This window comes from Mustela lutreola, chromosome 2 (assembly GCF_030435805.1).
Source record: "Mustela lutreola isolate mMusLut2 chromosome 2, mMusLut2.pri, whole genome shotgun sequence".
NCBI classification, from domain to species: domain Eukaryota; kingdom Metazoa; phylum Chordata; class Mammalia; order Carnivora; family Mustelidae; genus Mustela; species Mustela lutreola.
Window position 1 is genome coordinate 153,677,990 of NC_081291.1, and position 72,089 is coordinate 153,750,078.

The 72,089-nt window shown below is 35.3% G+C and overlaps 1 pseudogene; it reads right to left on the bottom strand.

The window, feature by feature from the left end:
- Nucleotides 1–51,892: 51,892 nt before the first annotated feature.
- On the bottom strand, nucleotides 51,893–52,424 carry LOC131825909 (translationally-controlled tumor protein-like; annotated as a pseudogene).
- Between the last annotated feature and the right edge of the window lie 19,665 nt (nucleotides 52,425–72,089).

Below are 72,089 nucleotides of genomic sequence, written 5' to 3' on the forward strand. Positions count from 1 at the left end.
ATCAATTCCTCACAATGTGTCAGAAAATAATTAGCACTGAACAAACTCTTTTGAACAGTGAGGAGTCCCGATCCAGATCCAGAACTAACACAAACTAGAATAATTGGGGAATGTTCCGCAAGGAAAACAAGCATGCTATGAGGAAAGGCAGCCATAGGAAGAGAAAACCATGTAATGAATCAGTAACAGATACTTCCCCAAAATGCAGACATGAAAAAGAACGAGTAACATTCATAGATTAGTAAGGGCTCTGCTCTGGCAGGAAGAAAAGTAGGGAGAGAGTCAGGAGATATTTGCATAAATAAGTGTGACTGAATCAAAGCTAATCTGAGGAATTCTGACAAATTCTGGAGAACAATGTGACATCACTTAAGGACATGAAAAAAGAACTTGAAGAGAGTAGCTTTTGCACTATAAATGCTGAAATAAAGATGTAGGAGGGGTTGGAGGAGGAGGAGAATTAGAGATAGCTTAATGGTATAAATACAAAGTCTTAATCAGGGAAACCACAATAGTAATGGAAATGGAAGAATGGATATATCAGTTAGTTCAAAGTCAGTAATCACAATTTTTGTGTTGAATTAATGGTAAATAAAATAATTCAGTGGAGATTTTATCTTTAAGATGGAAGACAGGGAAACCTAGGCAGCTCAGTTGGTTAAGCATCTGACTCTTGATTTCAGTTCTGGTCATGATCTCAGGATCCTGAGACCCTGCATCAGGCTCTGTGGGAGCACAAAGTCTCCTTAGGATGCTCTCTCTTCCTCTCCCTCTGCTCTTCTCCCAAATCTGTTTCTGTCCCTCTCAGTCTCTATGTCTCAAATAAATAAATAAACCTTAAAAACAAAAATTGGATGAGAAGACACATTGAAAGGCAGACCTATATGATGAATATAGTGGAAAAATCCAGTATTCCATTAACAATGTAAGAAGTGAGGAATCAGATGTTGACTTGAAGTCATTGGTGTTGAGTGATCAGTGAACATACCCTCCTTGATCTAGGCTCTGAGATGAAGTCCGTAACTTGGCAGATAATCAAATAAGACCCAGAGCAGGAAAGTTGGGTGAGCTCTTGATAATGTCCAAGTCAGAAAAATCAGAAAAGAAAAGCGGCTTTGCTCTTATCTTAAAAGTTTAGCTCACAGTTTAGAGTGAGACAGAAGTTATTCTCAGACCTCATTTTTTTTTCATTCTATAATAATAATAGCTATTGAATAATTGAATAATAACTTTGAATAATAACTATTGAATCCATTGAATAATAACTATTTCTAGACATTATGGAGCTATCAGAAAGAGACGAAAGAGCATAACCCTGGTTCTTGATGATCTCAAGCTCTTCTCAGAGGAATGACAAGAACATTAATGGATAAACACATATACCTAACTAGAAATATCAGAAGAGATATATTTCCAAATTCCTGCATAAAAGAGGAATCTGTTTATATTGCGATATTATATTGATAGGGAAAAAAATGACATGCTGCTATGTATATAAAGTGACATACACAACCACAGTTTGCAAAAAGGGAAATGTTTACATTTTGGAGAGAATTTACTCGCTGTATAGTACCATTAACTACAGGTGAGCAAACAGAATTGTAACAAGCACTCATTCAGTTATTTAGTCATCCAACGGCTATTTACTGAATGTCTACTTCCAGGTATAAATAAAAAGAAAAATTTTAAAATATCTCTGATGACAGGACTTAGGGAAATATCTTAGATATCAGGGAAATTGTGCTTCTGATTGATGGACTGACTTTATCTGACCCAACATCCTGCCAATGTCAATTGATAAATCAGGAGATAAAACTTTAAAGCCCAATTTAGTCATTCGAGATTACCAAAGCAGCCAGGATTTGACAGGTCAATATTTTCTTTATAGATTTGATGTGTTTTTTTAAGAAACAGAAGCAGTGCTACACCTGAGTCATCCTTACATTTAGAATTCTAGAACTCTAGTTGTATTGCCACATGATTTCACTCATAGGTGGAATTTAAAAACAAATGAATAAATAAAAGCATAAATAAAAAGCAGAATCAGACCTAAGAATACAGAGACCAAACTGATGGTTGCCAGGGTGTGAATATGGGAAAAATGGGTGAGGGGGTTGGAGGTACACGCTTCAGGTTATGGAATGAATAAGTCATAAGGATGAAGCTATAGCAGAGACAGTATGGTCAGTCGAACTATATTAGCGTCCTATGGTGACAGATGGTAGCTACACTGTGGAGAACACAACATGGCATATAAATACATTGAATCACTATGTTGTACACCTGAAACTATAGTAAATACCTTGCATTGACTATATTTAAATTTAAAAAAAAAATTTTTTTTAAAGAACTCAAGTAGTATAGGGGTAACAGGCACACTGAGAAGGACCATGCAGATATTTTTCTAGACAAATTGGAGTAAAAGGAAGTCTCTGATAAAATCCAATGCTATAATCTTGGCATTAAATATTTATAAACATGAAATATTACTTCCTCATTAATGATCCTAAATCCATTAAGGAATGTCCTCCTGAGGAAAAAAAAAAAAGATCTTCAGATCTAGAAAAATAATAGTGTGGACTAAAGTATTCCTTTATCTATAATTAAAGTTATCATTAGTCCCTTGGAAAGAATAAACTGAAGACTGATAACAAGATCCATTGTTGCATTTATAAATCATTAAGGCAGTAGGCCTAGGGCTTTATTTTGATCTCATTTGATCTTCATATCAGTGACACAAGTAGATGGCAGTCCTGAAGTCTGAAGTATTCTCATGTGAATGCCTGATTTTTTTTACCCTTATACATACTATAGCATTTACCAAAGTTTTTGAACTTAATCCTTTTAAAAATAAAATTGATATTCTTTATATGTGTGTGTCTGTGTGCATAATCAATTAATGTTGTGCATTTCACATATCATAAACACATAGATATTCAGGTTCTGCAGCTCCTGCCTATTACAGTGATCATAGAGTATAGGGGAGGAAAAATTATTTACTCTCTACTCTTTTGAGTTCTTGGCTGAAACTCTTTGTAATAAGACAATATACAAGAGAAAAACAAGATTGCTAACATGGACACCTCATAATACATGGGGATACTTAGGGAAAGTGACTAATTCTCAAAGAGATGGCTTTAGAATTCAGGATTAAATACCATGTTAATAGGGAAAGGGAGAGGGAAGGTAGGTTTCCTAGGGGAGAGTAAATGATTTCTTGGAAAGATGAATGAGCCCTGAGAAAAACAGCTGGGAGGTGGTGAGAGTTTGTGACATCTTTCTGGGTGTGGTGCCAATTTCTACTCTCTTCCCCTATGATAAAAGTCAATTTTGCCTGCTTAATGAAATACCCAGGGAGGGAATCTATGACAACTGGGTTCCTTTGGGAAGATGTATCTTCAGACAGAAAGGGGAGTTCAGAGAAAACCTCTCCCAGCATTTGCAGCTTTTTAAGTGCCTGAAGCTCAAAAGAATCAATATGCCAAAGTGATATTTTGGAGAGGTATGTCCTGAACTTCTACAGTCATAGTGTGGTGTAGCATATACTCTTCAATACCCACAACTCCTTCTGTGGAGTTAAATGATGAGGAGTATTAATATTGTTCAAACTAGCCCAGTCTACAAAGATTTTTACTTCATAGAAAACTTGCAGATACTTGATTATAATTTTTTCTATAACTCCTTTAAAATATCTTTGAAGTTCACTTACACTGGATAAAAAAAACAAAACAAATTTTTCATTCATGTTATTTTTATCACTTATGTATCTCATAGTCCTTAGTTGTTACTTAAAAAGTAATGGAAAACTCCCAGTTTTCAATTTTTAAAACTGCTCATAGCAATACTCACTCCCTTTAGAAAGAGTTTAACTAAAAATCCGAGTAAACCTGCACCCAGCAGCATTGATCCCCATGCCCTGTTCACAGCAAATGTCTTTCTCAAACAGCTTACAAAGGCTTAACAATAATTGCCTTACTTTTCTCAGCTTTACAACATCCCATAAACCTGCCATAGCCCCATACAAAGCAGAATAAACTCAAAGTTGAATACAATGTGTAAACTGTAGAGGGAACAGAAAAATAATATACAATTACTGAGAGATTTATGGGCATATTTAATATAAGACAGGGAATCTTTGCAGAAAGAACAAAACAGCATTATGAAGTCGGCATTATAGCTAGAACTTCACACACTATTTCTATGGCAGTTAAGATGGCATGAACAAAAGCAGCAGTTTGGTTGGTCCAGCATGGGTAATACAGCTGCAAATATCATCCCAGGCTCCTTTTCTTTATGAGAGAATAATACATTTGCCAGCCAGTTTGCCTCAAGATATTAGAAGACATAAAGCATATCACAGAGGTATATTTTGTTTTATGACAAATGAAAAAATTGAACAACACTTGAAATATAAAGGTCTTTGGAGAAAGATCTATCTTGTTAAAACCTGCTATTCATTTCACCTTCAAATTGCAATACGGGCATAGTGAAGTTGGTTTCAGTTATGGCTCATATGCCATATTCAGTCTACAAAGAAAACTGCTAGTTAGCATTGATGCAAAAACTGGAATGGTGCCTTTGTATGAAATAGTACCATAATAACAATAAATTGTTATCAAGTCCTGTTAAAGGCAATCTAATATAGTGATTTTAGTGGTTTGAGGCTGAATATTTACTGACACTCCTGAGAGACATATCATTTATAACTATAGATACAATAGACTATGGAGAGATCAAGGACCTGAATTTAACAACAAAGCCTGTCTAAAGAATTAAAACAATAAACGAGCACAAATGAGATGCAGGAAACAGTATTAATCTAGAGTAATATTTCTCTAAGTGCAATGCTGGAAATGATCTAAAAGTAAAGATGCTCTATGGCTATTTGAGCAGATAGTTAGTTGATTATTAAATACATAGGTTTATGATAGTTCACTTCTCCACCATCTCCTTCCATATGGTAATAATCCTGCTTCCCACCTACATTTCCTGCTTGTAGTTTATCCATGAAACTCCATTCTGTTAATCAGTTCCTACCCTATCAACTGATTCATCTATTTCTTCTCTTTTCATTATTGATAGAATACTAAAATCTAACTGTGAAGATGAAGGAGATATTGTTTATATTTCAGTTAATATACTTTTCAAGGTTCTTGAAACATTAAATGACTTATTAACATTCCATTTAAAGTCTTGAAATTATTACAGTCTATTGGCATTCTGAACTACTCTTTCCTGTGGGTTAAGCCCTTCCATGAATTTTAGACCCCCACCTCATGCCCAGTCCCCACAGTGTCTAACAAAACAGATTGAAAGTAAAATTTAAGGAAAGATTCTTTAAATGTCATGAATAATAGTACCTACTTATAAACTTATTGAAAACATGGTTCCATCTTATTTACATAAAATATCCTATTTAAATGCCTTGACCTCTCAGTCAAAAAAAAAATCCAAATAATACCTAAATCATATCCTCTATTAATATTCTGGATGTTAGACATACTTCAGTTAATATAAAGCCATTTGTACCAACAGAACAGTAAGGATTTGAAAAACTGATTATACAAATAAAAAATCAAACATATTTCTTTCCCTAATACATACAAATAATAATATTTTTGGAATCCAAATCAATTGGGAACCCATATATGTAATGGTTTGAAAATCTAATAGGAATCTATTATGTGTCTGGTAATTCCACCAAAGAATTGTGACTTCGTAAATATGTGTGCTTCTTTTCTTTCTTTCTTTCTTTTTTTTTAAGATTTATTTATTTGAGAGATAGAGAAGCATGGTGAGGTGGGGCAAAGGGAGAGGGAAAGAGAATTCAAAGTCCACTTCATGTTCACAGTGTGGCTGGATCCCACGACCCCTCAGATTATGACTTGAGTGAAAATCAAGAATCAGATGCTTAACCAACGGAGCTACCAGGTGTCCCCTACTATGTTTGCTTTCAAATAAATACTTTTCTCATACAATTTAGAGTAACTGGAATAATTCTACATTGTTTTCATAAAAACAAGGTCACTTTGTTTTAATCCTCAATGTTTAAAGAAACATACATTGTGCGATGTACTAATTATCCAAAAGTGATCACTATATTTAGGGGCGCCTGGGTGGCTCAGTGAGTTAAACCTCTGCCTTCGGCTCAGGTCATGATCTCAGGGTCCTGGGATTAAGCCCCGCATTGGGCTCTCTGCTCAGTGGGGAGCCTGCTACCCTCTCTCTCTCTGCCTGCCTCCCTTCCTACTTGTGATCTCTCTTTCTCTCTGTCAAATAAATAAATAAATAAAAATTTTAAAAAATGATCACTCTATTTAATGACATGCTATAGCAATGCTTACTGAAACAAAATTATGCTCTAGATTATTTTAAAGCACTAAACACTAATTACATATTTAAGTGTTATGACTTGAAGAAATTTTTGAGGAATTGCAATATTATAAAGACTTGTTTTTGTTTTGTTTTAAAACACAAAATGTAGGAACCCCTGGGTGGCTCAGCCCCTGGGTGGCTCAGTGACTGCCTTCACCTCAGATCATGATCCTGAAGTCCTGGGATCAAGCCCCACCATTGGTCTCCCTGTTCAGTGGGGAGTCTGCTTCTCCCTCTTCCTCTGCCCCTCCCCCCTGCTCATGCTCTTTGTCTCTCTCTTGCTCTCTCCTAATAAATAAAATCTTAAAAATTAAAATACAAAATGCAGAAAACTAACTTTATTAATTATATTAATCTTTCCTATTTTATACATGCTAATTTAAAGCTAAATGTTTAATTTCCTATAATTATAAATAAATTGGTATTAAGTCACAGAGGAAAATCATACAAAAGAAACAAAAGAAATATCTGAAAACTAGAATTATAATAATGGTTTACACAAATATAGGTTCACTAAGTGGACTCAATACTTTTAAAAGGTTTTGATGATATTATCCCAAAATAGCTAATTACATTATAAACTAAATGACATTGAGATCCTAAAATTTACATGTCTGTTAAGAGCCCACAGGTAGTTAGTTTTTAAGCCTGCTTTATAGCAAATTCAAACTATAGGCTGTTTTCCTTCAACCTCTTTAAGCAAAAGCAAACCACTAAGAAAGAATACTCAAATAAGTTAAATAGCTATTCCAATTATTAATGTTATCCAGATTAACATACACATAAATATTTCCAGAGACTTGAAGTTATGGAAGAAAATCTTTTCTCCAGAATATATCTCTAAAGTAGAAGAGTAATAACTTCCCCCCAAATTTAACAATGGCTCATCATGCTCAAAACTGTCAGAAAATTCATACAATATTTATCATTTTGTCTGGAACAATATATATTTTTTAAATTTTCTTTTCTTTTTTTTTAAATTTTTTATTTTTTATAAACATATATTTTTATCCCCAGGGGTACAGGTCTGTGAATCACCAGGTTTACACACTTCACAGCACTCACCAAAGCACATATCCTCCCCAATGTCCATAATCACACCCCTTTCTCCCAACCCCCCTCCCTCCAGCAACCCTCAGTTTGTTTTGTGAGATTAAGAGTCACTTATGGTTTGTCTCCCTCCCAATTCCATCTTGTTTCATTGATTCTTCTACCCACTTAAGCCCCCATGTTGCATCACTACTTCCTCATATCAGGGAGATCATATGATAGTTGTCTTTCTCTGCTTGACTTATTTTGCTAAGCATGATACGCTCTAGTTCCATCCATGTAGTCGCAAATGGCAAGATTTCATTTCTTTTGATGGCTGCATGGTATTCCATTGTGTATATATACCACATCTTCTTGATCCATTCATCTGTTGATGGACATCTAGGTTCTTTCCATAGTTTGGCTATTGTGGACATTACTGCTATAAACATTCGGGTGCACGTGCCCCTTTGGATCACTACGTTTGTATCTTTAGGGTAAATACCCAGTAGTGCAATTGCTGGGTCATAGGGCAGTTCTATTTTCAACATTTTGAGGAACCTCCATGCTGTTTTCCAGAGTGGCTGCACCAGCTTGCATGGAACAATATTTTGAATGATTATTTTGCATAATTGAAATGCAAACATTTTTTTCTCTAGCAAAGCTTATGAATGATATGAATGATGTATTTTTTTGCTCATTCTTTGAAATTCACTGGATATAAAATTTTTGTATTTTCTTTGAAATAAGAAACTCATTTTTCTTTGTATAGATATATGTGTTTTATATGTATCTTTACCAGATAAATTTTGGAATGTTTACACATTTTCCATAACTCTTTGATATTTATATATTATAATTGTGTATTTCTACATTTTTAAAGAACATAATTTGGATGTGATAACTAATATCAAGGTTATTCAGCTCTAAATTATATGGCAAAGAGAAACAATTCTCCATTAAGCAAATGTAAAATGTAATTTCTGCTTACAAAATTGAATTACATTTGCTTTTTTTTTTTTTTTTTTTTTTTTTTTTTAGTTTTCTTCAATTAGTAACAACTTTGGCCAATATCTAAAATTTGATCATCACATGCACTTATTTCACTTAACATTTTTGAATATCTATTATGGAAAGGAAGGTGTTAAGTATGAAGAGACAAAAAGGACAATTCTGTTGCTTTGGGAGACCTTATATAAAAGTTAGGAAGAGAGTAGCAACAAGTTTCAATGTTTTAGAGAATAGAGGCACACACAACCTTATATATGAATACTGTTGAAGAATTCATTCTTCCAACATCAGTAGAGAAGCTATGTCATCTAAACAAAGAAACTAAAGCTTAAGCCTGAGCCATGTAAATGTATAAGGTAAAAATATATACTACTGCTAAAGCATGGGATCAGACACAGAAATTAACATAACCAGGTTAGTACCATTGAAATCCCTAGGGTCTCAAAAGCAGCAAACACAAAACTGTTGTGAGGTGAGACTTTCATAGTTCAGAGAGTACAGAAATCCTACAGAAATAATAGCTTAGGCAATAATGACTTAGCAGTGAAGCACTACAAATCATTGAGGAAAAGTCACCATAAAAATTAACTAGACCATATAACCTCAGAACCATATAGATAACAGAACAATCTCAAAAAATTATTTTTTTAAATGTGAGAAGAATTAAAATAATATAAAAGTGTAATACAAACAACACTGAAAGAATAAAGCAAATTGGAAAAGCAAGAAACATATTTTAAATAAACCCAAGTTATAAGAACTCTTAAAAATGAAATTTAAGGCTATTAAAATTAAAACCTTATTGAACATGATAAATAGCAGATCATATACAACTAAAGAGAAATTGAATGAACTGGAAAATAGGATAGTAATTAAATGTAGGAATAAATCACACAAAATATAAAACACAGATAAAGAGACATAAAGAACTGGACCCATTAAAGAGTAGACAAGAGAATAGGAGGACAAGTTTCAACATACGTTGAAGTGGAACCGGGGAGGAAAAAGGAACAAACAAAAGGTTAACAGAGACAGGCAACTTTCAAAATATAATGACTCAGAAGGGAAGTCTCCCAAATTTATTCAATCTAGAAGTATTTAACTGGAAGAAACAGAGTATGCAGGATAAATAAGAACCAACAGATGTATTCCAGAATAACAGCAGAGCACCAGGACAAAGAGTCAAAAGAAAAGTCAAATTAATTATAAACACATAACATCTAGACTTTATCCAGATTTCTAATCAGCCACAATAGACGCCTGAAGATAAAGAAATGATTTCCTCAAAGTGCAAAGGAAAAATAACAATAATGTAAAATTCTATATACAACTTATCCATAAATCAAGAATGCGGTAAAATAAAACATCTTTAGGTGAAGATTGAGAAAGTTTATTCCTCTTAGTCCTTCACCAAAAGAACTTCCAAAAAATGTGCTTCAGAAATGAAAGCCAAAAAAAAAAAAAAAAAGCGAAACACTAAGGTAAGAGTAAACAGTTATTTAAATATAAAAGTGTGTTTACTAAAAAACAAAAAAACAAACATGTGTTTATTAAAATAAGTGAGGGAGCCTGGGTAGCTCAGTTCGTTAAGCTTCTGGCTCTTGATTTTGGCCCAGGTCATGATCTCAGGGTCCTGAGATCAAGTCTTACATCAGGCTCTCTGCTAAGCATGGAGCCTGCTTAAAATTCTCTCTCTCCCTCTCTCTCTTCCCTTCCCTGATCATGCTTTCTCCCTCTCTCTGTCCCTCTCTAAAAAACACGATAAAATAAAATAAGAGAAAGAGAAATAGAGACTAAGATTAGAAAGGATTCAAAAATGGAGTGAAATGAAAATTCTAGAAAATAGCATAAAAAAAGAATTTGGAGTTAAAACATTTTATGACCCTGTATTACACAGCTAGAATTAAATAATATTAAATTTAGACTTGCTATATCAAACATGGATGATAAAATCTTTAAAAATAACTACTATAAAGACAGAAGTAGAATACAAATCTGCTAAGTTAATATGCAGAAATGGTGAATTAAGAAACAGTTCTGTATAATTGAAATCAGACAATAAAACAACACAACACATAAACAAAATGAAGTAACAACAAATATTGGCAGGCAAACAAGGGTGACATTTGTTCAACCAAGAAACCTCTCACTAAAAGATTATATTTTAGGGAAAGATGCTTTAAGTCTTTAACATAGAGGTGATACTTTTCTACATCTTGGGATAATGCATTTTATAGCATGCAAAGTAAGATCATTATACTTGCCATGATACAATTTAAAAGAACAAAAATAAAATAATTTAGGATGAAACTTTAAAGTCTAATTTTATGTTATTATGTGGAATACTTATTAATGGTTTATTGCCTGCTATTTAGCCATAATCATTTATCAGACATGGACACTAGAATCTGTTCCATTTAATAGATGAACAGAAATTAAAGTGATGAAGAATTCAGTGACTTACAAAGACACAAGATGACAATTAATAGATCACAGACTCAAACCTAGTTCTTTCAACTCAAAAAAGGATTTTTTTAACTGGATAAACGTATTAATTAATATGCATGTATCAACAATTTCATAATCATTTGACTTCCAGTTTCACCTTGAATATGTAAAAGCTTGGCAGACATCATTTCCATCCTTATACAATATGAGAGAGCTGGAAAAATAAAACAAATGAATTTATCTGAATCGTTAGAGAGATAGGGAACTTACATTGTAGAGCAAATAGCCACACCAAAATCTGGAGATACTGGCAAGTCAGAGTCATATACAAAATCTATTATATGCATACCTAGACCAGAAACTGCTGGAGCCATAAAGTGGTAGGAAAATATAATTGGTAATTTCAACAAATTGTGAAGACTATGAATGGACTAGCCTTAAAGTGAGAGTCTCCTGGGGGCTAGAATCAGGGGGAACGGGGGGTGTCCAGATAGGCTCATGAACTTTTATCTCCAGATTTTCAAGATAAGGATCTGAGAAAAATTGTTTCCTGGCTCTGGTAAAGAGAGAAGAGTAACATTGTGAGATGTGGCCAGAACACATTTCACATTAAAATAATAGACTCTAGCGGGCACCTGGGTGGCTCAGTGGGTTAAGTCTCTGCCTTCAGCTCAGGTCATGATCTCAGGGTCCTGGGATCGAGTCCCCCATCAGGCTCTCTGCTAAGCAGGGAGCCTCCTTCCTCCCTCTCTCTCTCTGCCTGCCTCTCTGCCTACTTGTGATCTCTCTCTCTGTCAAATAAATAAATAAATAAATAAAATTTAAACAATCCGAGAAATACAACTCTCATGTGGTCTCCCTGATGTGGGGAAGTGGAGATGCAACATGGGGTGGTTGCGGGTAGGAGAAGAGTGAATGAGACAGAATGGGATTGGGAGGGAGACAAATCATAGGTGACTCTTGAACTCACAGAGCAAACTGAGGGTTGCTGGGAGGAGGGGGCTTGGGAGAGGGGATGGGTTTGTGGACTTTGAGGGGTGTGTGTGCTATGGTTAGTGCTGTGAAGTGTGTGGGCCTGGTGATTCACAGACCTGTACCCCTGGGGATAAAATTACATTATATGTTTATAAAAAATTTTTTTAAAGCTTAATTAAAAAAAAATTTTAAAAAAATAATAGACTCTAGGGTAAAAGACTGATATACTCTTATCTCAGTTGAGTCAAAAGGCATTGTTCACACTTTAGCTCCTCCTAGACTAAGGGAAGGGGAGAAGCTATGCCACTGGGGAATCACTTATGGAGGTCAAAGCCCTCTTTTAGATGAAGATGGAAGTCACAGACCTACTAAAGACACAGACCTACTAGAGACACAGACCTACTAGAAGATGGATATTTGATCATAAGTTCAGAGAACACTTGCCCTCCTCCACACCTTACCTCCAAACAAATAGGGCCCTAAGACATAGGGATTTATAGGTGAAGGCCGGCAAGATGCCCACTTTCCTGATAAGGGATACTTAAGAAAACCCAAAGACAATAGGAGAAACGAAACAAGGGCAGGAGGAGAATCTGAAACCCCTGGCAAATAAATTACAGCAAACATTAAACACAGTCTCACACTTAGCCAGGTTAAAATAAATCCTCACTTATTTACTTTGTTTCCTATTATCCAACTCAGCTCATCCAATCATCAACAACAACAACAACAAAATTATAAGGCATACCAAAAGCTAAGAAAAAACATAATCAAACTTAGCAGCAGGACCAGACTCAGACATGGTACAGAAGTTGGACTTATCAGATATAATTTTAATTAACTATGATTAACCTGTTAAGGATTCTGTTGGGAAAAAACATCATGCAAGAATATATGCATAATTTAAGCAGAAAGATGGAAACTCTAAGAGACTATTTTAAAAGGAAATGAGAGGAATCAATACACCAAATAGAAATGAAGAATGTCTTCAGGGGTTGATCAGTAGACTAGACAGTACAGGAGGGAATCAGGGAGTCTGAAGATAGATCAATGAAGTGTAAAAAAAAAAAAAAAAAAGTAAAATGAAGGATACCAGAATTGTGGGATAATTTCAAAAGATGTAACATATATATGATTGGACTATCAGAAGGAGAGAAAAGAAGAAAGCAAAAGAAATAGTTATAGTGATAAATATTGAGAACTTTACAAAATAATGACAGACACCAAAGAAGAGAGAACACCAAGCCAGATAAATACCAAAACAACTATAATTTGGCATACTATATTGAAACTACGGGAAATCTTAGACAAAAAGAAAATTTTGAGACAAATTGAGAGTGGGAAGTCATCTTATCTAGAGAGAAAAAAAGGTGAATTCTATAACACTTCTCACCAGGAACCATGCACACAAGAAGAGGGTGGTATAAAAATTTTAAGATGTTGAAAATAAACAAACAAATAAAAATACCAATCTATAGCCAGTGAAATTATCCTTCAAAAGTCAGGCAAAACTGAGTCAATCTGTGGCCAGAAGAACATCTCTGCAAGAAATGTTAAAAAGATTTTCAGTAAGAAGGAAAAGATACAGGTAAAAAACTTAGATCTACCTCAAGAAAAGGAGAATGTTGGAGAAGGAATAATAAGGTAAAATAAAACCTACTTTTTAATATTCTGGATAAATTTAGAAAATAACAGTTTAAATCAATAAAAGTAACTATGGATTGGGTGATGTAATGTATAAATAGCTGAAATAAATGAAGCCAAGTCACAAGGATCAAGAGGGAAGAACCGCTTCTTTAAAGAAGCTGATCAAAAGAGGGACAAACAGCTACTGGACCACGAGGGGAGAATTCGAGAAATAAGTGACACCATAAGACGAAACAACATTAGAATAATTGGGATTCCAGAAGAAGAAGAAAGTGAGAGGGGAGCAGAAGGTATACTGGAGAGAATTATTGGGGAGAATTTCCCCAATATGGCAAAGGGAACAAGCATCAAAATTCAGGAGGTTCAGAGAATGCCCCTCAAAATAAATAAGAATAGGCCCACACCCCGTCACATAATAGTAAAATTTACAAGTCTCAATGACAAAGAGAAAATCCTGAAAGCAGCCCGGGAAAAGAAGTCTGTAACATACAATGGTAAAAATATTAGATTGGCAGCTGACTTATCCACAGAGACCTGGCAGGCCAGAAAGAGCTGGCATGATATTTTCAGAGCACTAAACGAGAAAAACATGCAGCCAAGAATACTATATCCAGCTAGGCTATCATTGAAAATAGAAGGAGAGATTAAAAGCTTCCAGGACAAACAACAACTGAAAGAATTTGCAAATACCAAACCAGCTCTACAGGAAATATTGAAAGGGGTCCTCTAAGCAAAGAGAGAGCCTACAAGTGGTAGATCAGAAAGGAACAGAGACCATATACAGTAACAGTCACCTTACAGGCAATACAATGGCACTAAATTCATATCTCTCAATAGTTACCCTGAATGTGAATGGGCTAAATGCCCCTGTCAAAAGACACAGAGTATCAGAATGGATAAAAAAACAAAACCCATCTATATGTTGCCTCCAAGAAACTCATTTTAAGCCCGAAGACACCTCCAGATTTAAAGTGAGGGGGTGGAAAAGAATTTACCATGCTAATGGACATCAGAAGAAAGCAGGAGTGGCAATCCTTATATCAGATCAATTAGATTTTAAGCCAAAGACTGTAATAAGAGATGAGGAAGGACACTATATCATACTCAAAGGGTCTGTCCAACAAGAAGATTTAACAATTTTAAATATCTATGCCCCCAACGTGGGAGCAGCCAACTATATAAACCAATTAATAACAAAATCAAAGAAACACATAAACAACAATACAATAATAGTAGGGGACTTTAATATTCCCCTCACTGAAATGGACAGGTCATCCAAGCAAAAGATCAGCAAGGAAATAAAGGCCTTAAATGACACACTGGACCAGATGGACATCACAGATATATTCAGAATATTTCATCCCAAAGCAACAGAATACACATTCTTCTCTAGTGCACATGGTACATTCTCCAGAATAGATCACATCCTCGGTCCTAAATCAGGACTCAACCGGTATCAAAAGATTGGGATCATTCCCTGCATATTTTCAGACCACAATGCTCTAAAGCTAGAACTCAACCACAAAAGGAAGTTTGGAAAGAACCCAAATACATGGAGACTAAAGAGTATCCTTCTAAAGAATGAATGGGTCAACCGGGAAATTAAAGAAGAATTGAAAAAAATCATGGAAACAAATGATAATGAAAATACAACGGTTCAAAATCTGTGGGACACAACAAAGGCAGTCCTGAGAGGAAAATATATAGCGGTACAAGCCTTTCTCAAGAAACAAGAAAGGTCTCAGGTACACAACCTAACCCTACACCTAAAGGAGCTGGAGAAGGAACAAGAAAGAAACCCTAAGCCCAGCAGGAGAAGAGAAATCATAAAGATCAGAGCAGAAATCAATGAAATAGAAACCAAAAAAACAATAGAACAAATCAACGAAACTAGGAGCTGGTTCTTTGAAAGAATTAATAAAATTGATAAACCCCTGGCCCGACTTATCAAAAAGAAAAGAGAAAGGACCCAAATAAATAAAATCATGAATGAAAGAGGAGAGATCACAACTAACACCAAGGAAATACAAACTATTATAAGAACATACTATGAGCAACTCTACGGCAATAAATTTGACAATCTGGAAGAAATGGATGCATTCCTAGAAACATATAAACTACCACAACTGAACCATGAAGAAATAGAAAGCCTGAACAGACCCATAACCAGTAAGGAGATTGAAACAGTCATTAAAAATCTCCAAACAAACAAAAGCCCAGGGCCAGACGGCTTCCCGGGGGAATTCTACCAAACATTTAAAGAAGAACTAATTCCTATTCTCCTGAAACTGTTCCAAAAAATAGAAATGGAAGGAAAACTTCCAAACTCATTTTATGAGGCCAGCATCACCTTGATCCCAAAACCAGACAAGGATCCCACCAAAAAAGAGAGCTATAGACCGATATCCTTGATGAACACAGATGCGAAAATACTCAACAAAATACTAGCCAATCGGATTCAACAGTACATTAAAAAGATTATTCACCACGACCAAGTGGGATTTATTCCAGGGCTGCAAGGTTGGTTCAACATCCGCAAATCAGTCAATGTGATACAACACATCAATAAAAGTAAGAACAAGAACCATATGATACTCTCAATAGATGCTGAAAAAGCATTTGACAAAGTACAACATCCCTTCCTGATCAAAACTCTTCAAAGTGTAGGGATAGAGGGCACATACCTCAATATCATCAAAGCCATCTATGAAAAACCCACCGCAAATATCATTCTCAATGGAGAAAAACTGAAAGCTTTTCCGCTAAGGTCAGGAACACGGCAGGGATGTCCATTATCACCACTGCTATTCAACATCGTACTAGAGGTCCTAGCCTCAGCAATCAGACAACAAAAGGAAATTAAAGGCATCCAAATCGGCAAAGAAGAAGTCAAATTATCACTCTTCGCAGATGATATGATACTATATGTGGAAAACCCAAAAGACTCCACTCCAAAACTGCTAGAACTTATACAGGAATTCAGTAAAGTGTCAGGATATAAAATCAATGCACAGAAATCAGTTGCATTTCTCTACACCAACAGCAAGACAGAAGAAAGAGATATTAAGGAGTCAATCCCATTTACAATTGCATCCAAAACCATAAGATACCTAGGAATAAACCTAACCAAAGAGACACAGAATCTATACTCAGAAAACTATAAAGTACTCATGAAAGAAATTGAGGAAGACACAAAGAAATGGAAAAATGTTCCATGCTCCTGGATTGGAAGAATAAATATTGTGAAAATGTCTATGCTACCTAAAGCAATCTACACATTTAATGCAATTCCTATCAAAGTACCATCCATCTTTTTCAAAGAAATGGAACAAATAATTCTAAAATTTATATGGAACCAGAAAAGACCTCGAATAGCCAAAGGGATATTGAAAAAGAAAGCCAACGTTGGTGGCATCACAATTCCGGACTTCAAGCTCTATTACAAAGCTGTCATCATCAAGACAGCATGGTACTGGCACAAAAACAGACACATAGATCAATGGAACAGAATAGAGAGCCCAGAAATAGACCCTCAACTCTATGGTCAACTAATCTTCGACAAAGCAGGAAAGAATGTCCAATGGAAAAAAGACAGCCTTTTCAATAAATGGTGCTGGGAAAATTGGACAGCCACATGCAGAAAAATGAAATTGGACCATTTCCTTACACCACACACAAAAATAGACTCAAAATGGATGAAGGACCTCAATGTACGAAAGGAATCCATCAAAATCCTTGAGGAGAACACGGGCAGCAACCTCTTCGACCTCTGCCGCAGCAACATCTTCCTAGGAACAACGCAAAAGGCAAGGGAAGCAAGGGAAAAAATGAACTACTGGGATTTCATCAAGATCAAAAGCTTTTGCACAGCAAAGGAAACAGTTAACAAAATCAAAAGACAACTGACAGAATGGGAGAAGATATTTGCAAACGACATATCAGATAAAGGACTAGTGTCCAGAATCTATAAAGAACTTAGCAAACTCAACACCCAAAGAACAAATAATCCAATCAAGAAATGGGCAGAAGACATGAACAGACATTTCTGCAAAGAAGACATCCAGATGGCCAACAGACACATGAAAAAGTGCTCCATATCACTTGGCATCAGGGAAATACAAATCAAAACCACAATGAGATATCACCTCACACCAGTCAGAATGGCTAAAATCAACAAGTCAGGAAATGACAGATGCTGGCGAGGATGCGGAGAAAGGGGAACCCTCCTACACTGTTGGTGGGAATGCAAGCTGGTGCAGCCACTCTGGAAAACAGCATGGAGGTTCCTCAAAATGTTGAAAATAGAACTGCCCTATGACCCAGCAATTGCACTATTGGGTATTTACCCTAAAGATACAAATGTAGTGATCCAAAGGGACACATGCACCCGAATGTTTATAGCAGCAATGTCCACAATAGCCAAACTATGGAAAGAACCTAGATGTCCATCAACAGATGAATGGATCAAGAAGATGTGGTATATATACACAATGGAATACTATGCAGCCATCAAAAGAAATGAAATCTTGCCATTTGCAACAACATGGATGGAACTAGAGCGTATCATGCTTAGCGAAATAAGTCAAGCAGAGAAAGACAACTATCATATGATCTCCCTGATATGAGGAAGTGGTGATGCAACATGGAGGCTTAAGTGGGTAGAAGAATAAATGAAACAAGATGGGATTGGGAGGGAGACAAACCATAAGTGACTCTTAATCTCACAAAACAAACTGAGGGTTGCCGGGGGGAGGGGGTTGGGGAGAAGGGGGTGGGATTATGGACATTGGGGAGGGTATGTGATTTGGTGAGTGCTGTGAAGTGTGTAAACCTGGTGATTCACAGACCTGGGGATAAAAATATATGTATATAAAAAATATATGTTTATAAAAAATAAAAAATAAAAAAAAAAAAAAAAAAAAGAGGGAAGAACCAAGAAGACACAGATATAAAGTATCTTCACTGCCCTGGAATAGAATAATGTTAGTTGAAAGAAAACTTATTACCTAGGACTGTATATTGTATGTCAAGGATAACTAATAATTTGTGAAAGTATGACTGATACACTAAAGGATGGCATAAAATAATACATACAAAATGCTAAGTTAAAATCAGAGAAGGCAGAAAAAAGAGGGAGAAAAAAACAAAGAGCAAATCTAACAAATAGAAAACAATTACAAAGGGGTAGATATTATTCTATCTCAGCAAATAGTTTAAATGTGAAGAGCTAAATATACCAATTAAAATGTAGAGATTAATAGAGTGAAAAGAAAAAGATGTGACTACGTATTCTTTACAAGAACCCATTTAAAATGTGCACATTCAGATGGCTTAGAAGTAAAGGAATGGAGAATAAGAGAAATGTATGCCATGTTAGAATTAATCAAAATTTCTAGCCTATTATTTTTAGAAAAAGAGATATTTGAATGAGCAAGATTATCAGGGATGAAGAGGACACTGCATAATGAAAAAGGGTCAAATTGTTGAAGAACACATAAAAACCCTAAACATGTATAAATCTAACAACAGAGCAGAAAAACATGAGGCAAAACCTAATAGATTTAGAAACAGAAAATGCCACTATTGTGTACCAAGGAACTGACAGATCCAGTAGGCATAAAATCAGCAAGAACATAGTGAACTGAGCAGCACTATCAATCAATTGGATATAATTGACATAAGGAATACTTCATCCAACAACGGTGAATTACACATTTACCCAAGCTCACATAGGACACTCAGCAAGAGGGATTAATTCTAACTTGTAAAATACACTTTAAATTTAAAATACTAGAAATCAAACAAAGTATGTTCTCAGACCACAAAAAATTGTAATTTGAAATAAATAACAAAGAGATAGCTTGAAAATCTTTAGCTATGTAGAAATTAAACAACACAGTTTAAAACTCATAAGAGTCAAAGACGAAATTTCAAGAAAAATTATTTTCTTGGAATATATTCAATATATCTCAATATTTCTTGAAATATATTTCAATATATTTTGAAATATGTGAAAATAAAAATATAATTTATCTAATTTGGATACAGCAATAGAGCTTAGAAGTAAATGTATAGTATCAATGCATATATTAGGAAAAAATCTGTATTTAAAATTGATAATCTAAGCTTTCATCTTAGAAACCTAGAAAAATAAGAGCAATTTATGCCCATTACAAGCATAAGAAAATAAACAAATTCTTATAAGCAAGGAGAAATTAGAACACAACTTAATAAAAGTGAAGGGAGAAGTGGGGGGGGTTCAGATGGTTAAGTGTTCTATTCTTCATTTCGGCTCAGGTCATGATCTCATGGCTGTGGGACTGAGCCCCATATTGGGCTGTATGTTCTGTGGGGAATCTGCTTGAGATTCTCTCTCGCTCCTACTCCTCCTGTTCATATGTACTCACTTGCTCTATCTCTCCCTCAAAGAAAACCCCCCAAACTTAAAAACAAACCAACCAACAAACAAATAAATAGATGCGAAAACAGGAAAATAATAGAGAAAATTAACAAATTGAAAGCTGATAATTTGAACATCAATAAAATTGATAAATTTCTAGCCTAACACACCAAGGATAGAAAGAAGAAACACAAATTATCAATAATATTAATGGAGAAAAGTCTATTACTGTTTACATTAAAGAATATAAAGGAATACTTATGATGAGCTCAAGGATCCCAAATTTGATAACTTAGATAAAGTGGATTAATTCCTTGAAAGACAAAAACTATCAAAACACATACAAGGAGGAATAGACAATATGAATAGTCCAATACCCATTAAAGGAATTGTGCATTAGTGAATGACCTTCCAGGAAAGGAAGGGAGGAAGTAGGGAGGGAGAGAGAGAGAAAGAAAGAGGAAAAGATAGAAAGAGAGGGAGGAAGGAAGGAAGGAAGGAAGGAAGGAAGGAAGGAAGGAAGAAAAGGAAAGAAAAAGAAAGAAGGAGGGAGGGAGGGAGAGGGGAAGAAAGAAAGAGCAGCAGGAGGAGGAGGAGATGAATGGAAGGGAGGGAGAGATAAGGAGAGAGAGAAGGAAAGACAAAAGAAAGAGACAATGGGGCAGGGGAAGAAGAGAAAGAAGAAAAGAGACAGAAGCATAGAAAAAAAAACAACAGAAAAACGAAGATGAAGGAGGGATGCAGGAAGGAATAGAGAGGAAGAAATAGGGGAAAGACAGCAGATAGAAAGAAAGAGTTTAGAAATTGAAAAGGAAGAAATAAAACTGATTTCCTTCCCAGATGGTATAACTGACTATGTAAAAGTTCCAAAGATGCTATAAGCAAACTCCTGGAATCAATAAGCAAATATAGCAAATTTGCAGCATATTTAAGATCAATATGTAAAAGTCAATTGTTTTTCTATAAACCAGCAATGAAAAAGTAAAATTAAAGAAAATTAAATACCATTTGTAGCACTCCCAAAATGAAATACCTAGGCATAAGGGTAACAGAATATGTATAAAAGTTATATGTAGAGAACTATAAATTATTGATGAATAAAAAAACAAAGATCTACATGCACCAATACATGATGATAATGGATTAGAAAACTCAACATTATTAAGACAACAGTTCTTCTCAAGTGGTCCATAAATTCAATGCAAAACCAATCAAAATATCAGAAAACTATTTTTATAAATAGCTATAAACTCATCTAAACTTCATATGGAAAGGCAAAGGACACCGAAGAGCCAATGCAGTACTGAAGAACACAGAACTCAAAGGACCATGATATTGGAAGAAGAACAGACATATATATCATAGATAGAAAGCTCAGGAACAGATTTACATAAAAATAATCAATAATTTTTTTACATAAAACAGATTTATGTAAAACATATTTACATAAATATGTAAAACATAAATATGTAAATATTTATATGTAAATATAAATCATGTTTATATGTAAATATAACTACATATAAATAAATTTATAAATAAAATATATATGTAAATATAAATAAATTTATAAATAAAATTTATATGTAAATATAAATATGTAAAATGTTTACATAAATATGTAAAATCTGTTCTCTGTAAAACAGGTTTACATAAAACTAAACAACAAATTGTCTTTTTATTAAGACAATTTGATGAAGAAAGGGTAACTTTTTCAATAGCCATATGTAAAAAAACAAAATAAAACCCTGAATCTCAACACCTACCTTACACTTTGGATAAAAATGGACTTAAAATTATTAAGAACCTAAATGTAAAATTCAAAACAATAAAATTTCCAGTAGAAAAATCTCTGTGGTCTTGGATTTGGTGATGAGTTTTTATATATAATATCCAAAGAATAATACATTAAAAAAATTGACAATGTGGACTTATAAAAATTAAAAACTTCAGTTCTATGTAAGAATGAAATGACAAGCCATAGACTGGAGAACATAATAACAAATCAGATAATCTGATAAAGGGTTTTGACCCCAAATATACAGAAAACACTTAAACAAAATGGTAAGAAAACAATCATCTAATTTTAAAATGATATAAACAGACAGCATGCCAAAGAAGATACACAGATGGTAAATGAGCATATGAAAATATGTTGAACATCATTTGTCATTTAGTAATGCAAATTACAACAAGATACCACCACATCCCACTTAGAATGTCTAAAATCCAAAAAAACTCACAATATTAATTTATGGTCAGGATTTAGAATATGTGGGACGCCTGGGTGGCTCAGTGGGTTAAAGCCTCTGCCTTCGGCTCAGGTCATGATTTCAGGGTCCTGGATCGAGCCCTGTGTCTGGCTCTCTGCTCAGCAGGGAGCCTGCTTTCCTACCTCTCTCTGCCTGCCTCTTTGCCTACTTGTGATCTCTATCAAATGAATAAATAAAATCTTAAAAAAAAAAGGATTTAGAATATGAAGGCTTTCATTCATTGTTTCTGGGAATGTGAAAATAGTACAGCTGCTTTGAATAACAGTTTTTGCAGTTTCCTACAAAGCTAAACATAATCTTACCATAAAATCTAGTAATCACCCTGCTAGGTATTTACCCAACTGATTTGAAAACTTATGCCCAAGAAACACCTACATTCAAATATTTTTTATTTTACTCACTATCACCAAAGCCTGTTCTAACCTCACAATTTTTCTGTGAATCTAAAACTGTTCTAAAATTCGAGGCTTGTTAAAAAGTAATGCCAGTCAATATTCTAAAGCATAATCAAGAATAAACTTGAGCAGGAAAGATATGTCACTTGCATTTAATATATTTGTGAGGGCACTGAGGAAATAAAAAGTGATTTACCTAAAGTGCTATAAAACTTCAACAGCCTCAATGACAGAACAACTTAATCTCGTTCATTGTATTGTCAATTTTTATTTCTCAGAAACTTCCACATTATGAAGAGTAAGACTTAAGTTTGAACAGTCTAAAGACTTCTGATATTCCGGGGCACCCTTCCTAAAATATCCATGTAAAACAGCTGCATGCTTATCTCCTGAGCCATGAGAAGCCTGGACGCCTGATTATTTCCAAGAGACTCTAGAGGAGGACATCTTCCCATTCAGCTCCTACCGCAACCTCCTCCCAACTGCCACACACTCCCTCCACAATCACCCTTCCATCCTATTTCTGTTCCCATTTCACTGCCTGTTGGACACAGCTCCTTTTACTTAACTTCAGCCAAAGCAATCCTAACATCGTTTTTCTTTCTACCATATAGCAGAAACAAAAAGCAACTTTAATTTCAGTGTGTCTGGTAGTTGCCGTCTATCCTCTGTTGTAGATTACTGAGAAAGAACATCTTCTCAGGCCATAATGATTAGGTCACAAGGCCTCTCCCCTACATTTCTGTTTCATCTCCTACCCATCAAAGCAGGGCTGATTTATAAAATCTCAAAATTCTATTCTTTATTATTCAGAGGAGTTCACTTATCCTTTTTTTTTAAATTTTTTATTTTTTATAAACATATTTTTATCCCCAGGGGTACAGGTCTGTGAATCACCAGGTTTACACACTTCACAGCACTCACCCAAGCACATACCCTCCCCAATGTCCATAATCCCACCCCCTTCTCCCAAACCCCCTCCCCCCAGCAACCCTCAGTTTGTTTTGTGAGATTAAGAGTCACTTATGGTTTGTCTCCCTCCCAATCCCATCTTGTTTCATTGATTCTTCTCGTACCCACTTAAGCCCCCATGTTGCATCACCACTTCCTCATATCAGGGAGATCATATGATAGTTGTCTTTCTCTGCTTGACTTATTTCACTAAGCATGATACGCTCTAGTTCCATCCATGATGTCGCAAATGGCAAGATTTCATTTCTTTTGATGGCTGCATAGTATTCCATTGTGTATATATACCACATCTTCTTGATCCATTCATCTGTTGATGGACATCTAGGTTCTTTCCATAGTTTGGCTATTGTGGACATTGCTGCTATAAACATTTGCTTTGGCCTTTATTTCAAGATACTCCAAAAGAAGAAGAAAGTTCATTTTTTTAGATCCAAATACATTCATCAAGGTTGTTTTTAAAATGAAGACTTGTATTCTGACATGAACCATGCCACTGAAATAGTTTATTCTAAAAAAATCAGAAAAAAATATATAATTGCTGCAAGTATAAAAATAGTCCACTCATCCTTAAAACAGGACACCTAAGTAATCAAAACTAACAGCTAGTATCTTTGTATACTAGATTGTAATCTATACACTTATAATCATTGTCTTACTTTAGACCAAATTTCTGGATCTGCATCTCAAAACTAACCTTGCCTAACTTAAGCAAAAAGAACATTTATCAAAAGCTTAGTGGTGTCATTTAAAAACTGAACAAAACAATCAATTAGTCTTTAGAAACCAGGCAAGTTCTGGGGCAAAAGGTAGTGGGAATTAGGGATCTTCATCCAGGAGCATTGTTATGATGTAAGTAGGCTTGCATGCACTTCCAATTTTATGTCTCTGTGCAAGTGTCAACATTCCATTGAGAAGATTTCTTTGGGGGTGCGAGGGTGGTTCAATTTGTTAAGCATCTGCCTCTGGCTCAGGTCATGATCCCAGGGTCCCGACATCAAGCTCTGCATTGAGCCCAATACTTCCTCTCCTCCCTCCTGCTCTCTCTCTCAAATAAATGAATAAAATCTTAAAAAAGAGAGAGAGAGAGAGAAAACTTCTTTGATTCAGCTTGGGGCACTTACACTAAATTTTGGAGTTTTCAGTCCTAGTTACAAGCTATGAAGATGAAAGACAGAGGTTAGAAGCATTGACATGGCCACAGGAGAAATCTCTGGCAGTGAGGGAGTCATGCCTTAATTTGGGTCTACTCATTCCACTGAAATAACAGTGATGATATGAATATCAATATTTTTGCATATTCTCAGATAACATGAAATTCATTCTGTTGGTATAAGGGAAGAAATACATTTCACTGTAACAAATTTTCACTTAACAATAAAAAATTTGATCATTTGAAATAATGTCTAAAAATCTGAAATTGATCTGAATTTAAAAGCAATAAAGCAGGACACTTAGGAAACAAAGTTAGATTGAACTTCCTGATGAGTAGTTCAGATACAAATTATGTTTCAGGTTAGAAAAGGAAAACAGATCTTTCAAAGTTGACAAATCACAGGAGAAAAAACAAAGTGAAAGATTGTGATACTTATAGATTTCAGCCAAAATCAAGAAGGAAATTTTTAGATTAGTATACCTTAAATTTACAAATGTTACATATTAAATATATCTCAATAAAAGAAGTTTTCAAAAGGCCACTAAGTTTTATCTGACCTAATATAAAATATCCTTGAACTGTAACCTTTCTAAAGCATCTTTAGAAAGACAAAGAAAAACAATCCTAGATTTTAAGATATACTACAAAGCTGTAACAATTAAAACAGTATGGTACAGGCACAGAAACAGGCACATAGATCATTAAAACAGGAAAGAGAGCCCCCAAGCAAACCCATGATTATATGGTCAATTACTCTACAAGGAAGACAAGAATATGCAACGAGAAAAAGGAAGTATCTTAAATAAATGGTGTTGGGAAAACTAGACAGCTACATGTTAAATAATGAAATTGGACAACTCTCTCACACCATACACAAAAATAACTTCAAAATGGATTAAAGCCATAACTGTAAAATTGGAAAAAATAAAAGTCCTAGAAGAAAACATAGGCGATAATCTCTTTGACAGTGGCTTTAGCAACATTTTTCTAAATATGTCTCCTTGGGCAAGGGAAACAAAAGCAAAAATAAATTATTAGGACTACACCAAAATAAAAAGTTTTTCATAGCAAAGGAAACCATCAAAAAAAGAAAAAGAAAAGTCAACCTACTAAATGAAAGAGGATATTTGCAAATGATATATCTAAAAAGAGGTATATATCCAATATGTATAAAGAACTTCTTCAACTCAACATCAAAAAACAAATAATTGATTAAAAAATAGGCAGAAAACTTGAGTAAACTTTTTTTGAAAGATGACATACAAATGGCCAAGAGACACATGAAAAGATGTTCAGCGTCACTCATCTTATCACCATGGAAATGCAAATCAAAACCATAGTGAAATACTACCTCATGCCTGTCAGAATGGCTAAAATCAAAAAGACAAGAAATGAGAAAGTGTAGGTGAGGATGTGAAGAAAAAGAAACCCTTGTACACTGTTAGTGGGAATTTTGTTTGTTTTTGATTTTTTTTAAATTAACATATAATGTATTATTTATCCCAAGGGTACAGGTCTGTGAATCATCAGGCTTATACATCTCACAGCACTCACCATGCTATAGCACATAGCCTCCCCAATGTCCATAACCCAGCCATCCTATTCCTATCTCCCTACCCCCCACCAACCCTCAGTTTGTTTTGTGAGATTAAGAGTCTGTTATGGTCTGTTTCCCTCCTTTTAGTGGGAATTTAAATTGGTACAACCACTGTGGAAAACAGTACAAGGGTTCCTCAAAATATTAAAAATAGATATATCGTATGACCCAGTAATTCCACTCTTGGGTATTTACCTGAAGAAAACAAGAACACTTATTCAAAAAGATATATGCACTCCTATGTTTCTAGCAGCATTATTTACAATAGCCAAGATATGGAAGCAACCCAAGTCTCCATCAACAGAAAAATGGATAAGAAGATGTGGTGTATATATATATGCAATGGATGGACCTAGAGAATATTAGGCTAAAGGATAAGACAGAGAAACACAAATAACAAATGATTTCACTTATGTGTTGAGTCAGTTAAACAAAACAAACAAATAAATAAACCAAAAAATAGACTCAAATATAGAGAACAAACTGGTAGTTGACAGAGAAAAGCTGAGTGAGGGGAGGGGTGAAATAAGTAAAGAGGATTAAGAAGTACAAACTTCCAGTTATAAAATAAGTAAGTCACAGAGATGAAAAGTACAGCAGAGAGTATACAGTCAATGATATTGTATGGTGACAAATGATGACTACATTTATTACTGTGAGCACTGAGTAAAGTATGGAATTATTGACTCAATATGTAATACACCGAAAAAAATTTACCTTTTCATTACTATTTAAAGAAGAATATGTCTAATTATAAATTTTGTATTTAGAGACCTGTTCCCTTATTTTATTTAAAGGTGTCTTTGAATTCAATAAAAGAAAAACAAATAAATCTATTTTGCACTGATATATAATGAGTTTTATATAACAAATTGAGTTGCTCAAATTATGTACATAAACTCTATGTATTATATATAATAATGTATGTATATTTATACATGTATGATTTATATGTATATATATAATTTTAAAATAGCAATTCCAATTTAAAGAATATAGTCTAAAAACTATGGTAATTTCAAGTATGGATTTGAGTTTGCTATTTATAAGGAAACCTTGAAATTAAACAAAATTAAAATAATTTTGTTTAGAATTTCAAAAATTGATAACTTATACAGATTTTTTAAAAAAGTTTTTATTTATTTATTTGAGAGAGAGAGAGTGAGAGAGAGCATGAGAGGGGAGGAGGTCAGAGGGAGAAGCAGACTACCCATGGAGCTGAGAGACTGATGCTGGACTTGATCCCGGAACTCCAGGATCATGAACTAAGTAGAAGGTGATGGCTTAACTAACTGAGCCACTCAGACACCCCTTTATGGATATATATTTTAAAGATTTTATTTATTTATTTGACAGATAGAGATCACAAGTAGGCAGAGAGGCAGGCAGAGAGAGAGGAGGGGGAAGCAGGCTCCCCACTGAGCAGAGAGACCGATGCGGGGCTCGATTCCAGGACCCTGAGATCATGACCTGAGCTGAAAGCAGAGGCTTAACCCACTGAGCCACCCAGGTCCCCCCCTATAAGGATATTTTTAATCTTACTTTTCTCATATTGAAGTAACTACACTTTATCTAAATTATACAGAAATACATAGAAGTTTCTATAATGTTACAATTAAGGATAATAATATTAGAAATGTCCTGTATATAGAGGTTTCAACTTTAATTCTTTGTTATTTTTATGGAAACTTTAATGTTTAAATAATCAATGCCATGATAGTAGTTAAGAAAAATATTAGTTTATTTATATTTTGTACATTTTTTATTACTCATACTCTATAGCACAGAAAAATATAAATAATATACTTTTAAAAATAATTTTAAAATAAAATGGAGTTGGGGTGCCTAGGTGGCTCAGTGAGTTAAGCCTCTGCCTTCGGCTCAGGTCATGATCCCAGGGGCCTGGGATCGAGTCCTGCATTGGGCTCTCTGCTCAGCAGGGAGTCTGCTTCTCCTCATCTCTCTCTCTGTCTGTCTCTCTGCCTATTTGTGATCTCTCTCTCTCTGTCAAATAAATAAATAAAATCTTAAAAAAAAGTTTAATAAATAAATAAATAAATAAAATAAAATGGAGTTGCTTGGGTGGCTCAGTCAGTTAAGTGTCTGCCTTAGACTCAGGTCATGATCCCAGGTACTAGGATTGAGCCCTGTATCAGGCTCCCTGCTTAGTGGGGAGCCTACTTTTCTCTCTCCTCTTACAGCTCCCCTGCTTGTGCTCTATCCCTCCCTCTCTCTGTGTGAAATAAATAAAATCTTTAAAAAAACTTAAAAAATAAAACGAAGTCAAATTAATAATAAATTATTTATAGGGACGCCTGGGTGGCTCAGTGGGTTAGGCCTCTGCTTTGGCTTGGTTCATGGTCTCAGGGTCTTGGGATTGAGCCCGGCGTCAGGCTCTTTGCTCAGCAAAGAGCCTGCTTTCCCCTGTCTCTCTCTCTGCCTGCCTTTCTGCCTGCTTGTGATCTCTGTCTGCCAAATAAATATTAAAAAAAAAAAAAAATCTTAAAAAGGGACGCCTGGGTGGCTCAGTTGGTTAAGCAGCTGCCTTCGGCTCAGGTCATGATCCCAGCATCCTGGGATCGGGTCCCGCATTGGGCTCCTTGCTCCGCGGTGAGCCTGCTTCTCCCTCTGACTCTGCCTTACACTCTGTCTGCCTGTGCTCGCTCTCGCTCGCTCTCTCTCTGACAAAAAAAAAAAAAAAAAAAAAAAATCTTAAAAAAATAAATTATTTATTATTTCATGCTTGTAACAAATGACTTAAGAAATAAAAGAAACAGAAAATGTGAGCATAAACTTGAAATTGTATCATTGGGAGAAAAGAGCTGGCTTAAGAAATACTGGAATTCATTAAGTATCAACAAATTCATAGAAAAAACACAGGATCTTCGAAGAATGTGGGTATGTGGAGAGGTGGCATGTAGAATCAGTATCTTAGTAATTAAGCTAACTTTTATTCACATTAAGAGCAATTTCAAACCCCTTGAATTTTATATACATAGGAAAATAGGGCCTGTTTCTAAATACAAACACAGAGAATTAACATTTTAAGACCTTGTTTATCTGAGAATCTTTTTTTTTTAATTTAAAATTACATTTTCAATGAATGCTTAACTGTCTTCTGAGCCCCAGTGTACAAGGATCTTGTATAGGGAAAATAAAAAGAATGAAATATATTACTTTATTGAATAGTTTGTTTTAAAAGTAAGATCCTAAAGGGCAGAAAACTTACTGTTTTTCTCATTTTCATTAGCATGATGAACAAAAAGCAGGTATCTCATATGTACAAAAAAGGAAATAAATGAATATATGACTAAATGAAAAAATGAATCAAATTAGCAACATATCACTCAATTTGAAGAATATACATATATACACATACATGCAGTTAGGTGTGTGTGTGTGTGTATATGTATGTGTGTTGTTTAGATAAGTGCTATATGTGTATAATGTTAAATTCTTATAAATTATGCAAATTTATATTAAGAAATACTTAGCTTTCAGCCAGGATACTACATTTAAATCCTTACTCAATAATCTTGATGAATTTAAATTAGGATAAGTCAAAACACAATTAAGGAGGATTTATAATTCTGGTCAAGATGAAGGAACAGGTCAAGGTATTCCTACCTGAAAAATCAAACTACAGATAAGATATAAGAGACAACAATTGTCAAGACAATGAACATCTGTCAATAAAGGAAAGTGACCCCTGAGAGACAGGAAACTTACTGCCTAGAAAGCATTTCAAATCCTGTAAGTAAGAATGCAGGCAAAGTTGAGGTCAGACTGCTGAGTCTGGGGACACCAAGATAGTAAGCGTTCACATGTAGACTATAAGAGAAAGTGCACAAAGATAGAAATTCAGTTATCTACAGAATTTTCCTGTCTGGAATTCAGCTGAGGCTGGACCAGAAGATATGTGAGATTACCTGAATCCAGAAAATGAACCATTCTTAAAGAATTAGTGGTACTAGTGCCCAGTGCCCCTATACAGCTAGGAATAATGTTTGTTTCTAACAGTGAGAAATAAAAATTCTATTGTTCACAAGTATGTGGGAAGAAAACTTTGTTTCAGTAATATAGAGTAATTGTCCTCATACTGATGCTATTCCTGTGCTACCTAAGGGGGAAAAAATAAAAATAAATAAATAAATAATAACATCTGAAAGGATAAAACTGTTTTCAAGTAATTTAACTGCATCTCAGAATGAAGTTCAATAATATTTATAGGAATATAAACTATCTTGTAAACAACAAGTTAAAGTCACAAAGTCTGATATCCAATAAAAAATTATAAGAATTGCCAGAAAGACATGTAAAATAGGACCCATAGTGAGGGGAAAATAATCAGTAGAAAACAAATCAGAACAGATGTTATAATTAGCAAAGATATCAGGATGCTTTTTGTCTATATGTACAAAAGTTCAGTAAAGATGTAAAAGTTAAAATACCAAAAGTAAATTTATAGAGAGGTAAACTACAATGCATAAAATGAAACATGGACTGAATGAAATCAAACCAATAGCAATATATTTACATTAAAAAGATGAATGGGATGCCTGGGTGGCTCAGCGGGCTAAGCCGCAGCCTTCAGCTCAGGTCATGATTCCAAGGTCCTGGGATCGAGTCTCGTGTCGGGCTCTCTGCTCAGCAGGGAGCCTGCTTTCCTCTCACTCTCTCTCCCTGCCTCTTTGCCTACTTGTGATCTCTCTCTATCAAATAAAAAATTTAAAAAATCTTTAAAAAATAAAAGATAAATGAACTTCGTAGCATAGCACATAACACTATTCAAAGCGCAGCAGGGAAAATAAGCAGAGAGAAATCAAGGAACTGAGTGAAACTTCAAGTGGCCTAAAATACATATAATTGGAATCACCAAAGAGAGAGGAAAGAAAGAGACACAGAATAATTATTTGAAGAAATACAGGTTGAAAATCTTCCAAACTGCAGTGTGATTATAGATCTATAGATCCAAGAATCTCAGCAAACTCTAAAGGAAGACACAGAAGAAAATGACAATGAGATATATCTAAATCAAATTGCTCAAAATTAGTGTGAAAGAAGCTCTTAAAGGCAGACAGTGACAAAATACACGTTATATATATAGAAAAAAAGGATGACAGCATATTTCTTCCTGGAAACAATGTGAAAGTAACTTGTTTAATGTACAGAAAGAAAAGTGTTGTCAACCTCGAATTCTATACCTATTTATATAATCTTTCCAAAACAACAACAAAAATAAAGACTTTTGCACACATATATATGAAAATAGTCAGAACCCCTTGAGAAAATACCAAAGGAAGTCCTTAGTTTACAAAGAAAATTATCCCAGATAGAAATATGGATCTTCACAAAGGATAGAAGAGAACTGGAAATGGTAACTGTGTTGGTGAGTACATAACAATTTTCTTTTATATAAATATCTGTAGAACATGATTTGCTACTTAAACAAAAATAATACAAATGTATGGTGTGGTTTATAACATACACAAAAGTAAAATGTATTGTCACCATAGTACAAAATTTAAGAGGGAGAAAACTGCTATATACTATTGATAGGTTCTTATACTGAACCTTTGATGAGTGCGAACTTACTCTTCTTATACAGTATATATGATGAATATTTTTTAAAGATTTTATTTATTTATTTGACAGAGAGAAAGAGATCACAGGTAGGCAAAGAGGCAGGCAGGGGGGTGGGGAAACAGGCTCCCTGCTGAGCAGAGAGCCCAATGTGGGACTTGATCCCAGGATGCTGAGATCATGACCTGAGCCAAAGACAGAGGCTTAACCCACTGAGCCACCCAGGTGCCCTTGATGATCATTTTTATGATGTAACTGAAGTACCTTTCAAATAATAATCTCAGTACAAAATGAAGATGTAATTAATGCATAATATATGTTTAAAAATTTGCTCAGTGGAGCAAATAAAGCCCTAAATCTAGAATAGAAATGACACTCATCTTCAAAGAGGTAAGAGTTTGACCCAGCCCCAGTGAATGTTTAGGAGTTTAGTAGGAAAATAAAAGGAACATGAAATACAAATCCTCAAAATACCAAGAATAAAAATTGCTACTATGTTTTACTATATACTGTATGCCAGCCTTTGGTACCACTTCTAAGTCTTGTTGTTTTAAATCATCAACCAACAGTTTAATGTAAACATAATTATCCAAGCCCTATAGATAATGAAAGTTATATTTAGAGAGATTAGAACTTATCCATTTAATAACTGTATTAAATAGCTGAGCTAAAACTACCCTCGACATGTATACTACAAACCCTGTGCTCTTAAGCTCTCACAGTGATGGTCTTTAGAGGACTAATAGCTTTGGAGGTGACATATATACAGAATATTTGGAAGGCAGTTAATAAAACAGCCTTTGAAATGGAAAGGCTGTGTTCAGTGAGTAAAAAGCAAACAAGGTAAAGGCATTAAAAAAAAAAAAAATAGAAGTAGCAAAGAGGTGGAAAGAGAATTAGGATAACTGCATTTCACTAAATCTGTAAGAGATGAAATAAAGCAAGTATGATCAGAATCAAGGTTTCTGGAGATGTCAAGGAGGAAGGAGAACAGAAATATGCTCTTTTATTTAATAATAGGAAATCAATGGTGTCCTTAGTCACTAAAGACTGGTCCTTAGTTCTTAGGCAAGATTTTTGATGGTACTGAGAACACAAAAGAAAAAGAAGTACGGACATGGATACAGGTACTATAAATCTTAATTAAAATATATGAAAGAGACAGAAGTTGAATGATGACCCAAAGGGTCAGAATACTCAAATACATTCCATTTTATTCCTTATTTCAAGAAAAGCCAATGTTTGCATGTTTATAGACGTAGAGGAAAAATCACTAATGAAATCAGAATTGAGCTGCGTGGAACAAAGGAGAATGGGTTGAAATATGAGGGCTCCAGGAAATGTGAAAGGGAATGGGTTCATCATCCGTAGTGGAAGTTTTAGTTCTTAAAATCGTGATTATGTTTCTGCTTAAAGGAAAAAGAACAGGTTCTTTAAATTCCCTTTACTTTCCCAAAGTGTGGTATTTGACGAAGCAGACATTCATCCTGTACACAGTAAACAAAAAGACATGGTCCTTGGTCTCAGAGCTCACAGTATAGTGGGCTCTAGTTCTTAAGAAAATTTATTCACATTACACGTAGATATGTAAAGAAAAATGTCTTCTTTAATTCACGATAACTAAAATTATCCTTATTGTTAGCCCCCAACCCTCTGACAAGGGGCAGGGATGTTTTGGAGTTGAGAGAATCTAGGTGAATTCTGATCTGGTAATCTCAGCCAATTTAAACAATTTGGCTTATCTCTTTAGGATGTTGATATCTACCTAGATGACTCAGTTAAATGTAATCCTTTCAGAAATATTCCCATTTCCACCTTTCCTTCCCCCCTCCAACTATTATGCACTAATTTTTAACATGTATTTACAAATCTTTTATTCATGCAAAATAAGTTTTCAATAATAGTTGCTCCATGGCCTTTATTCTATACAAGTGATTACAAGATAATCACATTTATCTTTTCTAAAACTTTTTTAATTAATTATTTTTATTAACGTATATCATTTGCCCCAGGCATATTTATCTGTTTTTAACAGCTTTATTGAGATATAATCTACATACTAAACAATTTACTTATTTAAAGTATATAATGTACTGGTTTTCAGTATAGAAGGCTGTGAAACAATCGAGACCATCTAATTTTAAACATTTTGCCACCCTAAAAAGAAATTTCACCTTTTCTTTCTTTTTTAAGATGTTATCTGGGTATATGAGAGGATGGCGAAAATGCATGGGATATAAGCAAATGAAATTTAAGAGTGGAGCCCAATGAGACCTATTCAACATTCTTGGGACCATTGCTAGTCTTTGCAGAGGTGTGATCTATGTTCTTAGAGGTATGCTAGAGGTATGATGATCTATGTTCTTAATTTAGACTATGCTCTTCTTAAATGATCCATGTCTTTTCATTGACTGATTCCACTGATATTCCTATTTGCCCTGATGTCTCTTTAACATCTGGTCTAGGAAGCCTGTCCTTCAGACCTCCTTTCTAGGGCTATTTAATCCCCTACAACATCTGCTTCTGACATTCTCAATAGCCAGGAGGCTAATAGCCACATTACCTGTCCCATTTACATACACACACACACACACACACACACACAGACACACACACCCCACTGGGATGGTAATAGAACAGCTCTTTTCCAACTATAGAGAGCCAAGGTGGCTTAGGAAGGCTGAATAGGCCCTTATCTTCTCCCTAAACAATCTAAGCCAGCTTCAGTACAACCACAGGAAAAGGACACTCTTGTTAAAGTCCCAAATAGAAAATGAAATAAAAGACTTCTTGTCCTTGAGAAATTGAGAATCTTCCTAACAGGACTCTTCTCTGGAACTCAGGCCAGAAGTAGTCAGAAAATGCAGGTCAACACATATTTATTCCCATGGGTTATTTTCTTGGAAATTGAGGCTTTTCTTCCTGTTCTTTTCATAGCTCTGACACTTCAGGTTAAAAAATAGCTAAAATAAAGTCCACTAACTTGTCCCTAGATATATTAAAAGAATATAAAGGAGAAATTCTTAAAAATTTTGTCTCTCTCGACTGGTCTTTTTTATCACAATTTTCTAGTTAAAGCAATAAAAATATAAGGTCTGAGGTTCAAAGCTGACTAACAGCGGTTTTCTTCTTGGTGGTTCCCACCTTTTTCCTTCCCCAGGGCAGTAAATTTCACTGCTCTGACTTGGAGATAGGGAATTGCAAACGATAATAAAAAGGATATTAAGAGAATAGTATTTCCCAAACACCATACAATTTTATTTGCAGTCACCTCATCTGTAAAATTGAATTAATAATAATAGTGTTTACCTTAGGATATGTTCGAATTAGTTAACAATATACCTGACAGTTAATAGTGAACAGTGTAGAAAATGAGACTATTTCCTGAAACCTAGTGGAAATAGAGGGACTACTTGACAAAAGTGGAATTATAGAATTATTTTTGAGGAAATAATAAAGGACGAAAAAGCCATGAAAAATGTATAACCCAAGGACTCCATTGAAATTTGACATAATGACCACATAGCCCGGATTAAGTTTTTATAGTCTTTGCGCCTCCTCCATATACTTTACACATGAAAAAGAACAAAGAAATAATATGATGATAGGTGCCTAGGTTTTGGAAACAGATCATGATCGCTAGGGAAATTTGAGTAGGATGGGGGGTTGTAGGGTATTATTGAAAAGGAACATAAAATTATCTGTTTGTGGAGTGGGGAAGAGAACAAGTGAAGCCAGAAAAATTCTACCTCATATTTTAATCTAGTCCATTTTGGGACTTGGGGACATTGAGAACAAGTGTTCTTTGTCACTAATTTAATTATATTTGACGAATCGTGATGAGAATTGGGAACAAAAATGATCCAAATCTCAGAATTCCCTGTAGGCTGCTCTATTCTGAACCAGGAGAAGAGAATCGGAGCTGTAGGACAAGGCAGCAAATTTGTGCTGGTAGCACTTTTCAGACGAGAACATGGATCAGAAATTTCCCATGTTCTCTCTGAGCCCTTTTAGAGATTGTTGTCACAGATCATACGTTAGGATGGTGTTGTGTGTATATAAGCATATTTATAGAATAAACAATCTTCAGAAATCAGCCCTTTCTCATGCTTTCTCTAGTTTAAAAATATATTCATAATTATGATAGTTTTTTTTCTTCTGTTGATTCATGTATCATATAGATATCAGACATTCACCCTTTATGTTCCTGTCGAGATGCTCAGTTGTCAAATATGTCCCCAAATCCTTTCTCTGCACGTGGAGGTATGGCCAACGAAGCAGAGCTAAGCTGAAAAGGCCTTTAGAAAGATGTTTTTTAATTCAAGAACCGTATGCTACTAAAGAAAAAAGGAGATATCAGGCAGCATAGGATACTTATAAAAGGCAACATTGTCTAACCATGCTAAGAGGCATTTTGCTTACTTAACACTACCAAATCAAAAGTTTTCATCACAAATTTCTACCTAAGCGTTTGAGTCAATTTGAAGAAACAACCACATCATGCCACATTTTGCCAACACTTCGAGTTAAAATTTGAGAATCCTACCAAGCGCTACATTTAATGATGTCTGTTTACAAGACTGTAATGCACATCACTTAAAAGATGTTCCCATCGTAAACTGTTTGCAAAGAGAATAAACACTACTTTAATTTCTAAAGAAAATATTGTTTCAGTAATTCTGTGTTACATAAATACCTTCTCTTCCAAATCTGTAATTTCAGAAAAAAGAAAGACTTCCTGATACTCACAGTAGAACTGGTAATGCATGCTCTTTCTGTAATTAATTTGAACTTACAGTAGTTTTCCAAGGCATGCATTTTAAAAAGCTAGTGTCGCAAGATTGCCAAAGGAGATTCATTCTGTGTTTTTAAGTGCTCAAAGAAAATTACTCAGGGTATATTGCCAGCCAATACTTGGTAAATATCTGCACATTCCCACCTTTTCCCCCTGCCCTTGGCATTATTAATAAAGGGTCAAATCCATAGCTCTGATACTCAGGTCACAATGAGATGTCCACATATAGGTATCTCAGAACATCAATCTGAGTAATGCAAATGTTTAGAGGAGTTTTGATTATCTGATATGTAAGTAACTATGATGCTTGAAGAAAGGATAGAGCAATGAATATGTTACATCTTAGACCTGTAGTAGGAGAGAAGAGGCACTGATGGTAATACCAATAGAAATATGGTTCCTTCTACTCACAAAGCAAGGAAACCAAGAGAATAGAGAAATACAGGCTTGAAGTACAAGAAGATTGCACGTTCTTTGCTTACCTGAGAGGCACATGCAAAAGGTAGAAAGTAGGTAGGAAGAATGATGGATAGAAACTGGGAATCTTTTAATTTGTAATGTTAAGCCCATCCGTGTGAAAAACTCAGGAATGTTACAAAAAGTTTATTCACATATTTAGTTTTGCTGAGAAGAGACATTATATGAGATTCATTTTAATATGAGGCTGTAATATTATAAATGCTGAAATTTTAAATGGCTTCTTTCGATTTAATGATCTAAACTTTTTTTTTTTTTTAAGATGACCGATTTTTCATATTGTGGTACTGCCTATGTACCTAACCTCACCTCTCCCCCCTTCCCCCTCACACATCACCCTCCATCATTTCTGAATGACATTCAAATTCCCTAAGTAAGTCACATTCTGTAATACAGCAGCCTTGCCTTTTGAATACGCCACTTCCTCTGCTTGGGATGTTCTCATCCATCTCCTACTCTTCTCCCCCAACCTCAGCTGGCCTGCCTGGCCTTCATTCCTCTATGCTTAGTCTTAATGCACCAGTTTTAACACTGCATCTTCCTTAAGACGTCATGAATTTGTCCCTTCCTTGTGGATTCCTGCTGTATATCATGTATAATCTGCTAGAGAGAGACATTTTCTCAGTTCTTCCCATGTAACTGCCTGCTGTTTGCAACTCTGACTGTAACAACGTGAGGTTAGAGGACTCTTTCCATCTTTGCATCTCCTGCTGAACGTGCACTTAACATTCATATGCCAAATGAATGAAGTGTTCTGAGTAGGCAAAACTTTAGTGAACAGTATTGCATAGCTGAAGGGAAAAGCCTCTAACCAGAGTCCTCATTCAAGTGTTTTTCAATAGAATTCAAAACATGAAAAATGTTTAGGAAATCTGTCCTGGTCTCATGAGGGGGACAGGCTGTCTTCTTATCTACTTCCTTCCTGGTCATGAGACAGGTGAGCTTTGCAATTTACACAGTGGCTGAAACATATGTATGGATGGCTAGACATGGGACCATATTCTCCTCACTTATCCTAAATATATATCCCCATTTCCCTGGTGGGGACTCTGAGGTTTAATGGCTACTTATGGAACTAAGAAAATTGTAGATGGAACTAAATTTACAAAACACAAAATTTTAGTCCACAGCCCAAGTAATAGATGCTTAGTAATAAATGTTAATATTTATAAACCATTTAGTGGATAAATATGCCAACTTAAATGCCACTTATATATGTATATAGAGAGATGATTTTAAAAAATTTTTATGTTGTGTTCAAGCAGGAAAAAAGAAAAACCTGGTAAGTGTGACCTTAGGGATGTTAATGTTTTTCAAGATTTCCAGAAGAAAACAAGAAAGCAAATCCAAAATGGGAAAGCAAAATTTACTTGCAAGTAAACTGTGAGGAGTCAAAGATTTGTGTTTGTTTTTGTTTTCCATTCCATCAGTCTGTAATTTACACACTTATTAGTCAAAGTGCAGTCTGAAGACCAGAAGAATTATTATCACATGGGAGCTCATTAGAAAGACAGACTTATAAAACCCATCAGATATCCTGATTCAGAATCCGCATTTTAACAAGATCCCTCACTGACTCCTCTGTACATTAAACTTTCAAAGTATGGTCTAGATTAACATTCTTCAGACCTGTTAGACTATGTCTTCACCTTAAAGAGTATTTTAGTCATCTGAGCATTTTTGTGTTCCCTTTTGAAATGAAGCTAAAAGCATTAGACCCACAATAATGTTTGCTGCTCAGACTCATCTCTTCCATAAGTATATATGTACATGTATGAACATGGCTAAAGAGAAAAAAAAAAGTACACCTACATATAGGCTTTTGGGTGAAACACATAAGTTTATTTTATTTGATGCTTTTTGCTCCAAAAGATGCAAAGAGAGTTTCTCAAGGCAGGATGTCCGCCTCACAGTTTCACAGTCAGTAGTCAGTGAGCACTAATGGAGGACTAGAGGAATAGAGCTTCTTTCAGCATCCTAAAGGTCTCCTTAAATCACAAATCCACCTTCTTTCTTCTGTCAGTGGAGAGAGACTGTTTCCATCAGGGGTTCCCTGTGGTGACATTAGGTGGAAGAGGCGGGAGCACATTACGGAGCTGTCAAGCAGAGGGCAGCTCCTCCCTTTCCAGGGAAATTGAATGTGTGGTGTGGTTCTTATCAGCTGACACCAGATGGGCTCAGCTGCTTCACTCTCCACTTTACCCCAACTAATCAATTAACCTTGCTCAAAATCAAACCAACGCTCAAAACATTCAACAAAATGCTTACATTTTTATGCTTAAGGCTAATTTAGCCAATAGTCCTGGGATTTTCTAAGGCAAGTCTCATTCCATGAAATAGACTCAGAGAGATTTCTTAACATTTGTCCTGGTGTAGTCATGGACCCTTGAGGAATTCCCTTAATTTCTTCTTATCTCTGTGTGCATCCATATAAAATGAAAAGAGTACTCCACTCTCTGATTATGAAATGAAAAAAATGTGTTTAGAAGTCCTTTGAAAAGTACAAAGCATTATGCTAATGTAAGACATTAAAAGTGTGTCTTAAACAAAGGGAGATATCTTAAACTAAGGGAAATATCTTAAACTAAAGGAGATTAAGACAAAACCAGTTAATTACAAATTTACTGTTTGCCAATACTAAATGTCAAGCCAAAATAATTAACCAAACATGCACAATTTATTATATTTCCTCTTTGTACTCATCTGTAAAGAAACTATTTTATTGCCTCTACCAAGATCTAAAATAGAATCAAAGGAGTTTGACCTCTGGTGATGGGAGACCTGCTTGCCCATAAAGCAGTTTTTATTAGTAAGAACCGCTGGTGTCATTGCCCATGGAAATGATGTTTAGAGCTTCAGGTGGGCTAAAGAGTTTTTAAGAACATCTTTCAAAGGTAAGCCAAATTATTCAATCATATTTTCCAAGTAGAGTGAAATAAAATAGTTATTCAGGTGAACTTTGTACTACTTGGTCTTTTAATAGTTGATAGGTTTTTTGTTTTTGTTTTGTTTTGTTTTACAAAATGGAAAAAAAAGAAATGGAGTCAGGAAGCAAGAATCAGCTAGAAGTAAGAACACAGGTTATTACTTGTATTGATGTTATATTTATAATTTATCCATTTTATTTTGATTTAGGACTAGAGGAATTGGAAAAAAAAAACCACAGCAGCAAGTTTTATGTGTGAATGTATACATACACAACTCTGTAGGAAGATCTGCACGGTGCTGATTCTACTTTGTGGAAAAATAAATGAATCAGATAGTAGAGAAGCAATTTGAAGTAATTTTGTTGTGATCTGTTGGTTATTATGATCGGTCTTACTCTTCAAGTAAATTATATTCCTCTTGTCCCAGTCTGCACTATATTGAGAAACACAGGTAACAGAAATGTAGACATCAATGTGTCACCATTATCACTAATAAAATCTAAGCTGTACAGTGTGGCGAAGGGTGTGGCCAATGAGCTCCTAGACCCTCTTGATTTCCCCATTCTATCCTACCAAGTCCAGACCTTGGGTAGTTCACCTGTCCAGTGATTTAAAGCAGTCGTTTAGGGCGCCTGGGTGGCTCAGTGGGTTAAGCCGCTGCCTTCGGCTCAGGTCGTGATCTCGGGGTCCTGGGATCGAGTCCCGCATCGGGCTCTCTGCTCAGCAGGGAGCCTGCTTACCTTCCTCTCTCTCTACCTGCCTCTCCGTCTGCTTGTGATTTCTCTCTGTCAAATAAATAAATAAAATCTTAAAAAAAAAAAAAAAAAAAAAAAGATTCTTTAAAAAAAAAAAAAAAATAAAGCAGTCGTTTAAGCACATTAGTAGAATAGGTCCATCCAATTAAGAACTGTAGATTACTCTCTTCTCCTCATAGGATGGCATGGGACGGAGTAGAACAGAAGACCAGCTGTGTTACTTTGGGGCAGGCCATCTGCATGTACACATGAGGAGTCGGAAGAAGTAATCCTGAACAACAACTACACACACATACCCCAACACATATTAAAATACATACCTATCACAGAAAACTGACTCTGTTGAGTGATATTTAACCCACTGATTTTTTAATAATACTTATGTAGAGGAAGCCAAGGGGAAATTGTGCTAATTTCTTTTATTTGCATAGCATTGTAGAATTGACAAAAATCTTCACATATGGATTCACTAGATAAATCTCAAATCTTTGAGGATTATAACATGGAAAACACACTTCCCACCTTTCAACAACTATGCCATGATGTCATTTTCAAGTAGAACCTTGGGCTGGGTAATACATGAGGTATGCAAAATAGCATTTCAAAGAGATTTTGTAAACGGCTCTTACAAATTGCAAGTAAAAGCTAGACTGAATTTGCATTTCTTATATTTTTGTCATATAAATTATCGTCTCTAATTTCATGAAATATACATTAAAGGGAATATTGTTCATAAGTTTTCTTAAAGATTTACTTCTATTTTCTCAGTAACTATGATTTTGTGTAATCCCATTCCTCCAAAAAAAAAAAAAATACAGTTTCAAAAACTAAGAGTAAAGTCTGATATCTCTAATGTATGTATCTGGGAATGTCAGGACACCTCAGCCCCAGTGATGAACATATTTTCCCTCTGTCAATGTCATTATGGACTAAAGAACACCTGCATAATTGTTGCCATTCTGTCATCAGCTCAATCAACACCAAAGAGATGCTGTAAGTTATTATATTTTCAAAATACACTGGGCAAACATGCCATTTTTATTTTAGCTGCTGAACATATTGCAAAACCACTGCAGAATTTTGTTGCTGATAGGCATGTCAGCTTTCAAGACCGACTATTTTTAGTTTATTTATTTATTTTAGTTTATTTATTTATTTTAGTTTATTATACGTGCTTGAGAGCTGGCAAAGTTTTCAAAACTAACTCATATCTGTGTAATCTGGTAGGTAAGGCCTATTTTAAAGACAAATTGCTTCCTTTCTAGAGTGAATCTCTTCAAGTATTAGAATACAACATTCTAGATTGTATGGTCTGCTTTCTGGATTTGAAACAGTTCAGAAATTTATTAGGAGGTTTGGTTGTCTTGGATAATACCATAATAAGATATAGTAACTCCTCCTATGTGATAAATCTGAATGCTCAGGATAGTTTTGTAGTAGCCTAAGTGTAATGCATCATTGCCCCAAGGCTCTACTTTCTCCAATTTATGGGCATTCTGCTGGTTGAATCAAATTGATGAAAAGCCTATTTTCTCAGAACATAACAAACCAACATGAACCTTTCTAGGACTGCAAATATGTTTAAGAAAATATATAAATCATTGCTTGTTAAAGATTAAGGCTAATTTAAGCTCACTATCTGGAAACCCTTAAAGACTTTTTTTTTTTTTTTTCTTTCTCTCCATCACTGTCTGTAAAGTAAGGTACCTCATTAATGTAGTCTAATCAATTCTTAGCAGTTCAAGGCTATAAACTAGTCTAAGTAGTAACAGCTTCGAAGTGGGAATGAGGCATGGAGTGTAATAGGAAGGCCGGTTGCATTCCCCCACTGTTAGTAATCTACAAAGATATGTTCTCAAAAAACGAACTGCGATTGCTTTTATGAAAGGTGTATAATTCTTAGCCGCTCATGAGCCAGGCAATACTCTGGATGGAATTATTAAGGAGTTTGTATAAACTTCAAAATTTAAACTGTATGTAAACACTGACCAATTGACTTTTTCTGTGGAGTAACATCAGCTTGGTTATATATTTTCCCCTTGTCATCTTATTTTCTTTGGATAAACAAATATTTGCTTTGTTTAATATTAGGCTATTCAACTGGATACTAAAATTTTGGCTGTGGCTGATTCCCTGTAAATTTAAAATGACTCGACCCTTTGCTTAGTGTGTTTATCCCCATTGTCAACTAGATGATTTAACCAGGAGTTTTATAGATATTTTATATGGTTAAGGATGAAAGTGTGTCTAATATTATCATTCATTCATTTTTCTAAGAAGCAATGATTTTCTTGCTACTAGGTCAATATTTCTTTGAGAGATCGGTGTTCTCATCCATCCCAGTGGGGTCCACAGGGTAGCAGGCACAAGGACTCGGCTCTGGTGGAAATAGCAGGGGGAAACTGAATGAAGAAACTCAGCTACTGAAGTATCAGTTGGAGACAGTATTTTAAATATGCATAAAACTATGTTGCTTAATTATGACACATATCAATTTATCTGAAAAATATGCATGGTCCCAACTTAAGATGGTTCAACTTAATGATTTTTCAATTTTATAATAGTTTGAAAGTCATGTGAATTTAGTAGAAACCATACTTTGCATTTTAAATTTTGATTTTTTTCTCAGGCTAGTGACATATGACATAAATTGTACTGTCTTGTGATGCTGGCCAGTGACAGCCAGCCACAGGGTGAACAGTAGATACACTTAAAACTGTTCCGCTTCTCACTTTCAGTATAGTATCCACCACATTGCGTGAGACACTCAATACTTTGTTATAAGATGGGCTTTGTGTTAGATGGTTTTGCCCAGCTGTAGGTTTACGTAAGGGCTCTGAGCACACTTAATGTCGGCCAGAATAAGTTATGATGTTCAATAGGCAAGGTGTATTAAGTGGGTGTTTTTGACTTACAATGTTTTCAACTTACAATGGGTTTATCAGGACATTACCCTGTTGTAAATTGAGGAAGACCTATGTGTGTGTGTTTATAAACATTAAACTGCTTTGGATATCACTCAGAAATCTGCATTCATTGTTGATTCATTCTTTCCTCCTACATTATTGTGATGTCAATTCGACTTAATGCTACTCTTTGACAGACCATCTCATGGTCTCTTTCTAAACTACTTCAGTGTCCTGCTAAATAGTCCCATCTACTTCCGTTCATTTGCCTGCTCAAACTAATCCCTTGCTCTGCTCAAACACACACACAGATATGACCATATCAGTCTGCTAATTAAGAAAAACAAATCTTTACTCCCCGGGGGGCCTGGGTGGCTCAGTGGGTTAAAAGCCTCTGTCTTTGGCTCAGGTCCTGATCCCGGGGTCCTATGACCAAGCCCCACATCAGGCTCTCTTCTCCGCAGGGAGCCTGCTTCCTCTTCTCTCTTTGCCTGCCTTTCTGCCTACTTGTGATCTCTGTCAAATAAATAAATAAAATCTTAAAAAAAAAAAATCAAAAACATTTACTCCCCTATAACACCATCAAACTGAGTCCCAAAAAACCTCTCCAGATATAACTATGATCATTATTGAGTCCCCTTTCAACCTCTTCCTTAGATATGTTGAACATCACAGATATAACCTTTATCTATCTGACCTAACCTTTATCTATCTGGTGGATATTAACTCTATTTTAACTCCTTCCCTGGAAGAAAAATGTTCCTTCAAGGCAGTATTAAAGATTTTCTCATCTGTTTTCCCTCCAAATAGTTTATGGGTTAATTTATTCAATTCATTCGATTCAATGTATCAGTTATGCATTCACTATTTATTATGGGCCTACAATGGGTCAGACACTATATAAAGTAAGATCTAGCAAAAACTGTAGTTTCAAACAAAAAAAATAATTGGTCAATGCCTTCTTGGAGCTTAGAATTAAATAGAGAAGAAAGACCATAAACAAATTAGCAAACAAAAATATATCACTGAGAATTATAATGAGTGCTATAAAAAAAAAAGAACAGGGTGAGAGAGACAAAATGGCACAAGGGAGAATCCACTTTACACTGGCAGACGTAGGCTAGTCTAGGTTTGTGCTACATGAGTCAAGAATAAATGCTGTGAGGAAAGCCAGTGCCGCCAGAGCATAATTCCAAAAGGGAGGAATGTCTGAGATTAAGTTAGAGAAGATGTAGAATCTGAAGCAGGGAAGTGTTGGAGTCTACTTCAGTGTTGAGGGTCTCACAGAAAGGTGATAGACACTGAAAGTCAAAGACAGATTTTTTTTTGTTTTTTTTTTTAAACAATATGACTGCCATAGGGAAAATAGGCTGAAAGGGAGCCAAATTAGAAGCCAGCAACCAGTTTGGAGGCAACTGCCATCCTGTAAGATGAAGATGATGCAAACTTTGGCTAAATAAGGTCAAGACAACAGAGATGAAAAGAATGGGCAAAGTGGAATTTACATTGAACAATGAACGTTTCCTGAATTAAAGTGAGTGCAGAGACTAGTAAACAGGCCAATTAAATATAGAGATAGGGAGTGAAATAAGAAGGGATTGCCAAGTTCATTTAAAAAAATAGTTTAAAGATTGCTTATTTATTTAACAAAGAGAAAGAGAGCATAAGCAGGTTGACTGGCAGGCAGAGGGAGAGGGAGAAGCAGACTCCCCGCTGAGCAGGGAGATGAATGAGTGGCTCCATCCCAGAACCTGGGATCATGATCTGAGCCTAAAGCAGACGCTTAACTCCCAGAAACCCCTAGATGTCTCTCATTTTAAATATTTTTGAGCCTCAGAGATGTCAAGCAAAAAGTGGATATACACAGATGGAACTTCTTTGGTCTTTATCGTGTTTGAACAAAAGAGCCATCAGAAACAAACAGGAAAACAACCCACGTTTTAGTTTATGAGTTAGACTCACAGTGTGCCTTGTGCTGAGGAGACAAACAGCCTTTACGAGCACTTGAGACAGCTAGGAAGCACTTGCTTAGACAAGGAGGAAAACATATCCCTAAAGTAAAAAGGCTATGTATGTTTTGATTGAGTTAAATCAGTACGAAGCTTCAGAGCCCAGCTAGAGGTAGAAGTAGGTAAGCTATCCAATGGAGAGGATTTCAGAAAGTCTTTAAGAAAAGCTTATAGTTTAATGGAGTTGTTCAAAGTACATCAGACAGCGTGTGCACATGTAGTTCTAAAATGTCCTTATTGGAAACCTACACTTGTAAGGGTTGCTGGGAAGAAACATTAATTGTTAAGTAAATAAACTCAACTGCCTCACTCTGGGTTATAATGAGGAAGTTCATTTGCAAGTTCAGTCTTGAACGTGAGCTGCTGCAATTTCCAAGCTATTTGCTTTTTCTTGGTTCACACTGTCATCTACCTAAGGCGTATCCCTTCATTGCAGAAATCACAAAGATCTCTCTTACCTCTGTTTCACTCCTGAAGCATGACTGCCTGTCTTGTTGATATGCTTTCCAATGTGCCCCTCCCTCAGTTGGGTAAATTTTGCAAATAACTATGGCCTGTATTTTAATTTCACCATCTATATTTGGTTAAAATGAATCCAGTCATTTCCTCCTAAGGCTGAAATGAATAGACAGAAGTTTAATTTCATTTGCTGGAGAAAATTGTTGCATGTGCTTTTTAGAGCATTCCTAAGAAACAAGATACATTAATTTAAATGTTTTATACTATTGCATATTTTCTCCGAAAACATGACTTTTCAATCACAGGTTAACACTTCAGTCAGAAAGGCTGTATAAATCCTAGTTGCTAAAAATAACACTGCCTTTGCCCAAATAGCAGGTGCATAATTATGGAAAAACAAGGAAACTATGAAGTGTTAGGACCAATCATATCTTTGACGATAGCTCCAAATGTCAAGTATGACTGTCAATGAGAAGCTAAGAGATTCTCTGCCTTTTGATCAACAAGCCTGCCAGGATTAGGGTGGGTTCACTGGAGCAGACAGACAAGCTAATGAAAATTAGGATGACTTATCCAGATCCAGAAACCGCAAAGCAGCTGGTTCCTGTTCAGCTTCAGACTGATCAGGGCATTTATTGGACAAGAGCACAGGTGAAAGCCCAGATACTAGAAACCTAAATAAACAAAGTTATCAATAAAGCCAAGAAACTCCTTAATAATTATGCTGTACCTCCCATCTTGATGAAATACATCATTTTGTCAAAATTTCTGTTTTTCTTTTCACCTGTTGCTCTTTCCTGCATATTTTTTATTTCTCTTGAACTGCACCTGTACTCATTCTCAGTGATTTAAAGAATTAAATATAAAAGGTAACTATATTCAAAGGGTAAAAAAATCTGAATGTATTTTAATCAAAAATTAATATAGCTAATTTAAAAGTTTTTAAAAATCAAAATTATTTTTAATGTTTAAAATATTTTCTTCTAGCTTCATGCAGTGGCAGTATCATAGCCAATGAGGCTTCTCTGAGGTGCAACTATTGCTAATTAAAATGTTTTCTTCCAAAATATTCAATATTTCTATTCAATTTCATAGACAATATACAAATTATAAGTGAAGAAAATAAAAAGTTAAGTAAAATTATCTGAAGTTTACTTTCATGTAACTAAGACTAGATTAAACATAATTATTTCAGAAAGATTAAATTATCTGTGATTTTAACATTAATTGTATATCCAATTGCCAATATGAAAATCAGAAATATTTTTATATACATTCAGGAGCTGCCAAACTTTTTCTATAAAAAAACACACAGTAATAATTTTAGGTTCGGGCCATACAGCTCTGTTACAACGACTCAGCTTTGTCTTTGTAACATGAAAGTCAAAAGGATGGCACATAAATGAATGAGAATGACTGGGTTACCAAAAGAAACACTTCCAGGCATGGTCAGAAGGCCAGATTTTTCCTGTGGACCACAGTTTGCTGAATCCAGGTTTAGAATTACATAAACTTAACTTTAAGGGTGATTTGAGTTGTTTAATGTTGGCATGTTTCTCCAGGCTTCATACACAACTGTTGAAATATCACAATAATTCATGAGGACTTTCATAATCACAAATTGTAACATAAAAAGTTAAAAAGAAAATAAATGGGAGAATCCCTTGCAATCATATTACTGAAACTAAGGGATTTGGCAAGATAATTAATTTGACTCTTCTCATAAGCATTTATGCTGTTCAAGTCCTTTCAATCTGCCTCTGAGGTAGGGAGAGCACAACCTGCAAACCTTCATGGTATTAGAAGCAAGTTAACTTTTGTTTGAGGATGTATTCTAGAGAGGGAGTGTTTTATTTGAATGGTGTGGGTCATGTCACTGGTAAAGTTACACCAGCCCTAATATTCAAATCCCAAGTGATGTAAGTTCCCACATGTTGGTGAGTAAATGTGTGTGTGTGTGTGTGTGTGTTTCCATTCTCGTCTGCAGGTGGACTCAGCAGAGATTAACATATTTCCAGGAAATGGCCTAATGGAACTTTGACCATATCTTGGTTCTTCCCCATGTTACCTGTGTGACCAGAGAGGGTTTCTTAGAATCAATGGACTCTAAAAATAACTTAAACATCACTTGTTCTGATTAAATGTACACAAAGACCTTGTATTTTTTCTGAAAAATAATAAGAATTCAATCTCCCTATTTCTTTCAACAAATATCTCCATTCCCCAGTTCATCTTTTAGAAGCTGACAGCTTAGCTTTCTCCAAACATCATGGGTTTCAGAAGAGCAGAGTGGAGAAAATTAACATGAGACCATAACTCTAACAGAACTTCAGGCCTTTTTCATTTGAAATGTAATTAAGCTTACCTGATCTGAAACCAAGTGACATAATATCATTGTGTGGCATTTTATGCACACTTCTCGTACCACTCTGGGTCTGTTCTAGTGTACTTCTACTGATGTCTGTGAGTCAAACTGCATTCCAAAATATCATGATCTCAGACAGCTGCTCTGGGTAGAGAAGCACAGTGATAACCACCACAGGGTGAGGCAGGACATATGGGAAGGATACCATAAAAACTGAAGTTTTCCATTAAATACCAAAATGTATATAAAATCATTTGTTCATGAGATGAAATTGAGTTTAAATAACAGATATTCAAACATAGTATGTGCCCAGAGTAAAACTACCTTTCCTCTTGAATCTGTACTTACAAGAACAAGACCTCACTATTGATAATGGCAGCTACCAGTTCCAGACACCCTCTGCCTTAAGCAAAGGGAACGTTATTACATGCTGAAGATCAAAAACTAGTTGCCACCTCATTCCTTGTCTTCTTCGATGTTAATAACTATAAGCAACGATCAATGTTAATAACTATAAGCAACGATCAGGTTAGGAAAATGAAGTTCCGAAGGTTTCATTTATTTATGTAAAGATAAAGGACAGTACTCTAGGTCTGTCTGAATCCAAACCCATCCCTCCTAGCCCAGTACCATAAAGCGATTACCAAACTGAATCAGTGAGATTGGGTTGTAATTGTAACCTTCAACCACTATGGAAAGCAGAACTGGTTTCAAACTCAATGTGAAGTAGTGGTGAGAGATGTTCCCTCTACCCCTTCTAGTATCTTCCCCATTCCTGTGATTCTGGGGTCTCATTTCTCCCAGTGTGCAACTTGTTCCATTCAAACAAATACAGATTCTTGGTTGCCTTGCTGGGTGGAAGTCTCACTAAACTGTTGTAACATGTTACTCCTTCCTGACTTGTAAATAACCAGTAGGTTACTCCTGGCTCACTTTTATAAAAAGCTCTGGAAGATATTTTTGAAATTCTTTGGAGATTAAGAGACAAATTACTACTAGCGGATTTAAAGGAACAGAGACATGAGATGGGGATAAAATTTGTGAAAGGTGAGATTTCCTGAAATATCTATATTTTATTTGTAATATGCAGTGCACTTATTTACAAGGTGGAAACGCAATTTTACCTTATATTAGGCCACTAGCAGATGTTTTGAGACCAGAGAAGAGTTCCTTACCTTGGTATTTTAAGAGTTTGACATTTTTTAGCCCTACACCCAGATGCCTTATTGTTATCTGTGACTTTCTCACTGGAAATTATGTAACTCTTCTAACACAGAGGTTACTCAAATTAAACGAATCTGTAATTACAGTCTTTTGCAAGCAAGATAAACCATAAATACTATACTTGCACTTTAAAAAGTTAAATACTAGCAATAAAAATTTTTGCCATTGTTTCTAGTAGGAAAAAGAAAAAAGCTGTGTGATCTGATGGTTAAGTCAGATTTTGGATTTAATATCTATTAATTCCATGAGATGCAGTACTATTCCCCAAACTAGTGATGATCAGATAGATAATGTGACAAGTTCTCTCAATTGTGTCTTTCAATTTGAGAAAGTGTGGCCTCTCATGTGTCATTATAAAGGGCACCTTTAATTCCCTCTCCCACACCTTCTCAGTATTTACATTAGTAACACTGCACCATAATTGTATTTTATAAAGCCCAAGACTCATTTAAATGCCTGAAAATTATGCCAAAGGGATTTCATTTGCCACTGGCTGTGTAGGGGATAGAGTTATACAACCTCTATTAATGCTAATGGGACTTCATGAATAAATCTTCAAAATTCCAGAGAAAAATGTATCCCAAGAAGGACATGAAATGAAGACAATAGGCTCACCAGAGCAAAATTAAATGGCAGTCTGATTTTCTGAGCTAATGCCTCATAAAAATAGAAGTCACTTACACTTACAATCATTTAAGAATAGTGATTTCTTTAGTAAGAATTCACAAATCTCTTTGACAACTTAACTCATAATTTAAACAAGTAACAATTTTTATTATTGGCAATTACCTATAGCCTTCTGATATGGAATGACCTGAAGTCCTTTTATATAGTATCCCAGTTCCTCATAATTGTCACTGAATGAGGATTTAGATGATAAAACACATTTTTAGAAATAAATCACCATGAAATTATACAATTGCAGTTTTAATACTACATACTGGAAAGTACTATCTATGTGAACTTCCACAGATACTAGAAGAATGAAACATTTTTATGTTGCTCATTGGAAAATGGTGTAGCTATTTTTTAAAAATATGGTGGCAGTCTTTTAAAACTAAATTATGATTGTAAATATTGTCATTCTCGCCAGGTTTCTTATATGTTTTTTTTTAAAAAAAACAACCTTATAAACTGCTAAGATTTAAACTTTCTATTTTGGATGATTATTTATTTATTTAATAAAGAACTCACTTGTTTTCATGGAGCAACTGGGACTTTTTCCATTAATGATCTTGGTATTTCATTATTTTAACGGAGTTGTCTCCACATACAATAAAAATGGGAATATAAGTGTATTCAAAATCAAATTCATGCATACTAACATAATCATATGTTGTTGAAACTAGTCCTATATAAATTCATTAGCCTTTACTAAAATTATACTTTATAAATATGTCAATACAAATGAGTGACTTTTGAACATAGAATACCTTTTGCTACAAAGTGTTGGAGTCCATTAATATCTCTCCAAATAATGGATGGTTTAGTATTTCAATTCTTAGGACTCTATGTAGATGATCCATTTTCCTAGTGAAATCCCTTTATGAGACAGGGGTTTACTACATAATGTACCTCAACTTTTTTTTTTTTTTTTTCCTTCCAACAATGTTCTTTTGGTAATCTCTTCTGGAGTTAATTACACCCATTTGTAGGTGATGAAATGTGTAAGGAACCCACTTCAAATGTTGGTCTGGCTATGGTTATGTTCTTTCCCTTTCCTTGAACTCAGAATTAAGACTTTTGGTTTTGTTTTTTATATTCCAGTCCCAGTAGTTTTCGTTGTAGAAGTTATCCCCAGACCATCTTGTGCTTTCTAGCACTAGTCTACAACAAGGCTCCAGTTTCTCCAGGACACCACATGATACGGATTTACCTATGCCTTAAACTATAAGGCATTCTCTTGGTACTTTAAATGCATTTTATTTGTAAACAACTGACATGATATATTTCTCTTCTTAAAAACTATGCCTCTGCTCCAGATAAATTAAGGTAAAAATAAATGAAGAGCTCAAGGTGATACCAGTCCCCTTTGTCTAAGTCCTGGTGTTGTGTGGATGAAGAGCAGCAGCCAATCATGACAACAGGTGATACATTCAATGTAATAACCAAACTTGTTAGCATTGTTCCATTTCTAAACCATCCTTAAAGAAAATCATATATGGGGTCACACCGTCCTTGTGACAGTCCAGCAGAGCAATCATGCCGTCTGGATTCCTGTCTTCATCAGTAATGAACTGGTAGTTTTTGAAATTAGCAAAGATGTGCTTGATTTGTCCTGCAGTCCCTGTCATAAATGGCTTTACACCTTCTGGCCTCTGTTCTTCAAATTTGCCTTTGACTGACTTCATATAGTCTTTGATGTACTTCTTGGAGGCTTCTTTTGAGAATCTGGTTTCCATCACTTGCAGGAAGCGCAAATGATGGTTCATGATAATAGCAACACTAGTGATTATGTGCTTTTGGCACCTTCACCCTTGGGGCCTTCAGTGGAGACATTTCAACCAAGAAGTGAGTCAACAATGTTACCCTCGGTCTTACTAACCATCGCCCTCCCGCTGCCCCCAGGCACAGCCCATTGGTGATCTCCCGGATCTTGTAGATGTCAGAGAACATCTCCTCATGGCTAATGAGGTCCCAGGAGATGATTATGACTGCAGCTGGAGAGAGACTACAGTGGCACTAGCTTAGCAGAAGCCTGGAACCCTGAGTTAGCTTGGTACAGCCAGAGCAGCACTCGGGAGGAGGTGGGGGGCAGAGATAAACAATGCACCTTGACTTTTAAATGTTATCTGTATAAACTGATTAATAAATAACTTATTAAAAAGGTCAGGTGCAGAAGAGCTTATTGACATATATCTGTCAAGATGAGGTTTTTAATTCTTTTAAATGACAAATTAACAACAAAATAAAACATTTCAACTGTAAGAACACAATACGCATATGACATACTTGGGTTTGTATCCTTTAAAATATTATTTGAACTTTTAAAACATAAACTGAACTTAGCACTGGCTGTATAAATTAGATTTGTTAAGATTCAGCATCATCACACCCACGGACTTACTTCTTAATATAAGCAAAGCAAGTGGGAGAACAGGAAAGTCAGAGGTCCTCTGGAACCATCACTCAAGGAATGCTTACATTTAAACCTCAAGATTTGATGACTTCCAGACACTTGACACCCTAACTTTCCATGGCCCAGACTAGTTGATAATACAACAAGTTCAAAGGGAGGGAAAAGCCATCATATGCAAACACCATTGTTAAAACACATATTATCTGATATCCAGAACAGTATGGTGAGAAGAGAAAGGGCTTTAGGGTCAGATGAGCTAGACTGAATCTTAGATTAGGTATGCTTAGAAACTGTGTTACCTGAAGTATGTCCTCATAATGGGTGAACTTCAGTTTCTTCAACTTACATAGCAAATAAATAACATTTACCTTACAAGGTGATTAAATATAGAGCTTATTTGCTAAAAGCTTCTGGTTTAGTAAGTAACCAATATATTTAATTATTTTTCAAGCATGTGTTGATAGTACATAGTACACGATGGCTACTGGACAGCCTCAACTTTCTTAAGGGTAAAATACATAGGAAATTAAAATTATGTGAATTCTTATTTTCAAAATCCTTCACCTTTATTTACTCCCTTTAGAATACCTCTGATGTATTCAGTAAGATCAGCGCCTGGTTCACCAATATCATACATGGCAATCCTCTTTCTGCTGCTTCCAGAATCCGATTTCTCACCTTAGGTCTGAATGGCACCTCAGATAGCAAGAGGGATAGCCACTAATCCTGAAACTCCTTGGTGAGTACTTCTGGCATGATCAAATTGAGTGCTTATTACACTCAAGTTGTTGAAACAAATCACTACCAGGAGTGGAATGGAAGAGCAAAATGGTAAACTAATTTATAGAAAATAGGGATCACCACTCTAATGTCCCAACCCTCCCTTACCAAAAACAAAGAAAACCTCAAAACAAAAACCATCCTGGACAACCAGGAAACCAACCCAAGACACCATACAGTTTAATAGTCCAAGTGTGTTCACTTAGGATGAATAAGGATAGTTAGTAACTTCCTTGAACCGGGCTTAACCACTGCACAGCTACTTCAGTTTCAGAGAAGAAACCAACAGACCCGGCCTGGAGTTAGCATTGCTTTGATACACAGAACATGCACAGCAGTAGTTCCAGCTTGTTATCCGAGGCTCTATTAGTACAACAGACCTCACCTAGGTCACTGGCACCAGTGGCAGTCAATGCACGAGAATCCCTCTCCTTACGATTCTTATATACATCAGCATTCCTAATTGTTCTATCATTTCTAAGTCGGTTTCATCACAAGCAGGAACATTTGTGTTGTTATTATTAATTCAGCTGTTTTCGGAAGGCGAGTATGGGACTCTGAGATACCACAAGGAAATAAGTGTGTGTGTATATTCATATATATAAAAATTTCTTCTACATCTTTCATTTGGAAGAGTGTGCTTTACAAACCATTTTTTTCAGCTTTGTCATGAACCTTATTCCTCCTTTTCCCAAACAAAGATAATCATAACAAAGTTCTTTAAGAACTTTCCCCATACTCTCTTTGATGTAGAAACAGTCCAGCTGCAATTTATTCCCCCTTCCTTTTATCTCCTGGGAAAAGGAGAAGCTGGCTGATTTAAACAAGGCCTAACCTTCTTCACAGAGGGGGTGAAAAATGTGTCCTACAGGATGGAATGAGTGCTGGGAAAACCTATCTCTGAATGCGTATGCAAGCTTCTGTCTGGTTCTTCTCTGCGTCACATCTGATGTATTTATTATTAAGAAATCTATAGTATGCCAACATTTTTGGATTCACCAGAATAGGCACATCTTCTTTACTGTGAATGTTTTAATGCAATTAGAAACTTAAAGAGATCTGTCCTCTGGAGGTTACTGCTTTCTTCACATAGATCATTACTACTTCTAAAGAGATAGTGGCTGAGAGCTGGACCGGACTTACACCAAAAAAAGCTGTCGAAAGGGTAAAAACGGTTGCTTTATATGTTAGCACAATAAAGGGTGATGACATTTGGTGAGAATGTGAAAGCATTAGGCCAGGAGCCCTGGTGGCAATAAACATGAGCAATAGTAAAAAGCAATTATGTGTTAATCTTTTTTTTCAGTTTTGTAATCATTTTCTCAATGACGCTTTATGGATATAACTTCATTTTGCTGTTTTAAATTTGTTTTATCTATAAGAGAAATGCATGTCCTGGATCATAAAGTCCAGTCCGTTCTAAAGGATACAACACGAAGATGAACGTTTACTACCTTCCACTCAGAGATACTTTCAAATAGTCTATTTCTAGGACTTGAGATAATTTCAAGAAGTATAAATGTTACCTGTGTACATCTAGTTGCTAATCTGTCAGTATTAAACATGAACTATCCTTCCATAAAAGTTGACACTTGGGGCACCTGCGTAGCTCAGTGGGTTAAGCCTCTGCCTTCGGCTTGGGTCGTGATCTCAGGGTCCTGGGATCGAGCCCTACATCGGGTTCTCTGCACAGCGGGGAGCCTGCTTCCCCCTCTCTCTGCCTGCCTTTCTGCCTACTTGTAATCTCTGTCAAATAAATAAATAAAATCTTTTAAAAAAAGTTGACACTTATAGTTCCATCCTTTCCTTCTATACTTCTAATCTTTGCTAACAATATAAACTCATATTTATTTCTATTTCTTACTCTATTATAACCCTTATATTTGTATAGAGCACACATAAATGTCTATTTCTTTACTCAAATATTTTTAGAGAGTGTGTTGCCTTATAAAAGAAGGGAAAGACAGGGAGGAAGTAGATCGGATTTATTTATTTTACATACTCTTTATTAATACATTTGCTTGCTTATTTGTTTTATTGTATACTCTCTTAATGGAGACCTTCAGTTTATGCCTAAGGCCCTCTAGCTACTTAATCATGTATTTGTTATAAAGAACCCATTTTTTAAAATATTTTATTTATTTATTTATTTATTTGAGAGAGAGAGAGAGAGAGAGCACAACAGAGATAGCAAGAGAAAGCGTGAGCAGGGAGGAGAGGGAGAAGCAGGCGCCCCACTGAGCAGGGAGCCTGAGGCAGGACTCAATCCCACGACCCCGGGATCATGACCTGAGCTGGAGGCAGATGCTTAACTGACTGGGCCACCCAGGTGCCCCAAGAAACTATTTTTAAAAGGCATTTTTCCTAGAGTCTAAAGAATTTCTTTTTTTCTTTTGGAGAGAGAGTGCACTCGAGCAGGAGAAGAGTGGGCAGAGGGAGAGGGAGAGACAATCCTAAGCAGGCTCCATGCCCAGCATGGAATCTAACACAGGCATCAATCTCACGGCCCTGAGATCATGACCTGAGCCTAAATCAAGAGTCAGATGCTTAATGGACTGAACCACCCAGGTGTTCTTCTACGTTAGGCCGTTTCTTGGATGTCTTGGACTCTTTAAAATAGCTATGATACCTTGTAAGTAAATATACAGAAAAGGCCTATGAGAGGCACAATGTCTGAGCTCATGCATATCCAAATTACGTTTATTTTACCCTCATGCTTGATTGATCATTTGACTGATACTCTGTTTCTTTGTTGTTTGTCCATTTGAGTCCATGTTTTTTTGTGGTGTCGCTCTTCTCCCCTCTGATTGATCTTGGTCAACCATGTACATTAATCAGTGAAGAACTCTGTTATGTGACATTACTGACAGGGTGAGTATTCCCCCTAGCATTGTATTTTGTAGCTATTCATATTTTCTTTTTAAATATCCTCCACTTTGAAATCTCAGCAGTTCTCCAATTATTTCTTTTTCATATCAATTTATATGTTTATGACACGCTCATTTTCATTATAAGATTTTGTAGAAACATCCATATTGCTTTTATAGATGATTAGACTGCATCTTCCTTTCCATTTCTACTGGGTCTACAGCCTGTTATCAATGTTCATCACTTCCTACAGTGATTTCAAAGTGACCTTTTTACTGGTCTTTTTGCCATCAACCAGCATCTATTTATTGCAAATCAGAAAACAGCCATTTCAGCAAATAATGCATTGAATCTGCCATGTTCGTTCCTGTAGTGAAATAAAGGGAGAAGATGAGAAACGCCATTTACTTTTCTCACATTAACTTAAATTTCTTTCTGATACCTTGAACTATGTTAGTAAACACAGATCATTAAGGGATGTAGACCTGAGAAGAGCATATCATTGTTTAAAGCATTTGCCTTTAGACATGGTTTCAAATGGGAAAGACTGGCTTTACAAATGACAATCAGTATATTGGGAAAGGTGCATTATAGCTGCGCAGCTAACCAACTGTTTTCCATAAGAAAGAGATGGAGAAGAACTAGGTGCTCAAGTAACTGCTTCAGTGCATTTGGTAGCCTCAGGAGGTGTTAAAATTACCAGTTAAGGGTGTTCCACTGGAACACTACACTACAGTATTCTGTAGAATACACTACAGTATTCTATTCAGGTCTATTTCCAAAGTAATTTTCAGATTTAGAAGTAGAATAACTCAATAAGAGTTGTTCTCCTGGGAGTCATTCCAGTTCCCCCTAAGCTTCCATATAAAGACGGGATTTGAGAAACAATGAATAAGATAATCCTTTCAAATCTTTCTCTTGATTGGAAGCAGTTCAATTTATTCCAAAGGCAGATAACTGTGAAAGAAATTCTAAATTAAACATATTTAATATTTCTTGCTCCTGGGACCTCTAGAAGTATTTTGGGACATTACATTTTGATATCTGGGAGAATATATCATGTTGTTTTAATCTGCCCAACATTTTTTACTCCTTCTTCTAATAATGACACTTCATTTCATTTGGGGAACTGATTCTCTCCCCCTTCTGCATCCCCTCTTGTCCCCACTGTGTGGAGGGTTCCAGCTCTACAGCTTCTGACCCCTGCTCAAAAGTTAGGTAAGAAACTGAGACTGATTCCTTCCACTTTGGGCCAGTGCTGCCTTGGGATCAGAATCTTTCCTTGGGATTTTTTATAAGTCTCCTTTGGTTAGAGATCTACATATATACGAACACAAAGCATGCCAGTGTGGGAGACTGAAAACAGTACTAAAAAAAATCTGAGGTTAAAAGAGGCGGTGCTGGCAGTAAGTGGCCTCTAGGCTTCTCCTGCTCTTGGAGTCTCTGCTTCTCCTGGTTTATTCTGGAACTTTCACTGCATGAATTATCTTAGTTTCCCACCACTATATACTATATGTTCTAAAACTGGTATGATTTTTAAATAAAAGCTCCTTGTAACATAGGAATCATATTATTAAGACATCTCATATGTCAAAAGACAGCTTGGTAGAGAAGAAGGTGCCTGAGTTTAGAATGCAGATGTACATGGACTAGAATGCAAACTGCCACCACACCACCTAAGCAGGCCACTTCTCTTCTACTTGATTGTCAGCTAAAAAATGTGCTAAGGCTTATCTTAAAGAACAGTACACTTCCAAGTACTTACAAGTGAAGGATCTCAGTAACATCACCAAGTATCTATGTTCCAAGCACCATGGAAGCAAATAACAAAAGGACAATTATTACCATAAAGATGATTACCAAAAAAAAAAAAAAAAAAGATTACAGTTCAGGAGTTAGGGAAGTAAATGATTTCAATATAATCAAAATGCTATGAGAAAATAATTGAAGCACTTGATTTACACCTGGAGCTATGGAAATAGAATCTGAAGTCCACAGGTTAAGGAGTTTTGCCAGGCAACAAATAGCATTATAGGCACACACTGACACAAAGAACATTAGGACATGCGTGTACATATGCACACACACCCCCACACACAACACTCAGCTACTCTGGGCAAGAAAGAATGACTGGAAATCATGGGAAGAAATGAGAAATATGCCATTCATCAGCACTGAGGTTCCTATGTAGCTACAGCATTTAGCTTCCTACTTACTATTCTTGGAATAGTTTTTTTAGCTTTCAACTAGAATGTATAGATCTCAGTCTGCAAATCTAGTGCCAAAAAAAAAAAAAAGTCCAACAAACAAATGAAAACTAAACCCAAACCACTGCATTATTTAAATTAACTTAATCTTGTCTAAGAATTCTCGTTTTGTTTGGCAGGTGGGAAATTAAATTTAATTCCCTAATTCCCAGTCCCTGCTCAGTCCCTTGTTTTCTTCAATCTGGGATATACTCTGGTGTGTCTGTCTGCAGGGTTTCTTCAGGCCCACCTGGCTCTAGCTCTTTTTGCCTTGCCTCTCCTCTACTATGATGGGGACATACTAATCTTTGGGGAGTTAAGATCCTGCAGTCCCACAATTTCCTCACAGCAATGCCAGTAAGTCTTCTTGCCATGGAAGCCCCAGTTATCTCAACTCTTCATAGATTCTGAGAATCTCTTTTATATTCAGAAAAAGCCTTTTATCTATTTTAAGTATGGAATCTTAGCCACATACTGAAGACTGCATTTGCAGAGAAGTGAATTTAGATCAAAGGAAAAGCCTCTGTCTGCAGTAGGTTTCATAATTCTCAAAGGATCAGGAAAAAGTAACGATTACAATACATTCCCAGCATTAAAAATTATTTTAATAAATATTTACTGAGAATCTAATATGTCCCAGGCATGCATCTACATGCTTAGATTCTAAAAGTAAAGACACAATAAACAAAGGAAAGAATACATTAAAAATGATAGTGTATTAAAAAGGTGATAAGCGTTATGATGAAAAATAGAGCAGGTTAAAGGGAGGTAGATGGGTGAATTTCATTTTTAAATAGGGTGGGCATGATAGGCATGAATGATTGAGATTTAAAGGAGACAAGGCAGTTAGCTATGAGGTTATCTGAGGAAAGAGCATTACAAGATAAAAAGGGTCTAAGTTGGGAAGAGCAGCAGTGTGTTTGAGGAACAGCAAGAAGTAATGGCTGAACTGAATAAGTTAGAGACAGAGGAAGAATGAGATGACATCAGAGAGGTATCACGGGCCAGTTCACAAACCAACTCTCAGGCCATTGGTGAAGGACAAGTTTGAAGAACTATTTCTCATTGAAATAGGAAGCACTGAAGACTGTGGAGTATCTCTTAAATCTTTAAAAAAACACATAGTTGGCAGAGTGCCCTTCCAACTTACAGAAAAGTATTTTTAAAGTTAACATAATAAAATTCAAATAAACCCTAAGGATTATAAAGCACCAAGTCTCTGTTTTCTAAACATAGAAGGTGATGAAATCATTTAACAGCACTTCTGAGTAACTTGAGAAAGGAGCTGTATGTTGTCCCCAGATAGGATTTTCAAAGGGCCCACTGCAGGCTGAGCTCCTATGCTGAACAGCAACAGAGAGAGTCCTTAAGTTCTAGCTGCAGTTTACCTTTAACCTTTGGAATCGGCTGGCAAATACAGAGGAACCAGAGAATAAGCCAGCTACTTTGCTGGCTAAGAGTCATTACTGTGATACCTTACCATATATATTTAAGAATGCTGTGAGCAATATCATCAAAAATCATACAGTCGGATGTCAACCTCAAAGGGTCAGGAGTATTTTAAATATTTATAAAAGTAAGAATTAGATGACAATCTGGAAATTGTGCTCCACATGCACCTTTATTTTTAAATATGGGAAATGAGAAGTAACTATTGTTCAAAACAAGCCTTATGATTAGTGGTCAATACCTACTGCTTTGGGTTGTATCTGTATTTATGGGAAATACATAGAGAATATTATCAGCTGACTGTGAAATTGGTTTATGTAATTTTTACTTCTGCAATTTCTAAAGAAACTGAGCTATAGCTTTGTTGTTACTACTGTTATTTCATTCCTAAAACTAAAAAGGTGAGACAGAACTTAAGTCATTTTGTCTAGCATTCATTTAGCATTATTTCAAATATTGTTATTTAACAGTGTTTAAATTATCTGATCTCCAACTGAACTGTAAAGAGCTCAAAATAAGTAGTTCTAATAATTGTTTATATCACCTAGAGAAATTTAACAAAGCCTGGGACAAAGATGCTGGATAAATGTGTTAGTGTGACTTTTAATATCCATACTTAGACTTCAAAGATGTGTGAAATGTTGTTTTGCCTAGTACACTGTTATTTTTGGAGATAGTAGAAATCTGAAAAATCTACTACATATATTGGTAAATCTCTCCCCCTGTGAATCGTTCATGCCAAACAAAGGAGGCAAGATCATCTCATAGAGGGCAAAATCACAAAAGAAGAAGAAAGGTTAATAAAAATAAAGAAAAAATAGTTCTTTCTTTTTAAATGGTATAAAAAAGGTCAAAGAAGTCTTTTAGACAGAAAAGGTAAAAGTAAGTCAAAGTACAGATACAAGCACCAAAAATAAAGAAAAGAGTGCAAGTCAGTCCTGTTTTGTTGTTGGACAGAAATTGTTCACTGTCACCTTTCCATGGCAAAATTGAAATGAGTGGTTTCTGGAATCATAATGCTCTAAGGAATTCACCTTTTGCTTTGCAACCTAGTGGTGGTAGAAATGAGTTCCATTTTGTATTTAAAAACACAGTTTCTCTAATCTGTGTTTTTGAAGATTTCTACCCCAAGGATGACAAGCATGAGCAGTGCTGCTCTAAACATGTATGTGATCTGGGCATCTCACCCAGTTCTCTCTGGTCCTCTATGAACTTCCCTTTTCATTGTATTTCCTTGACTTCTATAGAAAGTTATGAAAGTTATGATGGCAGCGACCACAGTGGATAAAGTTCACAAAGAACCATGGTGGCCCCAGGTCACACAGGAAACGTGAAAAGGGATGATGTGATGAGCTAGATCTGTTACCGTTTAGAGGGAAGAAAGACACCAGAAGAGTCCAAGCTGTTCTAACCTGCTGCTGTTTGAGTCTTCCCACAGCAGGGACCAGACCCTGCATGAGTGAGCCTTCAGATAATTTCAACCCCACCATCTGAGCCATCTGAGCACACACTGAGTGAAGCACAGACAAGCTTATCCTTTTCAAGCCCTGCACAGAGTACAAATTCATGAGAAAAGGAAATGCTGTGAAACCATTAAGTTTGGGGATGGTTTTTATGCAACATTAGGCAATGGAAACACAGGGAAAACACGATTTAAATGACTGTGGTCTTTGCTTTAGAAATAATGAAGGCCAAAAGACATTGAAAACTTTTTTGAAGCGTTTAAAGACAAACTATCAGCCCAGAATTACATATCTAGGCAATACATTACTCAAGAATGACAAAGACACATTTAGGTAAAAAAAAAATCAACAGAATCTGTTCACAGCAGAGCTATGACTAGACTAGACTAGTCTATGTCTAGAAATAGTAAATATACTTTTTCAGATTGCAAAAGAAATTCAGATCTTCAGCAACAAATAAAAAGCATCAGAAATTTAGGCAATTTTGACTATATAAGATAAAAATTTCAGGATTTTTCTTTTGGAGATAAAATACCTTGGATAACTATACCACAAAGGATGATGGGGGTGGTGTAAATGAATTATAGAATTGCAGGATTTGTTTACATTTTATATGAAAGATTACAACATTACCTGTAACCAGACTGTGAAAAATCAGAGAATTCATATGTTCCCTGGAGGAGCCAATAAAAGTCATGTATGCTAAGAATCCAATAGAGAAAATAGAATTTTAAAAAATATATACAAAACTAAGTGAGAATGGAATACAGAGAAAACAGAAGGGAGAAGCTAATTTAAAATGATAAATAATAAAATGTCAAACCTAAACATAAACATATCTGCAATTATATTAAATGTGAATTAATTCTTGATCTAATTAGAAGTAAAGATAGCCAGAATGGATATATTAAAAGACTTAATTCTACATTGTCAACATTTTCTTTAAATATAAAATCCCAGATAAACCAAGTGTGTGTATGCATGTATATATACACAACACACAGTTGACCCTTGAACAATGCAGAGGTTAGGGGCACTGACCCCCACCATGCAGTTGAAAAATCCACATATAATTTTTGACTCCCCAAAAACCTAGCTACTAATAGCCTACTGTTGACTGGACACCATATTGATAACATAAACAGTCGATTAACACACGTTTTATATCTTATATGTACCATATATTGTGTTCTTATAATAAAATAAGCTAGAGAGAATGGAATGTTATTAAGAAAACCATGGAGTGCGTAGGTGGCTCAGTTGGTTAAGCAACTGACTTTGGCTCAGGTCATGATCCCAGTATCCTGGGATCAAGTCCCACATTGGGCTCTCTGCTCGGGGCAGGGAGTGGGGGTCTGCTTCTCCCTCTCCCTCTGTGCCCGCTCCCTTCCTCCCTCTCCCTCAAGTAAAAAATTAAATCCTAAAAGAAAAAAGAAAAAGAAAACCATGAGGAAGAGAAAATACATTTATAGTATGGTATTTTATTTATCCCCCCCCAAAAAAAAATCCACATGTAAGTGGACCCACACAGTTCAAACCAATCTTGTTATATATGTGCATACAGAGATAAAGAGAGAGATGCAATCAATCCTCATAATTCACTGATTCTGTATTTGTGAACTCTGCTTCTCACTAAATTTATTTGTAACTGTCAAATCAATACTTGCAATGCTTTCATGATCATTCATACATGCAGAGAATAGTGACAAATTTGAGTCGCCTTATGCTCCTGTTCCCTGTTGAGCTAAAAACACAGCGACTCTCTATCTTCTTATTTCAGCTCTCACACTAGTAAGCTAAAGGGTAATAAAAATACAGCATATTTGAAGGAGCATTTGGGACACAAAATACGTTTAAATGATTATTTTAGAACAAAAGAAAATTCTAAAAGAAGTTTAAAGTGTTATTTTAGGTTGCTTGATAAAAAGAGAATAGTAACCTAAAAAAGTAGAAAATAAGATATAATAAAGATTATAGAAAGAAGGAATGGAAGGAAAAAGTAAATATATTAATAAATCTGAAAGCTGATTCTTGAACAGATCAATAGAATTGATATAACCCTGGTTAAAGAGATTAAGTTGAGAAAGAGTGAGAGAGAGATAAATTACAAAACCAAAAAAAGAGAAGTTATCACTAGTGATCCTTCATACATTAAGTGGATAACAATAATCTATCATAAATAACACAGTTGATATCTTAAATAAAATGGGAAAATTCCTTGAAAAAGATAATTCCAAACATGACACAAATTAATCTTTGGCTTACACAATTTCAACTAAAATTCCAGTAGACTTTTTATAGAAATTAGTAACCAGATGCTAGCAATTTATAGACACTCAAACAACCAAGAAAAGCCTGAGTAGTTTTGTAAAGGAGAACATAGTTAGAAGACATATTCCTTGACTTCTAAGACTCATTCCATACTTACAGTAATCAAGAGAATGTGATTTGGTAAAAATCAGGCATTTGGATAAATGGAATAAAATAGAGACTCATGAAATGAGCCCATACTATAAGGTCACTTAATCACACAAAGGCAACTTAATGGGGAAAAAGGGAATAAAAAATAAACTTTTAAAAGGTAAATGGAAGTAAAATAAAGTAAAAAAAAATGCTATATCCATATAGAAGAATACACAGGAAGAAATCTTCACAATCTTGCAGTAGTTATGGAATTTTTAGATGGGACAGAAAAGCACACACCACAAAAGAAAAGATGATACACTAGAATTAATCAAAATTAAAATTTTTACCCTGAAGAAAGACAATAAAAGAAAATTAAGACATAATACACCAACTGAGAGAAGTTTTTGCAATATACATATAAGAAAAAGGACTTGGTTCCTTCAGGTACCACAACTCAACAAAAGGAACCAAATAAATGGACATAATACAAGAAATGTCATTACACAAAAGATGTTATATAAATAGCAGGTAAGTTTATGGAAAATTTTCAACATTATTTTTAACCAGGAAAGCACAAGTTAAAGCTACAAAATGTTACTATATATGCAATACAACAGATAAAATTAGAAAAACTGGCAATACCAAGTGCTGACAAAGTTGTGGAAGAGTATGATGCTACTGACCCCACTGAAAAGAGTGGCCACGTCTTTATGAAATTATCTAACAAGTCCACACCTAGGTATTCATCCAAGAGATACAAAAAATGTAAACAAATATTTATAAAAGCTTTATTCACAATAGCTCAACACTGGAAAGAACCCAAGTGTCTTCCAACAGGTGGATGGCTAAAGCAAAATATGATATACCCAAACAATGGAAAAGTACTCAGAAATAAAAGCAATGGACCACAGATAGATTCACCAACATGAATAAGTCTCAAAATCATTATTCTTAGTGGAGAATTTCAGACAGGAAAGAATACATACTGTATGAATTCATATATGCGTACATAAGATTCTTGAAGAGACAAATGTAATCTATAATGACAAAATGCAGATCAGTCTTTGCCTAGAGCTGAGGACAACAGGATTAATGAGCTGTAAATAATCACAAGGGAACTTTTGGGGACGACAGAAATACTCTATATCTGGATTGTGATTTTTGTTTCACAGATACATACTTCTATGAAAATGGCTGCAGTTTGTTATTTTAAATTATACAAACAAAGTTGATTTTATATTTTATACATATACATACATAGTATACATACAATGAAATATCATTCAGTCTTAAAAAGAACAGAAATTTTGCCATATGCTACAGCATGAATGATCCTGGAGGACATTAAAGTGAAATAGGCCAATCACAAAAGAGACAAACACTGTATGATTCCACTTACAGGAAGTACTTAGTGTAGTCAAAATCATAAAGACAGAGAGTAAAATGGTGGTTGCCAGGAGCTGGGGGTAGGAAGACATGGGAAGTTATTGTTTAGTATGTAAACAGTTTTAATTTTTTTTTTTTTTTAATTTGACAGACAGAAAGCACTAGTAGGCAGAAAGGCAGGCAGAGAGAGAGGGGAAGCAGGCTCCTCACCGAAGCAGAGAGCCCAGTGCGGGACTCGATCCCAGGATCACAACCTGAGCCAAAGGCAGTGGCTTAACACCCTGAGCCACCCAGGTGCCCAACAGTTTTAATTTTATAAGATGAAGAATTATGGAAACAATCATGGGTGCTAGCTGCACAATGTACTTAATGCCACAGAACTATGTATTACAGATGGTTAAGGTGGTAAAATTCATATTATGTATATTTTACTAGAATAAAATTGGGAAAAACTATCGTGTACAGCTACAGGTGCAAGGAAAAAAATAATTGCAACTGAATACTCATCAAAATGTTGCCCATTGGGGCGCCTGGGTGGCTCAGTGAGTTAAGCCTCTGCCTTCGGCTCAGGTCATGATCCCAGTGTCCTGGGATCAAGCCCCACGTTGGGCTCTCTGCTTAGCAGGGAGCCTGCTTCCTCCTCTCTCTCTCTGCCTGCCTCTCTGCCTAGTTATGATCTCTGTCAAATAAATAAATAAAATCTTTAAAAAAAAAAATGTTGCCCATTACTGCATTTTGGGGTATATTTCTTTTCTTTTCTTTTTTTTTTTAAGCCTAGGGCCTTTTTTCCTTTTTTTTTTTTTTTTTTAAGATTTTATTTATTTGTTTGACAGACAGAGATTACAGGTAAGCAGAGAAGCAGTCAGAAAGAGGAGGAAGCAGGCTCCCTGCCGAGCAGAGAGCCCGATGCGGGGCTCGATCCCAAGACCCTGGGATCATGACCTGAGCCGAAGGCAAAGGCTCCAACCCACTGAGCCACCCAGGCGCCCCTTGGGGTATATTTCTGATGAGAGAATTTCTATTCTGTGCATCAATGAAAAGTGAATCTTCTGCTTACATTTTACACTTCTGATTATTAACTGCATAACTGATGGCTCCAGACATCTCAAGCCCTATTTCTTACTCAATACGTACATCCTTCCTTTGTAGGCATGCTCAAACATTTTGATCCTACACCTTTTCAACTATGATACCTATTTTGTGAGCTGTAATAGATGAATATAGTATTTCTAGAAACGATATCCACATGCAATGACTAACAATTATTTATTTACATAGGCACGTGATTATTAACACATAAGTATATACTACTAAACCCAACTTAAAAATCCTCAACTTGCCTTTGCCTTTGTCACAGTGACTTTTTGATACCACCAGACAGGATGGGAAGTGAAAAAAAAGACATCATAGTGGGGAGGTAAAACAACATCAGCTAATTATTGTTAAATATCCTAAATTTATAGTAATTATTACTATTGTTATTTTACAGTTTTATAGCTATGTTAACTTACTTCCAGTTCCACTCAGAATTCCTCAGGATAAGACTCTGCATGTGATGGATCTTGAAGTTTAAGCTTCTTCAATTACCCTCCAAATACACTTCTGATCTTGTAAAAATTAAAAGTATATCTATGCACCATAAGGACACAGAAGCCAAAATCCCTGGTTTTTTTTAAAGATTTTATTTATTTATTTGACAGACAGAGATCACAAGCAGGCAGAAAGGCAGGCAGAGAGAGAGAAGGAAGCAAGCTCCCCGCTAAGCAGAGAGCCTGATGCAGGGCTTGATCCCAAGACCCCGGGACCATGACCTGAGCTGAAGACAGAGGTTTTAAAACACTGAGCCACCCAGGCACCCATGGAATTTAAGAAATTTAAGAATTTAAGAAAAATATGTGGCTATAGACAATGAAAGTACTAGCAGCATCTATAATGGGCTACAAAGTAAAGTCCCTTCTTCCAATCTGTAAGTACCACATAGAACACTGACATCTGTGTGTGACTCGGTCTAGTGAAAATAATGGCATTCCAATAATTATAATATTTAATTTGTCCATTAACTGGAAAGTTGGGAATTACATTTAAGCTGACAAAAACTTCCATTCCAGACTCAGATTTGTAGCTGTAAATTGATACTCACAAAATAATAAATGAAATGAACATATTCCTTATCTCTGTGTTAATCAATACTGGAAATCCTGTCCCCTCTTTGTTGAACAATACTGAGAGTAAATGAAAGTAACCCACTTGTTTGCTCCAAGAAATACCTTCTCTTGGAAGATGATGAGACTTGGAGCCAACTAAAACAGCTTACTTATCAAAACTTACCAAGAATTATCTTAAGATCTTTTCCTTACTGTGCTCTCCAATCTGAAGTTAGTGTATCCTAACTTCTGTCTAATCAAAACTAGTCTCCTACCTTGTAAGACATGCCTAAAAACCATCTGGTTGTGACTCTGAAATACTATAATAGCCTCTCCTGACTTCCTTTTCTGAAACATGCTCAAAGTTCCATTGAGGGGGTGCCTGGGTGGCTCAGTGGGTTAAAGCCTCTGCCTTCGGCTCAGGTCATGATCTCAGGGTCCTGGGATCGAGCCCCACATGGTGCTCTCTGCTCAGCAGGGAGCCTGCTTCTCTTCCTCTCTGCCTGCCCCTCTGCCTACTTGTGATCTCTCTCTCTCTCTGTGTCAAATAAATAAATAAAATCTTAAAAAAAAAAAAAAGTTCCATTGAGGTGGTGTTTCCCCTTTCTAAAATAAATCTCATAAATTTGACTTTATTTGATCAACAGGTTTTTCATTTTGTTTTGTTTTCTGGTAGACTTTTTTTTTTTTTTTAAGATTTTATTTATTTATTTGACAGAGAGAGAGAGAGGTCACAGGAAGGCAGAGAGGTAGGCAGGTGGGGGGGAGCGTGGGGAAGCAGGCTCTCTGCCAAACAGAGAGCCTGATGCAGGGCTCAAACCCAGGACCCTGAGATCATGACCTAAGCTGAAAGCAGAGGTTTAACCTACTGACCCACCCAGGCACCCATCTGGTAGACTTTAAAAAGTTTATAGTTGATGCACACAAAAAAGAAAAACAGTAGAGAACTGACTGGTAGATAGCAGGCATTTGCAAAAAGTCCTCAAATTTAAGCAAGTGTCTTTCCTATTGAGATATTTTTATCTACATCCTCTTACGGAATGAACTCCAATCAAAGATTTGGTCTGACTGAAATCAACATGTAAAGCATATAAGGATTGCTTAATTAAGATTAGGACATTTGGACAAAAAGTATGGACAAGAGTGAACTTTGCACTTTTGTGATATCCAGAATTGCACCAGACACTCTTAGAAATGTAATAAATGCTTCTTGTGGTAACCCTTATTGAATAAAGGTAAGAAGATACAGGATATATTAATTTCTCTCTTTTTTCATTATTGATAATCTTCAAAAATTGTTTTAATTATCTGTGTTTCCCCCCTCATTATTATGATCCTAATGCTCTCCACCTTCTAATTATGATGAAAAGATAGTATGATATAATTATGGTTTTAAAATATTTCTCAACTCTGCAAGAATCATTCAAAAGGAGTCTATATTAAAACTGAATTATTATTAAAAAGTAATGTTTTCTACTCCCAAAATAATTAATGAAGACACTTCATGTTATCTATTTTCACCAAGATATAAATGCCAAGCACCAGAAAAAAATAACTTAAAGCTATTTTAATTAAACATTAATTTTTCAGAACTGAAAGAAATTAGTATTGCCAGCTATTTGTAAACCCAAAGAATAGAATTCACAAACTGAAATTAACTGAAGGTCAATCATAAAATGAATCAGTTTTTAAATACTAATTAGTGTTTTCCCATTGTATGAGAACATTGTGAATATAAAATTGAATAGTGGAGATTAAAAATAGAGGGTGTGGGTAGATTTAATAATTTATTCCTCCCACACTAATCAGGATTTCTGACTATTTCATTTCTCAAGCACAATTAAAGTCTTTCCTTTCTCTCCATTCTTCTTTTTTTCCCCCTTTGTGGATAGACTATTGACATAACTTTTAATTCATCTATGTTAATAGCTAAGAAGAAATACTATATTAAATTAAGTAGTATTTTAAATTAAATTCAAAAGCTTTTTTTACTTGTTTACACATCACACTTTACTATTTTATGGCAATGGAATACTTTGTTCCAGAAAACAATGGGTTCTCCAAATACAGTCATTTTATTAGATTCATTGTTCCTCCAGAGCTTCTTCTCAGCATGACAACTGTATCTCTATTTAAGGTCATTTGCATATATAAATGAAAAAAACTGATAGTGGTAGTAATGGTGAGATTATTTTAATATAATATACTCCTTTAAGAAATCCCTCATTCATGTGGCCCAAATATGCTGACATCAGTCTCATGAAGCACAAATATAGTAGATACAGATAGAAACTTAATATGTAATTTAGGTACAGATAGAAACTTAATATGTGTATTGTTCTTTCCTGAAAATGATCAAAGATCAAGATCTTGGAGGAACTACAAATGTTTACAAAGGACATAAAGTTTTGGAGAGAAGAGAAAATAAGTGTAAAGAAAGATTTTCTGATTTTTCCTCCTAGGATCGTTTGAGTTGAAAGAACAATAATTTTGACCCAGGTTTCCCAGTTCCAGTGGCCTCTTTCCCCATTCCCCATTTCTTTACAATAGTTTTAGATTTACAGAAAACTGAGCAGATTGTACAGAGTTCCCCTGTAGCATAGCCCTTCCTCCCCCACACACAGTATTATTAACATCTTGTGTTAATGTGGTATATTTATTATAATTAAAGAACCAATATTGATACATTATTACAGTTTATTCAACTATCCAAAAATAAAGCATTCCTCTGAAACTTTTGGTAGGTGAAATAAAGAAGCAATTACCATGTTGTAAAAGAAAAAAATCCCCCTCAGATTTCTTTTAGTTAGTGAAAACAGTTACTAATGTAAGTCTTTTGTAAAAGCTAAGTGACACAAGCAATAGAGGAAATCTATATTAACTGAAGTCCATAGTTTACAATACTAAGTTTTGTTATTTGCACAGTTCATAATATCATACATCCTACCATTAGAGTAGTATACAGAGTAGATTATTAGTGTGCTAATAATCTTTGTGACTCATTTATTCACTTTCTGTCCTCTCAGTCCTTGTCAACCACTGATCAACCGTCTTATTATCTCTACAGTTTGCTTAGACAAATGAAAATGAAAATACAACATATGATGACTTGTGGGATGCAACAAAAGCTGTTCCAAGAGGAATATTCATAGCAATAAAAACCTACATTAAGAAGCCATAAAAATTCCAATAAACAATATAAACTTATGCCTTAAGGAACTAGAGAAAGGAAGGACAGACTGATCCCAAAGTTAGCAGAATAAAATAGTAAAGATCAGAGAAAAAAAAATGACATCAAGGACAGAAAAACAATAGAAAAGATTAACCAAACTAAGAGTTGGTTCTTTGAAAATAAAGTAAAATTGACAGACATTTAGCTAGAAAAAAAAAAAAAAAGAAGAAGAAGAAATAAAGAAAAGAATGAAAAAGAAAGAATGGGAATCAATAAAATTATAAATGAAAACGATACATTACCACTGATAGCACAGAAATTCAAAGGTTCATAAGAGCTATCATGAACAACGACCTGCCAAAAAACTGGACAACCTAGATGAAATGAAAAAATTCTTAGAAACATACAACTCACAAAGACTAAATCAGAAAGAAATAGACAAGGTCAGTAGACAAATTACTAGTAAAGAGGTGAAGAGATAAAGTCAATAATCAAAAATCTCCCAGCAAAGGGGCACCTAGGTGGGTTCAGTTGGTTAAGCATCTAACTCTTGATTTTGGCTCAGGTCATGAATTCTGTGTTGTGGGACTGAGCTCCACATTGGGCTCCAGGCTCAGGGTGGAGTATTCTTATCTCTCTCCCTCCCCCCACTTGATCTCTCTTTTTCTCTCTCTCTCTAAAATAGAGAAATAAAAATCTTAAAAAAAAAAAAAAAGTAAGTTTCCCAGTGAAGAAAAGTCAAGGACCAGATGGCTCTACTGGTAAGTTTCACCAAACATTTAAAGAAGAATTAACACCAATCTTTCTGAAATCCTTCCAAAAAATAAAAGAAAAGGAAATACTCCTAAACTCATTTTATGAGACGAGCATTGTCTTGATACCAAAATCAGAAAGGGATACTACTAGAAAAGAAAAGAATAGGTCAGTACCCCCTGATGAATATCGATGCAAAAATTCTCAACAAAATACTAGCAAACTGAGTTCAGCAGTACAGTTAGAGGATCATACATTATAATCAAGTGAGATATATTCCTAGAAAGCAAGAATGGTTCAACATATGAAATTCAATCAATATGATACATCACATTGGTAGGATGAAACAAATGAATCATATGGTCGATGTAAGAAATACAAAAAAAAAGCATTTGACAAAAATCAACATCTATTCATAATAAAAACTCTGAACAAACCAGGCATAGAGGGAACATACACATACACACTAAAGTCCATATATGACATACCTATAGCTAACATCATATTCAATCATAAAAGTTCAAAGGTTTTCCTCTAAGACCAAGAACAAGACAAGGGTGCTCACCAT